Genomic DNA, 60,948 nt, shown 5'->3' with positions numbered 1-60,948 from the left:
AAGAGCTCTTTAACTCTTCAATCAATCTCAAAGGAGTATAATTGACTCTTGTGGTTCAATGTTAGCTCTCTCCTACTTCCAATCACATATTTTTTTTCTAAGATTGACCTTATAACCAATATTTTTCGAGTGTCGAAACTGATCAAGTCAAGAAATGAATTGGGACAATTGACAATCCACCATTTCAAGTACCGGAATACGTGACATCTCTCGATCCATAAATTGAGACAATCTCATCATACAGTACCTAAACCTTTGCTCATAACAATCTCTATCATTTATCAATCATCCAAACCAAATAAGATTTCTTCAATGCCTGAACTTAATAAAAATAGAATCTCATAATTAATTACTTCTCATCCTCTTAAACATAAACCCAAGAGCTCCATGCTTAGCTAAGAACTTGGCTAAAAAACTTTTTAGCACATCAAAATGAGGCTTGATTGAAATCTAGCAATTTATGACCCTACAATAATTTGAACCTACCTTTTCTTTTCTAAGTGTGAATACAATCTTTACACTCCCAAATTCATGTATCTACCCAATTTTAATTTCTCATTAATTATTTCTATTTCCTACGTGCATTTTAAGAAATGGCATGAAAACGCGGTGCTGTACACGAATAGACGAATACATTCGATGGCAGATCTGATGGGCGCATAAAAAAATTTAAAATGTTCGCATACTTTTTACGCCTAAGAAAACGGGGCAGCTCGTGCGAACTACTCGCACGACGCTCCGCAAGCCAGCCCATGGCTCTCGCCGCGCACCACCTTATCCGATATCCTCCTCCGCTCTCCTCTGTGAGCGCCTCCCCGCCTCCTCTTCCTCCTTTCCTCGTCTCCTTCTCGGCTCTCTCTCCGGACTAACCCTAGTCTTCTCTTGTTGTTTAATTTCTCGCGCAGAAGGCAGAGCGAAGCCTTAATCTTTCTTCGACATCCCGCATCTTCGCCAAGGCCCAGGTTCGGCGATTATTCTCCGTCTTTTTCCCCTCTAGTGGATCCGATTAGTCCCCTGTTCTGAGTTTTAATTTCAGGACGGAGAACGCAAGAGCGGAAGGAGGATTTGGCGGCGCCGGAAGTTGGTAGGCAAATCAGAACCTGCCGATTGTTTCTTCCCTTTTCCCCCCTCTTTTTTTCTGAATTTTTTCTCAATTTTGTGCAATTTATATAGCCAGTTTTCACCGTGATTGGGTTGATTCCATTGCCGCCTTTAAGATACCTAAAATCTTTGGGAAAACCCTATCATATAAGTGAAATTAGGCTTTCCTTTTTGGCAACTGAATCGACTTTTAGGCAAAAGTTGTTTTTTTTTTTTCCTTTTGAAAAAAATGGTGAAGTGGGCTTGGTTTGAATCCAAGAAAAGTGATGGAATTTGATGGGCTTGGATTGAAACCAATATACACTAGAGTGAATTAAAGAATCGGTGGAATCGCCAAAGAGTTACTGGTTTGTGGAGTGGATGGGAGGGGTCTAGGAAACCAGGTTCTCGGAGGTGAGTAAACCAGCCGTTAGGAATGACTATGATAATCGGGGAAAAAACCCTTGTATTGATCTTGATATGATCTTTAAGATATTAGTATGTGAAATCTGGACCACTATGGTACGGGTTATCTTCTCCTAAAGAACTGGAAGCAGCTTGTACCTTATTTCATGGCCCAGGTTTTCTTCTTTATCAGATACAAAAATGAAAAATATACTCATATTAAAGTGAACAAGAGAAAATTGTAATGATTCACTATAGGATCTTTAACTTATAATTTGATCCTGGTGATTGTCCAAACCAACTAAAGATGAGCTTATCTTATTCTCAAAGGATTAGAAATGTCTTGGAATCCCTTATCATACTGTCATGCTTCAGGATTTTTCCCTTTTTTTCTCTTTTTCTTTGATACAAGATGAAGAATGCATCAGGGTACAAAACGATTTCAAAACATGTTGTAGTGTATGGCGTGATACAAGTTTAGAAGGTGGCGTTTCATGTTTCTTATCTTCTAATCAATTTATTATAGTATGGAACATGTAGTCAATTAATGTAGGTATGCAGAGATACATACCTAGCAGTAAGAAAAGGCAACTTAAAGGCTGTAACAATTTGCTGTCATGCAATGATAAGAAAGTATGCAAACTCCCTTGTGCTGATAGTACTAAATCTTATTTCTTCAGGCATGTTACCATGACAGCCTTGATGGATATTAACATCATATTAATTAAGCAGGATTTTTGGAATCTTAGGGTTGAAAAATCCTAGATGTCATCTAGGATAAGAAGGAAATTTTAGACGTTCCTAATGTCGTGGCTGAGTGGCAGAAAACCATGTTGTTTGAAGTATTGTCCTAATCGTTAGAGTCCTGAAAATGTTACTCTTATTTCAGGTTGTGCATGCAAGAGGTGTCAAAATCTCAACCATAGAACATGAGACTTAGTTTTGCCTTCCTTTCTCTTTGTCTATACCTTTCAAGTATAGGGTACGCTTGGAAAGTGCGCTTAAATTTTGTGGTTTGTAGACCAGGTATTTTTGCCCACCAAGAAAGATACTTGGGGAGCCCCTTCTCTGGCTGAAATAATTCTTTCTCAGAATCACCAATTCATAAAAGCTTGATCTAGGGAGCTAGTTGAAGGTTCTCAAAATTTGATTACTCATATATTAATCCATAAATTTGGTCCTATATTGATAGTAAGATTTTTCTTTTTAGGTTGAGTTTAAGGAGTCTTACAAAATGTACCAAATCTTGCTTTTTTGGTCAGGTTGCACGGCTCATAGGGGAAGTTGCATTGGATTGTCTAGATAATGGACATAAGATTGAATATTCAATTTTTATTTTGTTTGACTGACATTTTACTAGAAATGTATTTATGATTAACGTACGGTCATTCATTTATTTCAGACTAAGAAAGATGACCAATTGCGGTATAAGATGGAGAGGGTCCCTTTCCTTGAAGAACAAGTGAGGAAGGTAAGGGAGAATGGAAAGATCATATCTCTGGACATCGAGAGGCTGATGCTATCAGAAGAGAACAGGTTTGCTTTTGTGAATGACGTAGCTGCAGAGGCCACATCTTACGTTGAGAACAACAGGGATGAGTATGGATTCAAGAAAGCCATATTACATGTGCTCAGCAACCGCATGAATGATGCTGGATTCTATCGTCCAGAAGCTTATATGGAAACTGACCCCTTCAAGCCCGGGCCATTGTATTTAAGAGAAGAATTTTAAGCATTTCATTTTCTTTTTCGCTCGTATGTAGGAAGAAATCTTTGCCAGCCACGTTGCAGTTTCAACAGCATTAACAATTCTGAAACTGGACCGTATGTAATCATTTTAGAAGTTTGAGATCTGTGTCGTTGTGTACTATTTACACTGCTTATCTTTCCAGTGTTAAATTATTATTATTATTTTTTAACAAAAAAAGGTTCCTGGAGCACGCTGAATGGGTGTTGTGTTCTTTGCAGCTGGTGCAGGCTAGCTGCATGTCTTTGTGGTTGTGATATTAATCCTCTGCAGAGTCTTTTTATTTGCTTGAGCTTTATTTGCTTTTGACTCAAGTTTAGCTGAAGAAAAATGGAACCAGAACCTGGAATTAGAAAACTGTAAGTTAAAAGAGACTCAGATTCCCCTACGCCCTACTCATGGTTTTAATTCAGTGAAGCATTGAGATAATATTTTTCTGAAATTTTTACAAGGATGACAAACCCAATGTCTCTAATTCATGATGTTTATTAAGATATCGATATCGATAAATCGAAAAATTCTGAACTCATGGAGTTCGAATTTTCTCAAAAGGTTGTCTTCTTCTGATTCCATGTTTTTTTCTCTCCTTTTCAGAAAAAAAAAGTAAAAGAATTGAACGTCACATCTGGGGCGGCTACCAAAGGAAGCGGATGGGCCTTCCATGAACCCATCCATGTAATGGGATAGTCTCGTGATGCGAATTCGAGATGGAGGACAACGTCGTCCTCCGATCCGAGGGCCTCAACGGCTTCTCCTTCGCCGTGTTCTTCAACGGCCATGCTGGATTCTCCTCCGTCGAATTCCTCAGGTGGAAACAATCCCTCGCTCTTCCTAATCTTTCTTGTGTTGAACTCTAAGACTCGATTGCTTGCTGAATCTTTGCTCACCTAATGTTCTACGTGTTGTTGGAAATTGGACCCGGGGGCGACCGCGGACTGAGGAGAAGGAGCTTCGGTGAGAGTAGCGGGTGGCGGTATGTCGGCGGGCTGCGTTCTTCGGGGGACCTGCAAAAAGCCGGTGGCCGGGGTTTCCGGCGCCGGCCCTCCGATGCTTAAGTCAGAGAGGGGTTTAATTTTGGAGAAGGAGAAGGACTGTATATAGAAGTCCGAAGCTCCCTTTAGAGAAAAAAGCTCCCCTTTTTATAGGAGGGGTGCCAGGTTACCTGAGATGTGACTGGGCGAATTAATGAATTATCGTCATGATTGGGCGTGGTCGTGCGCACTAATGAGCTGGCGTGGGCAGCTGAACAAGACGGAGTGGCGCATTAATGAGTTGCCGTGGATGGCCTGAGACTTTGGGCTGGCTGGAGGTCCGTGGAGATCGTGCTCAATTTAATTGTTGACAGTTGTAGCAGGATATGGTCCCTGGTTGGTATGCCGTGGCGTGGCCGGCAAGCAAAGCATGGTGCAGTGAGACTGCTGCAGGACGTGGCCGCAGCATGTGGACATGAACTCGGCCTGCATGAGCTCGGTCTTCTGGGCTCGGCCTGCATGAGCTCGGTTTGCATGAGCTTGGCCTGCATGAGCTCGGTCTTCTGAGCTCGGCTCGGCTTGCATGAGCTCGGCCTTCTGAGCTCGGACGTCGGATTCGGGTGTTCTGATTATATTTGTGGGGTGGTTTATTTTTTTTCCAACACTACCCCCGACTTTCGAGTTCGAGTTGCTTTTTGGCTCGAGCGAATGAAGTAGTCTAGTCGTCGATCATTCTGTAATATAGCCAAATGTCTATGAAAATGTACATGCCAAGTAGGGTGTACCTCTCATGCAGTTGGAGCTAAGTGCTTCAGGTCGACTCAGCGGCCTTCTTTGGCTTGTGGTCGACTCAGCAGGGTGCCCCTATTTAGATCGGGGTGTGTTGTCGTAGGAGGTGTCGAATGGCGTTGAATGACGTCGAAATGTCGTCGAATGTCTTCCTGAGGTCGAGGGAGCTTGGGCTCGCTGTCGACTCAGCGGGGCATCCTGACCTTAGTCGGAGGATCGAGCATAAGGTCGAGGGAGCTTGGGATCGCTGTCGACCCCGCGATGTTTTCCGAGGTCGAGGGAGCTTGGGCTCACTGTCGACTCAGCGGGGCATCCCGACCTTAGTCGGGGGATCGAGCACGAGGTCGAGGGAGCTTGGGCTCGCTGTCGACTCAGCGGGGCATCCCGACCTTAGTCGGGGGATCGAGCACGAGGTCGAGGGAGCTTGGGCTCGCTGTCGACCTCGTGACGCTTTCCGAGGTCGAGGGAGCTTGAGCTCGCTGTCGACTCAACGGGACATCCCGATCTTGGTCAGGATCTTTGATGGAGATTGAGACCGAAGATGGCCTTGTCCGTTGGCGATCGTGCACCCCCACCTTTTGGAGACATTTTAATGGCTCTCGAGCTTCGAAGTCCCTCAGGACTTGGCTAAGCACCAGTCTTCTGAGCTCGATTTTCTGGGGGAGGCGTTCTGCGCTCGGGCTTCAGAGCTCGGCAGCCTTTTATGCTCGGCATCCTTCTGTGCTCGGCCTTCTGTGCTCGGCGGCCTTTTGAGCTCGGCATTCTGTGCTCGGCAGCCTTCTGAGCTCGGCGGCCTTCTGAGCTCGCAGCCTTCTGAGCTCGGCGGCCTTCTAAGCTCGGCAGCCTTCTGAGCTCGGCATTCTGTGCTCGGCGGCCTTCTGAGCTCGGCAGCCTTCTGAGGTCATGCCTGTCGAAGTCGTCCTTCCGAGTTCGGTGGGAGTTTCAGTGATGGCGACGCTCTGTAGGAGAGCGATATCACGAGCGCCGTCGTAAGGACTTACACCCGTGAGGAGGGAGTACATAACTCTCCTTCTCCAGACCTCAGCTTTTATTTCTCTTTCCCTCCAACTCGTTGACGTAAGACTTGGGCTACTACTTTTCACTGGTTGCCCCCACATCCTACGTCGTTGCAGCGGGAGCCATGCCTGATTCGAGATGGCTCGGGAGAAAGTTTCTTCCTCTGCTTAACGTGAACCCGTGGAGGCGGCACAGGAGGGGCCTCCACTTGTTGCAGGCTTTGGGCTGCAATGGCTAGCGCTTGGACTTGCTGCACTAGCGCTTGGATTCTGGACTGAGCGTCCGGAGCTTGGAGCATGATGCCGGGAGGTATCAGAGACTCCTCTGCTCTTAGTTTCATGGCCACAATTCGGTCCCTACCTCTAGCGCCAACTGTTGCTGGAAATTGGACCCGGAGGCGACCGCGGACCGAGGAGGAGCTCCGGCGGGAGTGGCGGGTGGCGGTACGTCGGCGGGCTGCGTCCTCCGGGGGACATGCAAAATGCCGGTGGTCGAGGTTCCGGCGCCGGCCCTCCAATGTTTAAGTCAGAGGGGGGCTTAATTTTGGAGGAGGAGAGGGACTGTATGTAGAAGTCCGAAGCCCCCTTTTTAGAGGGAGAAGCTTCCCTTTTTATAGGAGGGGTGCCAGGTTACCTGATATGTGACTGATGAATTACCGTCATGATTGGGCGTGGTTGTGCGCATTAATAAGCTGGCGTGGGCAGCTGAACAAGACGGAGTGGCGCATTAATGAGTTGCCGTGGATGGCCTGAGACTTTGGGCTGGCTGGAGGTCCGTGGAGATCGTGCTCATTTAATTGTTGACAGTCGTAGCAGGATATGGTCCCTGGTTGGTATGCCGTGGCGTGGCCGGCAAGCAAAGCATGGTGCGGTGAGACTGCTGCAGGGCGTGGCCGCAGCATGTGGACATGAGCTCGGCCTGCATGAGCTCGGTCTTCTAGGCTCGGCCTGCATGAGCTTGGTCTGCATGAGCTCGGTCTGCTGGGCTCGGCCTGCATGAGCTCGGCCTTCTGAGCTCGGACGTCGGATTCAGGTGTTCTGATTATATTTGTGGGGTGGTTCATTTTTCCCCCAACACTACGAATTCTATTATATTGGATTCAAACAAAGATGTCGTCAATTGATGACCTTCTCAATGCAGTGATCAAGAAAAAGCCCCACCTTTTTTCCCCCTGTAGTACGTACTCATTGGTTCTTCCGTGTAGTTGGTAAATCCAGTAATTATAAGGTCTCGATCTCCTGCATATTGCTATAGTAATTCTATGAGAAACTGATCACATTTCTCAGATTCACTGATCATTCTAGTTATGAACATGCTTGCTGACATGCACTGCATGTGTACTAATTCACGCTGAATTCAGATTTTGAGAGGGTGACGGTTCTGTTATTCTGCAAGTTAAAATCGAGTTTAGGTAACTGTTGCTGGAATCCACCTAATAAAAAATTGGCCTGGTATTTGCCGGCCCAAACCAAAACCAATGAGGTTTCGATTTAGCTAATTCAAACATTGGTTTAGCTCAAGTTGGTTGAGGTTACCCAGGCTCTAATCGCACCCCACCGTGCAGTAGCATGATCCCAAGGGTTGGCCTCAGACTTGCTTCATCACATCCTTCAAGATATTCATGAGGAGACGCCGTATTGTACACCATGATGGATTCGAGATGGTATGAGTGCTAGGTTAGTATCAGAGGGAAGAGTTTGGAGGATAAGCATTTAAGCATTAGAGTTTAGAACTAGAATCAACAAGAGAATCAAGACAAACTAAAGCATAAACAGCCTTTTCATTCTAGCTATCTTGGCATTGATGGCGAGAAACAAGCCACATCAAAAGAATTAAAAGCAAGGTAGATTTAGTGGAAAGTTGCTTTTATGGCAGTCATTATGTTCTTTGAATGTTTTGGAAAAAAGGTGTTACTTTACAACTTGGTTGATGATGCATGCATTTAAACATAGGCTATAAAGAAGGTTGAAGCATCTGAGATCAGCTCCGAGATGAAAACATTGAAGTAAATCAATGATAAAGCTAGGATGATGAGCATAGTTGACCAATTAAACTTGTGGAGGAGCATCTTTTATAGTATGAGCATGTGAAACAATGATCCAGGAAGGTCCATACGAGAGAGAGGTCATAAACTCATAACTAGCATTGAAGGGTTAGGGAGATGAGGAGATGGTATTATGAGAAAAAGAACCTAGTTGTAAGTCATGAGAAAGGATTTAAGAAAATTTGTGCATAAATAATGAAGAAATTAACTGGAAGAAGAATTCAGAGAGCACATGTGGTTGAGCCAAGATTTTTTGACTATAGTTACAAGTTGATATGTTGAGGAGGCAGGATGAATTGTACAAAGAATGTACTACAGCTCTGCACGGTGGGTTGCTGTTGACTAACAAGAATTTTAATGCTATAAGAGATGCAGTTCAGAAAGCTTTTCAGAATGTTGACTTCAAACTCTTGATTTGGTGAGCACTCAGTTTTCTTTGCAGAGTCATGAGAAATCTAAATCATAAAGGATATCGATCTATTCTAGCAAACAATCTTTTTCAGAAATGTAATAAATGTTCATCTAAACTATCATAAATTTTAGGATTTGTTTGGTGTTTCTTCTGTGAACAGATGGGGAATGAAGTTGATTCTGGCGCAACAGCTACCGTAGTGTTTCTGGGGAATGATATCCTGATTATTTCGCATCTTGGTGACTCATGCATGGTATTCTCCTTTTATTTTCTACCATTCTTGTTGAGCATCATTGCAAACTGATATCGTGGGATATGTCTTCCACCAATGCCTGTGCAATTTGCAAATTGATGAATCTCAAAAAGAAATCCTTATTGCTTTAGAATGAATTACAAATGCACGTAATATCCTGTATGTGAAAGGCTGAAGTTCTAACAAATCCCCATCAACCTTTTGGGAGCAACAGACTATTTCTTGAATAAGTCAAGCGAATTAGAGCTGCAGGTGGATGGGTGTGTTTTCCTTTTCTTTTTTTAATGCATACTTTATAGACACAATTTTGAGTTCTGAAGCAAATTTTAGCTAGTATCTTTGCACAAGTTGCTATCAATTCTATTTACGTAGTTCTCTGTTAGTCTCTTTTACTTGGGATTGTGTGAAATGCAATAATTTTAATAAAGTTAATGATTAAAATTAACATGGTGCGTAGGTCATATGTAATATTGCATAGATGTATGGATCACTCCAAGGTCAAGTTGGGCATATTTAGTACGCTCATTCGCTGAAGTAATTCTGCATATCAAGGAAATTTAAGTAAACACTCATGGAATTGTAGCAGGCCATGTTCTTTTGCTTTAAATCTAGGGGCATAAATGGGTCACATTAGCTGCATTTTTTCAAGTTTTTGTTTGACATCCAACTGACTTGGAAATGAAGTAACATGCTTGGGGTCACATTTTAGCTTATCCTCAAAATTCTTGACTTCAAGCCCCAGCTGTTGTCAGGATGGGCTGGAAATTTCTAGAGGGCTTCTTTCTCTGATTTTTCAAGCAGATCCTGAATTTTTCAACTTTTGCTGTGTCTGCTGGAACCAGATCAACCACGTTACTTCTGGATTGGGATACTGGTTGATCCAACCTGTTCAAAGGCCTAAGGCAGCTTTTTGATTGTTGTTCTCCCCTGACCACTCTAGATTAGTCATCATCCTGTTTCCAATAGATGATTCTTCTTGTTTAATTGTATAACACCCATGCTTTTACTTCTATGGTTAAACTTACTTTTGTAGTTGGTATTTTGGCTTTTTTGTTTTGGCCTTGCGCTTCTAGTTTCGATAATTGCATCGTAGGCTGAATTACATGTTTTGGTTGTTTATAGCGGTACTCTACTAGTGGTATGGAAGGATTAAGTTTTACTTTAACTAAATGTGTTAGATTATTTGTAATGTATCCATATTCTTTGTATTTAACCACATTCAGTGCCAATGTACAGTTTTCAACTTTTCAAATTCCAAATTTTATGCCTCTATCAAACATTTTTTAACTAATGGGTCTTTCCTTGTCCTTCTCTTTTTCCCCCCTTCTACTTATATGCATAAATCCCTGTTGATATTACATTAGATATAGTTTACTAATATTCTAAAACAGTTGTTTGTTTTTATGTCCGTCAAATGTTATATGCCAATAGTGGCATTCCATGTTTAGTATGATCGATATATTGCCTGTTAATTTGCTCTCACAATCAAGTGTAATTTTTTTTCAAAGGATCCCTATGATTTCTTATAAGCAATTATCAGGTTGCTGTCCATTTTCACAACTTGTATTTTGTGATGCTTATGCTGATTTATAATGACCGCAGACTGCTGATGGACTTATTTGTAGTGACATCCCTGCATCTCGCACTTTTGGAGACATGCGATTTAAGACAGAAGAATGAGTTCGTCCCTCATACTTTTCTCTCTTTATCTTGAGAGCATTGATGTTATGCGATTAGGTGAATTTGACAGTTTTCTAAACTTTCTACTTGCGCTTCTCCAACAGTTTTATTACATGTACATGGGATTGGTTTTAATCGACGAACTGAAGTTTAGAGTGCTTTAATAACAATTATGAACCTTCACAACCCTATGTCAATGCATATGCATATAGCTGGTGTGAAGGCATACTTTTGTTTGCAACTATATGTAAAATGCACATTATATTCATAGATCTCTATGTGCACATGAAGAATTGTATTGCATAGTCGAGGCTCCAAAATAGCATGAAACAACAATTTGCCACACTCTTTCCCTCGTTTCTGTAGTGTTGGATTTTGCAGGAAATCAAGGTCTTATATGGATATATTTTCCTAAATTTATGTGCCTGATAATTGGTGCAAAATTTTGTGATGGGTATTTATTAGTTCTGATAATAAAACTATACTCCCTAAGTCTTTTGTCACCATGGAGACTGAGACTCTAATTTTCTGTTCTTGTTTTGATTCTCCTCCTCACTGATTATCAGTATATTTTCTGCTGTTCAGCATACAGTTCAAAGGGGAGTTCGCGACCTCTTCACGGGACATATATCAAGCAGATCTTGGATCTGATGTGGAGTTTATATTGCCAGTCTCTGATGGTTTATGGGATTATATGAAAAGGTTTTCCCTGCTGCATATTCTTAAAATCAGTTATATCTGTGTCATCCTGTCACTAGGTCTTTCTGCATTTCAAGTTATTATGGAACAGTGATTGACATCCGCAATATATTTGTTTGTTTAGCTCTGATGCAGTAACTTTTGTAAGAAATCGACTCGGCCGACATGGTGATCTTCAGGCGCAGGGTTTGCTATCTTGATTTCTTGTCCCAGATCTCTGTAACTTGCATGACCAAGTCCAATTTTCTCTCGGTTTAATTTCAGCCGGCTTGCAATGCACTTGCTCATATGGCTTTGGTACTTTCATTTTGATGACTCTTTTGTTGCCCTATCATGAAATTTCAGGGTATCCTGTCCTTACAACAGCTATTTTAGCTGCAGGACCGACCATCGCAAGATAATACAAGCATAGTGATTGCCAACCTGAGATAACCACCTATAGATCCTTAAAAATGTTTTGTGGAGCCGTTCATTGTTGATTTGCTGCCTATTCTTTTTGTCCATGAGGACTTGTAGGAGGACAGATCGGCAGAAGTTGCCAGATTAGGGGCCAAACTTTGTATATGAAGTCAAGCTTTCGCAACCATCGGTATCATCTCATCAGGAATCTGGATATCATCTTTCCTTCTATCATGAATCAGAAGCCTCGGAATGTACATAATTTTTTAGATAGATATCAACTCCTTGATGTATACGTGTGAATTTGTAAATCTACGTATCATATATTTTTTGATGTTGAATGCTGTTTATGAGTAATTATCTGCCTTTATTTTGGTGTGGGTGTGTGTGTTTGGTGGGTTACCACATCAGCTACATATTGCAAACTTGAATGCCGATTATATGCTCGCTAGCAGTGGAAAACGAACTTGTTCGCTATGAGATTCCTGGGCCAATTCATCATTTCTCCAACAACAGGTCTCTGGGAGACAAATGACACAGAAAGAGAAGATCGACTAATTTACTACGGACCTCTCGGTTTATTTATGGGAACTGATTCATCAAAGGGAGAGGAATATGAGAGAGCAAGTACATGACCTCAATAACAACCATAAAAAATAACAGCATGGGATCATAATCTCTACTGCTTTGTTTAGTGGCATGCATACATACATACATGCATGCGTACATACTTTATGTGGGGATGGGCAAATGGGAGTTACGGATTCTTGCCGCCATTCCCTGGCTTCCCCTTCCTGGGATCATGTTTGGGGTTAGCTCCTCCGTCGTCATAATCCAGTGTGATCTCCCCTAGAGCCCTTATTGCACGTATCTGGACATCAAGACATTTTTAAAAAAGGGTAAGAGAGAGCAAATATAGATACTTACAATAATAATTTATCATGCAGACAGAAAGTCATCTAGAAATTTATACGTGATACAAGCTAAAATTCATGGGGCAGATGATTCTTTCTTTACATGTCAAAATACATTTTTGTGCTTGTGTGAGTGTGACCGGACAAGGTAAGAAACCTCTTTCCATAAGATTGCATGGAGCAGAGTTATGGACCCAAAGTACTGCAATGATGCTCCACAATCAACAGTGTTCACAGATCAAATTCTTGATTATTTTTGTCTAGCAGTTTCTTTTTTTTTTTTGAATGATCCATGCTTTTTGGTTTTCCTTAATGTGTTCCATGGTATAAAAAACAGGTTATCTGAATATTACATATGATCATAGGAAGATGATGGCATCACTACAAAACCTTGATTATATGCTGAATGTAGCATAAATGCAAACTATATGTCAAACAACGGTCCATGTTGGATTACTTTGTAGTTTCTCTGGCTATTCTTCACGAACCATCACCAGTTTTTTCAGACTATAAACACAGGATTTAACTAACATGAAGGTGCTTCGGCGCCACTTTAAAATCAGAGCACCATTCTTCATACCACAGCCAACTTGTGATAGCACATGAAGCAGCATTTCTAGCTGCACGCGTGCGGCCTCTAAGATTTAGGAGAACCAGAAAACCTTGTCCCGGCAACAAAGTTCATGCCTGAATGGGTGTTCAGCATTATGCAAGGAGCATTTATTTGTATGCAGAAATTTGAATATGGGGGCATAGCCATCCACATTACCTTGCTCACCAAGTGTCCAGGTTTAATTCCATCCTCAATGCTCTGGACTGGGCCTGTGGAATAAAAATTGCTTAACAAATCAAGAAACAAATGGAGTACAGAGACAGGAAAAAAAATTACGTACTTGAAGACGTCTCAAAAAGAAGAATTAGGAAAATGAGAATGAGGACAGGCACGAGTCTTGGCATGGTTAATGCTACTGCTGCTGTTCTCAGGAGCTGGTGGGTGTTAAAGGGAGGGGTGTGGCTCCTCTTATGCTCGACTGGTGGCAGCTGAAAAAGCCTTGTAGGTTTTTGACATGGTCCACAACTCATGATTGTCTTCTAGAATGATGATGATATCCATTAGCCCACCAACAAGAAGTCAACTGCACTAACTTCAGATACTTCAGAATTCTTGATTCCCTGTTCACCACCAAAAAGCTTTTTTATGTGGTGGTAGAAGCAAAACATACATGCCTCTTGCATGCTTCAACTCCCTCAGTTATTAGCCTAGCCAACTCAATATTATGTTATACCAGCTTCATTACGATTTAATTAAATTTTACAAACCCCACAGGTACCACTTCCAAACCTAAGGAAAAAAAAATCCTGTCTGAAGAGTAGTTTCGTTTCAACCTTTTGCAACTGCATGTCAAGTGGCAACAGACAATCAAAGAGTTTGCTTAAAGGAAGACGCATGGTCTGCCGTACCAGTCGGTACGGATCGGTACCGGCCAGTACATACCGGTACCGAATCCTACCGGTATGGTACAGCTATATATTTCGGTACCGAACCGTACCGATGCGTACCGGCCCGTACCGATGCGTATCGGCCCGAGCCGATGCGTACCGGCCCGTACCGATGCGTATCGGCCCATGCCGATCCGGTACCGACGCATACCGATCGATACCGACCCGTACGATCCGGTACCGGCCTGAACCGACCAGTCCGTACCGGCTCTAAATTTTTTTTGGCTTTTAGCCCCATCGGTACCGTACCGGTTCGGCTCGGTTTGGTTCGGTACCGTACCGGTACCGATGCCCACCGGTACGTCGGTACAGTCAGTACTGCGTACCTTGGGCGGAGACGTGAAAGCATTTCAAGAGGAGGGCGATAAGATACTACAAGTTAGAGCACAGAAGAAAAGCCCTGCTACTTAACTTTCACCATTTTTTTACAGAATGCCTAAGAGAAGAATTAATACAATGCTAGCTTTTGGGAAGGGCTACCACAAACTATGTGACAAGATAACTAATTTCAAGTCATAACAGCAATATCTTGTCAGGAAATATATAAATATATAAAAACAAATTCAATCCATTTTTCACATTCATAAAAGGAGCTTAAGGAATGGCAGTTTGACAATGACATCTGATTATATGCATCTTAATTCTTAAATACCCAGCAAAATGCAGGAGTTTCCCAAGGGAAGATAAAAATAAAAAACAAGTGAAAGAATCTAAGCTGAGCCATATGGAGTGGATTAAGCATGTCTCTAATAAACATGCGTGAGAGAGTGACAGCAAAAGGAGGTGCAAGAAAAGAACAAGGTAAGAACGCACCAAGTAATAGTCAAAACAAAACCACTGGATGATCCTCTGGTGCTGCACACTGTTACAGATCTTCTTGCTCCCGCTTTCTATTTTACTTTCTATATTTGTGTATTTCTCTGTTCTCTTACCCATCTGATATTCATAGTCTGGTTGCGTGAGGTGTTTCTGTCTATGGGAAAAATTCGGACCTCTCCCACCCACCACCACTGTATTGTTAGTAGAATCGGGACCAAGATACGGGTGGTGGCCATCCTATCATTAAGGTCACCACTTTCATGAAGTTGACCACCTATCCATATCCCTAGCTTTATTTCCCTGCCATACAACAGTGCGTATATACTCCCACTACCTTCGGTTTTATCACAGCATTAGGTCTCCACCACCATCAAGAAACAAAAAAGTCAGTAATATGACTCCTATTACCCTAAACCTGTTGTACTTCTAAGAAAAAAGAGGGGAACTATAATTCCTTGATGTGCTACTGAAACGAATAATACTTTATGCACAATGTTTAACATTTTACACAGTCCACATGACTAATGCAATGTTTAGCATTTTACACAATGCACATGACTCATGCACGACTGCACATATCAATGGGCCACATCTGTGCGGCATCTCCATGCTCCCCATGTCTCTATCTCCTTTATTTTGAGACATGGGCAAAAGTTGAGCATAATGCGATGTCCATACCAATGTTGAAGTTTAGTCTGAGTAGATTCTCAATCCTTTAACTAGATAAGCATATCAATTTTATCGTTGCCACTTTCTTTTTCTTTTTGCACAAAATTTTGATGCCAGTATGTTGAATCAATTAAACTGGAAACATGAACAATTTGCATTCATAGAGAACTATGTATTTGTTTAACCACAAAGACATCAATATCATCGTTGCTATTTTTCCTTTTTGAACAAAATTTTGATGCAGGTATGTTGGATTAAATAAACCAAAAGAGAAATAATGTGCATTTATGCACAAGTATTTATTTATTAGCTGATGTGGGAAAATGATCAAAGAAATTTCAAACTTCAAAGGCCTATAATCCAAAAGTTTGCACAATTTCTAAAAGAAATTTATTGTTTACTTCAGATATATTTTCCCTATTCATTAACACTTTACATTATAGAACTACAGCAATATAAGCTTAGGTCCAATGTCTCAAATAATGTACCTCTAATATTTGGTATTATGCTCTTAATTCTTAGCCATGACTGTGCTGCCATGAAGAAATGTCTTCTACTCCCTGAACATCACCAAACCTAAAAAGGACCAGAATGCCAATGGCTAGCATTCCCGATTGTCTTCATAGCGACTCTCAGCAGCTATACAACAAGAGAGTTCAGTACAATATGTACTTCAGCATCTGCATCAGGATCTGGAAGTCCCAGAAAATAGAATGTTATGAAATATTCAATCAAATGATTTGGTTATTATGCACAAATAGTGGATGAACAGTTAGCAAATCTGTATATCATGATAGTGGAAGAATTTGAAAGCATGTGAACTACAGGTATTCATATTAATTTCAAACACTTCGATATGTTTTAGCTTTTAAATTGGATTCGTAGGGCAGGATCTGAAATATACAGAAGTAATCCCACTATATAGCTACACCAGTTTTCTCACTCCTTTTCTTGTGGACATTGAACTCCTGAATTTTGAAATCTTCTTGATGTTTTTTTTCAACCAACCCCTAGATATCTGTCCAGAATCCATGTTGCACTTTGCACTTAGCCGAAGGCAAACTACATTGGCCAATGACACATCCTAGTTTCTCATAAGATTTTGAAAACAAGTTTAACATAATAGCGAAATGTTGTTATAGTTATGCTATCCATGAATGCATTAGATTACTTCCTGCATCCTCCGAAGCTGTCAGGTGGGACAAAAAGAGTAACATCTGAGCCAGCTATCATCGCACAAGTGGTAGAAAGTCACTCCTCTCACCTCTCTCTAATGATGTTTAAACAAAAAAACTCAATACAAGACTAGATATTTCAAAATTCAGCAACCAAAAATATCATCCTAGACCATGCATGTAAATACATCCCCTAACTGAAGTTTATATATACCTAGTTCATTAAAAAGACAGATTTTGACAAATGCACAAATCTATGCATTTGCGAATGTGGGATGGGAATATTTATGTTAGTCTCTGCAATCTGTATACTTGTATTGTTTATCTAAAGATAATAAGGTACACAATTAAATAGTTTTTTGGATTGAATATTTTAAATCTGTGCACATGCAGGCATTCTTATAAGAAGGCATAGAATTGAGCATGAAGACAAATAGACATGTAATATCTGTTCCATCTTATTTTACCTGATATCTCTAGCAGGTTCAGCATACATTCAAGTAAATTTGACTCTCCCTGTAATTACATGTCTTTAGCCACTAGTCATGGCCCCAAGAATTAAGCCACTGAGATGTAAATATAAGAAGAGTACCTGCAGAGGGTGTTTTTTATAAAAAGACAAAATAGTATGTCAAATTAAATGTTTCAAACTTCCAATGATAATTAGCAATCATGCTTCTATTCCACGCATATATGTGTGTGAAACTATCATGTGATCACAGGAGCACAGAGTATCTTTTAATCAACTGCAATAGCACATTTTTTCCACAAATAGATTGATTGAAAATTTGATAAGCAGGCAAGAATATAAAATAAAAACATATAAGCATGGAAATAAAGAATTATTGCATGTTACATCATGCTTGTTAGGTAATCACCTCTATAGAAGAAACGTGCTCCTCTATAATCATACAATGGGAAAGCCTTTAAGTCCAACTTTGCTTGGCATATGACATCTTCTTGTTTTTAATATAAATATGAGAACAGAGGGCACATTTACACCATTTTCCCCACCCATGCAGCTACTGCTATCTTCAATAAACACATCTACTTAGTTCAGTTCTCACCCTTAAGGAACTAACCTTCTGGAACTTAGAGTGCATTTATCAAGCCAGACGGAAACCAAAGTAGGAAACAAGTTCAAATCGTTTCCACATAGCAAGATAAGATAAGATAGGGCGGTCTTATAGGAAAACTGAACTCTCCCAGCAAGAAGCCCTCGAAACAAACAAATAAGAGAGATAGAGAGAGGTAGGTTATCTTAAGAAGGAATAGAGAAAGGGAAAGATAAAGGGAGGGAGGGAAATAGGGATTTTGTTGCCAATTACTAATGCCCCTAGATCTTGTAGCACACTGTGACTTGCTCTTTGCTGTTCATTGCTGCTTGACATCTTACCTTGTCATCTCCAAAGCCCTAAAATAAAAGAGAGAAAAGAAAAACAATAAGAAACACCAAATGAAGACAATAGGTAGGGTGAGGCAGATTAAGAATAGTTGCTAGATTTTTTGTTCGGACATCCTTTTATCGTAAGGATTTTACTCTAGCTTGATAAGTAACAAAAATGTAAATGCTATAATATATTAGGGAGTGAATTTATCAATCTCCTTAAAGAATACATTTGTGAAACTACCCTCCTGCTCAGGAAAATCAGTTAAAAACCGCATGGCATTAGTTCTTGAGTGTTTTTCCCACTTATGTATTGTTCTCGCATACATTTCCTCTCAAAGTCATTAAGGTATATATAACCAAAAAACATAAAGCAGGCCTCCAAGGATATTTCTCATGCTTGCGCTCATGACCAGTCACCATACAACAGAAAAAACATGCATGCTATCTCTAGCCAAAACCATATCCATGAAGCCTGGTCCCAGCTACTTCAGATGGGGTTTATGAAACCTTATTCGCCAAGAATTCCTGTTTAGGGTTGCCCTCTGATGTATGTTAAGGAGTTTATCTTTTCACAACCTCCATCCACATAACTTCTTTCTCCTCTTCCCACGCCTGTCAATAAAGGTTAAAGTATATCTCCCTACCAAAACACTCTTAGATCTCTGTTATAAACAAGCATAACATCTCACCCAATTTTCCATCATTTTCTTTTAATATTCTAAATTCTTAGTCTATCCTTCCCCTATTTACCACAGATCCATCTACACATTCTTATCTTTACTACATTCTCCATTTCGGAGTTTGACATGTTTTCTTACAATTGACTGCCAACCTAACTTCAGTCCTTCACCTTCTTCCATCTGGACTTAGGTTCGGCATTGACAAAATTAAATGTGCTTCCATTTGTATACAAAATATAATAGGAAAAAACCAAGATGCAGGGGTGGAAATTAGTTGAATCACTCCTGCATTTTTTATTTAAATCCATGATCCATCAGGAGACACTTGTCCCAAGAATTTGTGCTTCAAAGTAAATAATAATAATATTAATAATTGCCTCAACTTAAATACATTTGTAATAGAAAATCACAAAATCATGATTTAAGAGAATAAACACAATTGATGATACTTTCTTTCTACTGCTCATTCTTTAAACAGAGAGCTACAAACATAGATTCAGCAACAAGAAACAGAGAGCTACAATGCATGTATCACATTTTTATGGTAAATGTGATACATGCATTGTAAACAAATCAACGATAATTTAGTCTTATGATGGACTTAAGATGTAAGTCTACTGTATGTTGAGAAATTGATAAACATCGCATGACTGGATTTACCAAGAAAATTTGATTGGTACCATATAACGGTACAATAGATCCAATGGGAAAAATAGTCCATGTCTGGAATGAGTGACAAAGGCTGCATATATAATATGCTTATAAAATTCACTTATCTCACATCTAAATTCAGTAAAACAATATGGAAAAGAAATTAAAGCAACCATTCAATAAAAGATAAATTTTGTTTATAGACTGGAGACACACAGAATAGCCTAGTGAAGATTGCCAGTATAAAATAGCTTTTCTTTTAACAAAAGAAAAACTGATCATAGGAAGTCTGATATTTGTGCATCACTTGAAATTTCAGATGACCATGCATTATCAACTGAGAAAATGCTGTTGATGCACAAATACGACAAGCTTCAAAAGAAAAGGCAAATGATTATCCAACTTCTTCAGCAGCTGGGTAAATGAGAAACCTAATCCACCCCATCTAAGATCTACTTTTCCTTTGAGCATAACATGATCCTGTATCTGTATTAAACTAAGTAAGCTCAATTATGTGAGTCAGATTAGTTTTTGTGTTGTATAACACAGCTAAAACATAACAGAAAAAGAAATGGAAGCTTTTGTTTCAAACAATGTTTCTAATTTTTTATTACCCAACATCATGATATATGAAAATTTTCAGCAGAAAGTAGTTGATTACACATCTTCCAAACAGATGCATGTGCTCCAACAAATCCTTCTGGACCGTTCTAATTTTTTTTTCTGCTGAACTAACCATTCGGAGCATCTATGCAAACAGAAAAAAGTCAACCTTTTGTCAAATTATCAGCCCCATTTTTGCACGAATTTAGTGTTTACTCGATTAGATACTTGAGCACGCATTGGTAATGATAATTAAATTCTAAGCGACCAACCAAATAGACAAATATGTCGATCAAGATGGCTAAATTTGCTGTAGCGTTAGATGCCCATGAAATCGACATTTTCAATCACAGCTTGTCACCTACAAAGAGTGGAGGTTTCTCGTCCTTTCATTCCTCAGATACAACAACGCTTTCTTATATTCAGCATCCACGTTTTAATCCGTACATTAGATATAAAAAAATCCACCGAAGAAGAGGAAAGCAAATATGAAATGAAGAATACCAATCAAGATGCTAGCTAAGGGTAACATACCGGCAAGGGCATTCGAAGTTTCGAACACATGAACACTGAAAGAATTCTAAAATCATGGCTACCTAAGAAACGAAAGTCAGCTCTAATTTCGGAGATCCTTTACGTTTTAATCATCCATATATAAGAAAATTAATAAAGATTTTGGCCAAAAAAAAAGAAGAAAGAAAGATTGGAAAGGGAAAGAGACCGGCAAAAGAATGGCAGGACCAGGAGCGACATCGATGGCGAGGGCCCACATCGGTGGTGGAATGCCATGAGCGACCGCACCTTGAGGCCTGGACCTCGGTGCGGTGCTAAAGGGAACCAGAGGCCATGCAGCCGCACCAACACCCTTATTCGTCTTCGTCCGCTCTCTCGCCGCGAGAGAGAGAACCTGAAACTTTCGACGGGCGCCCGCGATGGGGCCGAGGTAAACACCTCGGAGGTAATTATTATATTAATATAAGGACCTTTCCTCATATATATTCCTTATCGGCCCCGGCCCGTTCCGGCCCATACATTCCCAAGGATTAGTTCCGAGATCTAGTGAGTTCATATCGACTGCAGCTACTTATCGGGCGGTCCGGGATGGGTTCGGGCTGGGTTCAGGCCAGATGACTGCACCAATTTCTATGGCCCCCGGCCTTCGGACCTCTTTGCCTGGCCCAAGTCCGCTACATATGGGGTTTCGAGCTTCGAGGCCGGGCCTTGGGCACCAAAGCCCTTATTTTTTTTGATTGCTTTGTGGGATTCGGGATCTAAAGGATAATAGGGAAGTAACAATTAGAAACGTTAAGGTTAATATAGTACATTAAAGAATATATAATATATTTATTAATTTACAATTTATAAAATCGGGTTCGGGCTGGGTCCGATCGATGTAAACCCAAGTATGGACCATATAAAAAAATGGGCTTGATTTTTAGGCCCATCCCCATCCATTGGGCTGAAAAATCAGGGCCGAGTCCGTCCCGGGATAAGCAGGTTCAACCTAAACCAAGGGATGCTTTCGCGTACATATAGCTGACAGAGAAGGATGCGAATTGTGAACCAAGAAAATTCTGAACATAACCATTAATCTCACTACTACTTGTCAGTTTCTGCCTCCACCGTGGATGCATGCTTCTATCACTCAGTTGATCTGAACGTTGTCTGAAATCACTGGTCCTCAATTTGTGGAAGCCACATGGATGGCGGATGATTGAACTGAGGGGACCAGCCAGACACAGAAACCACAAAGGATCTGAGCTAAGGAAGGGTGAAATACACCAATTTATCTCCGCATATACGAGGGAAAACCCACCAATAACAGAGCCTGGCTGTAAAAGGTGCACTAGATTTCATAAGAAGATCCACAGACGGTCGGCAGTAAATGATAAAGTAATGAGAGGGGTGTAAGACCAAATAAGGTACGCTCGTATCCTGTGAAGTTGTATGATTATTTTTTTCTTTTTAATGCTGATCTTTTTGCGTAAAGGTGTTAGGGGTTGATAAAAACACACAGACCTTTCACCGATCTGTGGACCGCAGGATATCCGAACCAAGGAATTGCTTCCTGCGAAATACTCCTTCCAGCCTATGCAGCTCTTGATACAAGCTACCACAGGAACAAGACTAAAAAATAGAAGTTGGATCGCCTGCAATGCTAATGCAAAGGCAAATAAATATTTAGAATGCTGCCACGTATGATATGACATGGCCCAAAACCAAATAAAAAAAATTCATATTACCAGCAGACTGAAACACTAGGGCTGGGGAAAAATTGCACAAGCCCCATTCCGTGCAACAACAACAAGCTACACAGATACATACGGGCAAACTATCTTTCATAATGGCTTACACGGTTTTAAGTATGATCTCAGAAGAAGAGCCCACTGGAAAGGGAACAGAAATAGGGTGGCGAGCAAAGGTTTATCTAGATATATGCAATGCAATTGCATATGGATGCTTAAGACACTTGTAGAAATGATGAAATGACTGACGCAACAACATATAGAAACCTGATTACATATGGGTAATGCTTACAACAAAAACCACATGTAACTCCAAAGTATCCAGAGGCGGGGGATGATGAAATGCAGACAGACCAACTGCTGAAACAATGCAAGACCAAGACAAAATGCCAAAAAAGGAAGATTATAAAAAAAAAGGCTAAACAATGCAGAGTCCGGGGCAAGAAATATATATTTCCAACTTGACCAAAGTGGAGGAGAGCATGGTGAAACAAGAAATTGCTCTTGCGAGGAAAGTAAAATCCTGTTTAGCACTGGGTGCTATTCGCTTGCGACGGCCAACCTAATATTGCTTGCCCGCAGGAAAAGGATAGCATCGGAAGGTCACAAATAAAATGCAATGAGCATAACTGACGCTGACAGTGACACAAAGGTCTTATGCAAGCCATGAAAATGAGACCTCAGGCTGTGCAGCCAACAGAAACAGAGCTCCCTCCAGCTTTTTCGAGAAGGGACATAATTATCCTACTTCTTGGTGCAAATGAAAAGGGGAACCCGACTCCATGTTGCCGATGCATGAGCTAGCAACAACTGGTAAGACTCCACCCCTGGTAAGACTCCACCCCTTTTGTGCGAAACTGGTGATGACCGACACACACGTATGCAATCCCAGACCAGACTTGACACGACCCAAATGCATATGCAGACTTCTAAGGCACCGGAATTATCATCAACCAGCAATTGCCCGACTGATAGCTAACTTAGCCCAATCGGCAGCTTCTTTAATCAAATGGTCATCAGATGACAAGCATTCTTCCAAAAAGTCTTTGCTCGAAACAGACTGATTTATCAAAGGACCGGCATGACTGCCTAGTGTATCAGCCAAATCGCCCAGAACACCTATTGCAGTCTTCATCACTGTATCATCCCTGATAAACACAAGAAACCAGACATGGGTAATCATCGACAAAATGATTAATGAAACATATAAAGAATAGCTGAAAAAAGAGCCATGGTCTGGAAACTCACATGTCCTTCTCGTTGTACAGAGCATCCAGGAACTGAAGGACGTGAGGAGCATACGGCAACAGCAACTGGGTCTTCGGAGAGTTCTTAAAACCTTGCAATATGCCAGAGTAAGCTTCCAAAATTCCATTCCTGAGCTGATTTGTGTACTCAAGCATTTCATCATCAGCAGTCGCGGCATGTGCAGATAGCTCTGCTGCGCTCTGGAGCATAGGCATGGCATAAATCAAATACTTCTCAAAGCTCTCCCCTATTGCCAAAGCAAGATCGCCAAAGCACGAAAATATTGGGGGCTTCACAGATCTGTGCAGCTGATTGCTGGACAGATCCTTGAGGAGTTGTGTCATGATTCCATCACAAAAAGGCAAAATCTTATCCTCCAATGCCCTGCATAAATCTCCAACAACACCAACAGTGATGGCACAGACCTGATACTCCTCAAAGTTTTGGAGACCCATTTCCAGATAAGGATAAAATCCTTGCATATACTTGACAAAATTTGCACCTGTGGCGTATGCCAAAGCACCAATAGCAAGCATAGCCTCTTCATGAACTGTTGCATTTCGGCAAGCAAAAACCCTCAAAAAGAGATCCATTATCTGATCTGCGTACTGCAAGAAGGCATACTTTGTTGTCTCTGATGCCCCCAACTTCTGGATAATCACCTGCAAGCACCCACAAAGAAGGCCCTGCAACTCATTTTGCTTCTCTCTCTCATCAGATGACAGCTTCTGTCCCTCAAGAGTTTGGTGGAGCTCCATCATGATAACCGGCACCAACTGCATCACTATTGGAGCTGTCTCATCTGTCGAACACCTCACAACTTCATTCAGAGTCTCATAAGCTGCAGTTCGCAGACGAGATTCTCCAGCATCTTCTCTGTGGGTAACATTGAGGAGAGCCTGGATAATCTCCTGGAAGTAAGGAGACAATGGTGATGCTGGACCAACATCCTCATAACCTTGAGCAAGGAAATAGAGAGCGCCACAGGCCTTTTCAGCAACATTAGGGACATCTTTCATGCTCTGAAGCAGGACTGTGAGGATCTGCTGACAATTTTCTGGTGTTATTATAGGTGTTTCCACAGTTGAGCCATGAAGAAACTCAAATATTCTTCCGAGAGTCCATGCAGTAGTATCTTTGACATGATTATTTGGATCTTTCATCAATGCAGTCAGCATAAAGTTCAGGGCAACATTGACAATGCGAGTGAGCTTGTCTGGTGATGGGCCCTCCAAAATAGAACCAAATGCATATGTTGCTGCTTCCCTTTGCCTCCAATCTGGTTTTGTTATGTTTTCTTCAATAAAGGGCATCACAAGAGGGACTATGTCATCTCCAACAGTCCTTGCAACCAAACCCAAGCATGTTCCCCCAGCCATTGCAAGATTCCAAGCCCCTTCATCCTGATCTTGATCTTCCTCCTGCTTAAGGAGTGTCTCCAATAGCATAGGAACTAAAGCAGGAAGAGCCTGCTTAATAAAATAAAAGCAAGGGATGTCAGAATCAGCAGTAAAATCACCTCCATACTCATCCAAGATGTCAATTTCCTCATCACAGATTGAGCTCCAAAACTCTATAGCCTGAAGAGCAACAGGCTCTTCATCTTCCCTCACAGCTTTGGCTGTAATATTAAATATATCCTGCATGTATGATGCAAGCTTATCATAATAGGTAGATGAAATAGCGACCAAACACTCAAATGCCGCCTGTCGTATCTTCACCACGGGTGACAGAGTCGCTTCACAAACAACTCTCATAATATAGTCCCTCTCCATGTCATTTGAGAAATTAGCCTGCGCAAATCCCAATGCATTGTACAATGCTCGTGTAGCAGCCAACCTGACATCAGGGCTCCCCTCAGAAGCATTCATGCCCTGAACAACTGCGGTAAGTATTTTATTCACTTGGTCTTGGTCAACAACCTGGGGAGAAACTTCCTCGCACAAATAACCGAGGGTTTCAAGTGTTGCTTGCTTGACATGAGGCTGGAGCTGGTGTATGTTGGACAGTAAAGAGCCTATGAGTTCAGGCCATTGCTTCTGGGGCAATTCAATACCTGCAATTTTAGCAATAACTTGGGATGCAGTGGACCTAGCATCAGGTACAGGAGAAGAAAGGGTCTGCAACAAGTATGCTTTGATCTGGGCCTTCACACCCATATCCAAAGATAACCATCTTTGCACAAGTTCATTTTTCCTATGCTGCTCCTTTGCATCCAAGGCATTTTTAAGAATCAAGCCAGCTAATTTACGGCTATCCACTGGCTTCTCATTGTTTGCCAACTCACTGGAAAGAGACAGCAAAAAAGCAGGAAGATTTTGTTCCTGAAATTGTTTCAGGCTTTCTTCTGCATGTTTCCGAATTGAACCATCCACTGACTGTGCATTTAAGAGGATCTGGGTTACTTCCATTGCCATCTTGTGCTTCTGAGAGGGAAGGAAAAAAAAAAAGAGAGAAGCAATCAGATACAGCTAAAATGTGGCCTTCTTTTTTTCCTTCTTTTCAAAAAAAAGATTTCTTATATCATCTTCTATCCCCATGGCCCACAGCGCAGGTGCTTCGACCCTGAATAAGAACCTTCTATAACAGCCTGGAGCTAAGTGCCATATATTCAGAACCACAGAAAAAGGAGCACCCAAAGTTTGCAAATGCGAACAGGCTGCTCAACTTTAAGTTCATGCCACAGTTACATGAAGGGCCCAAGAGAACTTAGATAAGCCCACAAGAAATCAGGCATTATTTCAGTTGTTCATTAGCGAACATAATACAATCAACAGAACATATGCTTGAATTCATTTAACATTCTCCCTACAAAGAAACAAATGATCTCAAAGGAAATCCAATAAAAAATGACAGCACCAAGAGTGAAAAACCAATAGTTAGAAGGGCAAGCCTAATATGGATGATACGTAATATAATCTTGTTCATCATATTATAGATACAAATGAAGCAAAAGAAGAAGCACCAAGGGTACGTCAAAAACTATATGATATTTTCACTACATCTGTTCAGTATAAGGAGCACTATCCCCAATCAAAAGGTGAAGAGATCTGTACTAATCTATATCACCCAACTAAACGATTAAAACATGAACAAGAAAAAATTGAAACTTGAGAAGCAAATTCAAGCAAAAAGACACATAATAAGATCAATCTCGTCGGACTGATTATTAATATTTATGAACCAAGCTGAAATGCATCAACCATAACTGACTAAACAGGCCGCAAATATCAGCAGCAACAATAAGGCCAGATCTTCAGTATGTTTTCTTAATTTCTCAATATAAACAGCAGATCTGAACAAATCCATAAGGCAGTTTTAGTTAACAGTACGCTAATTTTTACAGATCAACAAAAATGAAATCCAGGGTTCATACTATATTTATCAAAATTTCAACTTTATGTCATCCATGACTCTTTTCAGTCCCAAACCCACAAGAAAAAAAGAACAGATTACTTGAAAATAAGCCATGATTTATAACCCATCGAACCTTGGTAAGGAAAAGAATTAGTGCGCAAATCCGAATACCAACAACACCAAATAAATCCCTAATTCCAAACCATCTGAATCACAGTAAACAAGAGACCGGAACAAGGAAAAAAACACTGAAATCGAATTAGCGAAAGGCCACCTTTACGAATTAAAACCGTGGATCAAGAACCCTGATCCACCAATAAAACCCTAGTGGCTTGCGCGGGGACAAACCGGCTAAATTCCTCAAATCTGGCCCAAATCGAATGGAAAAAAAAAAAGGCTGTCTTTGAGATAACTTACAGATATTCTTCGACGCCCCGATCGCCGGAGAGATTTCTGAGAGCCGATCGACGATAAGACGCGCGGATTTGGCGGCCGCGGCGCGAAGAGAGTAGAGAAACCCTAGGGAGAGAAAAGAGAAGAAGGGAGAACTGGAAGCGGAAGCCAATTGTGAAGCTGGGAAATAGAAATTCTTCGATATCTATATCTTTTAGTATTTCTATTGAAATATTGATATTCTTACCCTCTTTTAGAGCATCCGGACCTACGATTGTAGGTACCTGTGTAGGAAGAGAAAAACAAAAAGTCGTTCGTGACAGGCTATAGCAGGGCAAATAGGGTGAGTTATTACAAAAAGAGGAGTCACATTATATGTAGTGGGTCTTTAGGGTTCGGGTTGCATCTTTCGCGCGAAAGAATGAGTGATCTTATTTCGACGCCTCCTGTCATCCGGCTGCACAGATCTCGAAGCGACCATTGTACAATCGAACGATGGATTCGCTAAAAGGAAGGTGAATCCTTCTTTTTTCGTGAGAAAGATACAACCCCCTGTCCGGCTCTCCATGGCTGCTGCAAGTTACTTATTTTTAAAAGAAAAAAAAATGATTGCTATATTTTATTCATGTTATTGTAGTATCTGTACCTCCCTTATCACGCCTGATCAGATTTTTGTTTTTTTTTCTTTGTTAATGTACTTTTTCACCCACTTTCTGGGCACCCATGTGTGCACCCTCCGACACTGCGTTTAGGATGTCGACGTGGTTCCATACCAGGGAAGAGCGCACCGGTGTTGGTATGAACACCATAGTGCTGTCGCTTTTGAGATCCTTGGAGTCATGGAACTTCATCTAGGGCAGATAGAATGGCAAAGAAGGCATTTACTTGGTGGCATGAAAGGTGATGGTCTACTAATTGGCGACGAGATGGGCACTGTTGGCGGCGAGACACGCGGCTAGATATATATCCTAGAATCTGATAACCTGTGGAGCGCCCTAATAAAGGCCAAATACGTAGCTCACATAACGATGGTTGACTTTCAGGCAGGGAGTCACTACTCCTTCATTTGAAGGGAGATTTGTTTCAATGCTCCATCGGTGATGGTCGGTCCATTGATATTCTAGAGGACAGTTGGATTCCGAGTAGCCGCTATGTCGGGTGTCGACAATGATTGATTCGGCGAGGCTAGCAGGATGCAGAGTTAGTGACCTGATCCTTCTGAATAGGGCAGGCGAAATGAGGTGTTGATTAGGGAGGCATACGGGGAGTAGCTGCCTGAGAGGATTCTAGCAATTCTGCTACCTAATGGGGAGACGACAGACAAACTAGTTTGGGCGGCCATAGGAAGGGCTAAGGTATGTGCCACGGGCCTGCAAGCAGTGGTGGAAGGGAAGTTCACCGGGCAGATAGATGGAGGATGGATTTGGAGGATGCACGTCCACCCCCGAGTGGCCTTATTTATCTAAAAAGTGGCATGGGGTTGTCTACCGACCATGAGTGTGTTGGCTAGGAGGGGTGTAAGATGTGCAGAAGGTGTCTTGACATGGAGGAGTCTATTAGCCATACTCTTCTCGGATGCCCGTGGGCAGCACAGATTTGGAGGAGGGCCGCTTTTTTCTTGTCGCAGTCCACCGAGTCAGCAGAGGATCCGCTTCTCCATCTGAGGAAATCCATGCGGAGTCCGAGGACTGCCGAGTGGAGTATCACCTGTGCCTATTTAGCGTATCACATATGGTTGAACAGGAACACCCAGGTCTTTGAAGACAAGCGGGCGCCCTCAAGGACTGTAGTGGATAAAGCTCTCCTCCAAGTTGTTGAGATTACCAAGACTACCACGGCAACCTCATCTGGGATGGCTAGGGACATCTAAGACTCCCACTCTACTGTTACAATGCCCAGGATCATCCTTATCTCTTGGGAGCCCCCACCCTCCAGTCATCTCAAAGTGAACTTCAACGGGAGCGTGCCCAGTGATGGAGACAGAGCAGGTATGGGTTGTGTGATCAGAGGTCATGACTCCAAGCTGATTGCTACTAGGGGGCGACTCACTTTTCAAATAACAACCATAAGAACAAAACTCAGGGCAGCATAAGAGGATATCACCTATACAAGACAGGTGTTTGGGCATCCTTCTTAAAGGGGACTCGGCCACGATGATTGAATGGATACTGGATGAGGGGCAAAAGGGGAATTGTAACCCATTGCTCGGCGACATTCATTGGTTGGCGAGAGATTGTAACGCCTTTCAGGTCGTGCATGTATACCGGAGGCGAACAGGGCTGCAGATTGGGTTGCCTCGTTTGCTGCCCAACATTTGGGAGAGGTTCTATGGACATATCATATTGCTGCTCCTCCACCTCTTCACCATCTTCTTCTCTTAATTCTGCTGGTTGTACTCACGCCGAATAACCGTTGTACCATAAAAAAAGAAGAAGTTGTATCGGTTATTATTTTTTCTATTTTTTTTCCAAAGGGGGAAATCCTTAGGAGTTCAAATCCTAGTTAGATATATACTATTCTAATAGTAGTGGAAGATTTGAACTCTAATTATACTGAGGTGAGGTTATTGTTATGTTCAAGAAATTATACTATCATTTAGTACAGGAGCGGCCCAATGTATTTGGGGGCCTAAAGCCGTCTTGTCTTTGAGACTTTCCATGCAGTGGGCTAATCTAAGGCGAACTCACAAGAGGGCCTTTTTTCTTTCCATTTTGTTTTTGAGGCCTTTCCTGTAATGGGCCTTATTTGGGCCGGGGCCTTAGACAACTGCCTCAGTCGCCTAAGGGTTGGGCCGACTCTGATTTGATATTGCTTTAGAAATTGATGTCGTACGAGGAATATGAGATTTTGCCATATCTACAGTGACAAATATGACAAGCGACAAGATTATAAGTTGCAAATTGCAAACTCGGCAGTCGAATACGCTGATGATTCTTCATGGACTACTGTGAGGAAAGGTCACGAGCAACTACTTTCCTAAAAAATAAAGAAAACGGTCCAATCTTCTTCAATTGGAAAGACAAGGAAGAAAACGAGCACCACAAAGATTGTGTATAGATTGGGACTGCATTCTTGATATTTGGACATTATGATTATAAGTATGAAATGATTACATATTTCAACATTCCACTAGATGATCAAAACTAGTTTGCACATTGCATTGTTTCATATTTGTCTAGTGGATAAAGTAAATATCTTTTAACAATAAAAATGCCTTGATCTATTCTGCTGCGGGCTCTTTTTTTTTTTTGGCTAAAAACGGGTTTTCATACAATACGTGTACGAATACACCCAATAAAGTCAAAAAATACTAACTCACGGAGAGCCAGAGGCAGCTCCCCCTCCCCCACCCAAAGGGTGTATCCTGAATGATGAGCCGCGAAGGCAGCCACCCAATCGGCTGCCCCATTGGCTTCTCGAAATACATGCTTGGCCTGAATGGCCACCCCAACCCCACACATCATCCCTATGTCCCGAACTAAGGGGTGGTCTGAGCCCTCACCCCTCAGCCCCTTCTGAATCCAACTGATAACTGTGGCTGAGTCGCCCTCCAAAACAATCGAGCCAGCCTGCAAAGCCTGCCTTGCATATCGAAGACCGGCCCAGGCAGCTCGTAACTCTGTCCCGGGGACCGACGTGCCGAACAGCTGACAACCACCTGCTGCCACCACTCTGGAGTGCGGGTTCCGTATCACATAGCCCGCACCACCTCGCGCGCCTCCATCCAGAACCGATCCATCGAAATTGACCTTGAGGAAACTCGGGGGTGGGGGTTCCCAGGTGAAGAACACCATCTGAGAAGCTGCCGAAGCAGAAAGAGAACCCCAGGTGTCCCGAGCTATCAGAGGTCCATCTGAAGAAGATCTGATCTCCAATGCCTGTACGCGCGCTAGCTCCACCACGAACCTCGGTAACACCCTACGCTCACCGAGGGTACGAGCATTCCTTGCCAGCCAGATCTGATGTGCTGTGCAAGTCACTCGAATAGCCTCCTGACATGTCTGAGGGCGGACCAACCACTGCTGCATCGTCTGTAAAAACTGAGGCCTCCTATGTCAGACCTCCTGCGGGAACCCTGCCCACTGCCATGCCGACCTCGCCCACGTACACTGGAAAAGCACGTGGTCGACCGACTCCTCCACATTGCATGTCCCACACTCCGCAGGGATCTCACATCCTCACCTACTCAGCGCTGCTCTCGTCGGAAGATGGTCCCACGCCACCTTCCATAGGAAGAGTGCAGCCCTCGGGTGAAGCTCTGACCTCCAGATCCAAGTGTAGTCCTGCCCTGGCTCATGCTCCTGCTGGATAACACCGGCGAGATCTCCCAGTCGGACCCTGGATCGGCATGAGGTGCCCCAAACCCTGACATCAGGCCCCCCACAACCTGGCACCGGAAGAGACCGGATCCTCTCAGCTAGGTGTCCCCCGAACAGCTGACGTAACCTGGCATCATCCCATGCTGACTCTCCTGGGGCCAGAAGATCAAAAACCCGCAGTCCCTCCGCAGCCGCAGCATCGATCATGGTCGGCCAGCACCTCAGTGGGATAGTGTCCACCCATGGGTCCGCAGTCACATCAATACTCCATCCATCGCCGACTATCCACCTGGTATTTGCCGAGACCGTCGGCACATACCTCCCAATCTCACGCCACATGAAGGAGACTCGCCGCCCACTCCATGCCACCTCTGAGCCGTCGCGTCCATATCTGGCAGCCATCACCTGACTCCATAGCCCGTGTGGCTCTAGCAGGAACCGAGCTGCATGCCGAGCAATGAAAGCCTCGCGACGCTCCAGCAGGGACTGCACCCCGAGACCGCCCTCACTGGTAGGCCGGCAAACGTGCTCCCAGGCTACCAGATGCACCCCGCGGCCTCCGCCATGTGACCCCCACAGGAAGCACCGCAACAGTCGCTCGATCCTCAGTAAGGTCGTCTTCGGAACCACAGTGTTGGCCATGAGATAAACTGGCATGGACCCCAACACTGATCTGATCAAAGTCAGTCTCCCCATCATAGATAGGAAAACTGCTCTCCATCCCTCCAACCTGCTCTCTACCCGCTGCACCAGGCTGGAACACTCTGCCACTCGTAATCTGCGGCCTGTGATGGGAACTCCCAGGTAGGTCAATGTCTCCTCCTGCTCAGGAATCTGCAGAATCCCACGAATCTCCTGTCTGACCCTGCTCTCCGTACTCGGACTGAAGCGGACAGCTGACTTTTGGAAGTTAACTCTCTGGCCCGACGCCATACAGTAATCTGCTACCACCCTACGAAGGACCCGTGCATCAGAAACCCGTGCCCTGGCCAAAAGAAGACAATCGTCAGCGAAGAGTAAGTGGGAAAGAGGACTAGCCCCCAGAGCGGGAACATAGGCCTCCAGCTCCCTACGGGCACACACCCTCTGCAAATCACGAGACAAAATATCAGCACAAAGAATAAACAAATAAGGAGATAAAGGGCATCCCTGACGCAGCCCCATGGTAGACTCAAAGAAAGGAGAAGGTGTGCCATTGACCAAAATCGAAAACTTTGGCCCCCTGACACACCCCAGCACCCAACCGATCCACTGCCTATGGAATCCGTACGCCTCCAGTGTCTGCTGAAGAAATCTTCATCTGATCCTGTCATAAGCTCTCTCCATATCCAGTTTAATAGCCATCAGGCTATGTCGCTTCGATGCTCGCTGAAGGTCCCACATCATCTCCTGAGCCAGCAAAACATTATGGGAAATGTTTCTGCCAGCTATAAACGCCCCCTGCTCCTGACTGATGATGCCAGGCAGAAGGGGCTTCATCCTTCGAACCATAATTCTGGCCACTACCTTATACAAGGTTGTGCACAAACTAGTGGGTCTGAAGTGGCAGGGCTCGGCCGCCTCCTGACGCTTCGGAATGAGCGTGATGAAGGTAGCCTTCCAATCCCCTGGCATCACCGCCTGGGAGAAGAAGCATTGAATGGCCTCTACCACCGCTGTCTGAATAATACCCCAATATCGTTGAAAGAAGAACGAGGGGAACCCATCTGGTCCCGGAGCCTTGTCTTGAGCCAAAGCCCAGACTGCCTCCTGTACCTCCTGTGCCGACACCGGTCGGACCAGGGCTGCGTTCTCATCATCCTCGATCCTCACATCCACCTTCGGAGGAGGGAGGGGGTTACTGTCGTCGGACTCCTCCTCCTCCGTCCATCTGGTGCGGAAGAAATCCAACAAGATCTGACGAATGGAGGGCTCGCCTTCCACCCGGTGTCCAGACCTATCTCGCAGCGAGTGGATCGTGCTCCGCTACCTCCGAATAATCGTAGTCCGGTGGAAGAAACTAGTATTGCGGTCACCCTCACGCACCCACTAGACTCGAGATTTCTGACGCCAGAAGATCTTGTGCTGTCGTAGAAGGGAGTGGTGAGTCGCTAGGAGCCCCCGAAGGTCACCCATATCGTTCGTCGAAAGCGTACCGTCCAAATCTTCTTTCGACTGCAACTCGGTGATCGCGGTCTCAACCCCCTCCACTCTCCGGCAGATATCGCCCACAACCTCGCGGTTCCATCGCCGGAGACGCCTCTTGGCCAACTCTAGTTTGCGCGACACCCGGTGCATAGCATCTCCACGCACCAGGAGGCGCCATGCGTCACGTACAATATCCCAGGACTGGGGGTACGATAGCCAAACCTTCTCAAAGCGGAAGGGGCTGTAATGCCTGGGTCCCAATGATGTAGAAATCAGCAGGGGGCAGTGGTCCGAGGCGATCCGAGGTAAGTGAGTAACCCTGCAGGTAGGAAAAAGAAGAAACCAGTCTGGGGACGCAAAGGCCCTGTCCAGACGCTCCCTAACCCTAACACTGCCAAGCTGATTATTGCACCAAGTAAACTGAGGTCCTGAGTAACCTAAGTCCACCAGGCCCGTACGTGACACAAAATCGTGGAACTCCCTCCTGTCCACTCTATCCGTGAAGGCTGCCCCTCCCCTCTTGTCACCCGAACTCAGGATGCAATTGAAATCACCAACTACAACTGTCGGGACACCCTGGGCAGTGAGACTGGTAATCTCCTGCCAGAGGACTCTCCTGACCCTGTAATTCGTGCTCGCATACACCCCACACAAAACCCACGGAGGAGCATCAGGTGCCGATACAACCATAACTACCTGTTGGGAGCAGTTATGGAAGACATCAAAGGTCGCCACCCCATGCCTCCACAGGAGCAGGATACCTCTCGACAACCCCCGGGGCTCGACTGCATATGTCTCCCAGTCCCTCCCCAGACGTCGTCTCAGACGTGCAAGCCCCTCACCAGATAGCCGGGTCTCACTAAGGACGCAGATTTCTGGGCAGTGAACTTGTACTAACCGTTTGAAGGAGGACATGAAGGACGGCTTGGCTGCCCCCCTACAATTCCAAGCTAGGACCCTCATGGATCACAGTCCACGTAGTCGGCCTCAGACCCATCCTCCCCCTGGTACGCGGGCCCAGCCTCAAGTACGATACCTGGGCCCACCCCCTGCTCGTCAGATGTGGTCTGCATGACTGCCGCCCTGATACGCTGCACAGTAGTCGTGTGGTCCGTGCCCTCTCCTGGTCTCGGTGGCGCGGCCTGACATCCCTCCGGAAAAGGTCTGAGGTGATCCCTGGCCCCACTCCCACCAGAGGAGGCTTCCCCCTGCTCACCCGCGACCAGGGGCAGAGGGCCAAATCGGAAGACTCCATCGGGGCCAGTACCACCCTGCACATCCCATGGATTGTACCTCACTCAGGGGGGCATGGCCACCGTGCTCTCCTCGAGAGGGAGGGCTATACCGAAATGGCCTAGCAGATTCGTCGCCCAGGCCCTGCACCGCGAGTACGGCACAACTCCCCGGGCCCGAAGCTGGCTGGGCCTTTGGGCCAGCTACAGCTTGGCCCAAGGTGACAACCACGGGCTGGGCCGGAAGGCCCACCACCCGCGGCTCCACAGCAGACCGCGCGGCCTGCTGGCCGCGCGCAACTTCGCGCGGGCCCAGCGGAACCTGGGCCCCCGCGACCACAGCACCGGGCGCGGTCTCAGCGCCCGGTGCGTCCCTGGGTCTGGGCGCGCCAGCGGCGCGCGGCGCGGCAACGGCGTCAGCCGCGCCGAGCTCACGAGCCCCATCCTGGGCCGCCCCCACCGGCCCACGGCCCCGGCCCCGGCGCCCGGCCCTATAGGCCCGGGTGCGCTGGGCTGGCCCATGCTGTTGGCCCCGGCCCACGACGGTGAGGGCTAGATGGGCCCCCTGCCGAGATTCCCCAGCTGGGCCAAGGCCCGCCAGCGGCCTCGGCCGCTTCTGGGTTTGGACTCGGGCCGCAACCGCCCGGGTGGGCGCCGGATCGGCCCGACTCGGGCCTTCGCCGAGACACAAACTAAGCCCCGGGTCCCCCGACTCGGCCAGGAGATCATCGGCCGAGTCAGCTTGGAGGGGGCCGAAGGGGAGCTCCGGGTGCCCAACCCCCCCAACGGCGAGCGGAGACCGGCGGCGTGCCACCTTCGCTAGCTTTTGCCAGCCGTCGGTGTCCGCCGGGGACACTGGCGTGGTTGGCCGAGCCACCGGGGGCGGCGGCCGAGTCGAAGATGACCCGGGCCCCGAGTGCGGCTCGCTCATCTTCCCCGGCCGCGGCGGCAGAGTCTCCCGATGGAGTCTCTGCCGTGACGCCACCATCCAGGGACCATAGATCGGTCCCTGTGCCTCCTCCCCAACGCCCGAAGACGATTGAGCAGGCCCACCCCCCGGGTTCGCCTCCGCCGGGGACGAACCCGAAGCCCCAGTAGCACAAGGGTCGCCGGAAAGCGGCAAGTCGCTACCTGGTGACCCATTCGCCCGCACCGGGAGCACAGGGCCGGGACACTTTCGAAGACGAAAGGCTGCCATCGCACTTTCGTCTTCCCCTGGATCAGCACTCCAGGTAACAGTGGTTTGGTGGTGTCGACCACCACCTTCACCCGGGCGAATCCCATCGCCTGACGTTGCTCCGTGACGCTGTCCACAGCGACCGGCCGGCCCACCCGAGCGGCTATATGGAAAATGGTCGACGTCGACCAGTATTCCGGCGGCAGACGGGGCAGGCGGAGCCACAAGGTAGCCGTCTGCACAGCCTCCTCCCCGGGTTCGAAGTCCGGAACCCATGGGGTCATGGCGAGCAGTTGCCCGGCCACCACCCACGGGCCGTCGCTCAACGCCCGGTCCCGGTCCTCCGTCGACCGGAACCTCAGGGCCAGGTAGCCGTCCGCAAGCGGGACGGCCACCACCTCCTTCAACTTTGAGCGGGCGGCGACATCCTTCGCCACCCACTTGGCTGGGACGCGGCGGCCGAAACTACGGGCCACTGCCGCCCGCCCTTCCCACTCGAGCCGGGCCGCCGCAATCGGTTCCTCCGGAGGAGTCAACACCTCCGGAAAACAGCGGCTCAGCCGCTCCACCTCCGCGGCCGTGGGCCACTGAGTCACCCATGGCCCCGGCCTCGTCCAAGCGTCAGAGCCCTTACCTTTTCCTCTCGCCGCTCCCTCCGTTGCCGTCCCCGCCGGTTGCTTCCCCTTCGGATCCATCGGGAGCCCTGCAAGGAAGAGGAAAGTGAGTAGGAGTGGCCCAGGGAGCGCCGAGGTGTTCGTGTCGCTCGCCCCGCCGCCCGAAGACCTTGGGCGGCCGGCCTCCCGCAACACCAGAGAACCCCCATCGCCTAGCACACCGCCGAGGGGTTCTCCGGTTTCTCAGTGCCCCTGGTCCACTGCGCCGGCCTCGTCTCAGGGCCGCTTTCTCAGAGCCGAGCAGTTCGTGTCGCTCGCCCCGCCGCCCGAAGACCTTAGGTGGCTGGCCTCCCGCAATACCGGGGAGACCCCGTCGCCTAGCACACCGCCGAGAGGTGCTCCGGCGGGATACTAGCCGTTGTGAACGTCGGTAACCAGTCAACGGCGGGATACTAGCCGTTGGCACTTTCTCTGGCACGGAACCTAAATGTCCGCTAGTTTGTTTCTTATTTGCGGGCTCTTCTTTCCGTTTGGAGGGAAACAGGCATACCAAAAAACTTGCTAGCTAATAGAGAAGGATGATAAGTCTCGTGACTAGGTTGGATAGATGCATATATCTGCCACCTGCATTGGATTAGTCGGATATATGGTGATAAAAGGATGATGATGAAAATAGCATAGATCTAGGTGCTTTAATTTTTAAAGGCTTCGCAACTGTCATGCTATCCATTTAAAAGATTGATAGGAAAGGGTAGAGTATAGCCAAGACTACGATCAATATACTCCATTGCCACTCCTAATGATGAATTAGAGTTTTACTAGTAAGCTAAAAGTAAATAATTTAAAGATAGGCTGGTTTCATTGATTGGCAAAAGAGTCTTTTTCTCAATATTACAATTTAATATTTATAAGTGGCTCTCATTTACTATTAGAACAAATGTCACTATTTAATTATTGATATTTGTCCTTGCCGGTTTACACCATGTGAGTTGCTATTGTCATGCATTATACTTATCTTTCCTCCACCACTCTTACATTCTGAGTAATTGTATCGCTCCTTCTATGTTCTTGGTAGTAGTAAGACGAGTAATAACTACTCCACTCCTCTCATATATGGTTAGTGCTGACGGTTAGCCAACCATTGTCCTGAAACTTTGCCCTACCAATGCCTCGTCCTAGGCCGGTACCTCTCACTCCCTTGGGTCTAAATTCAAGTTACTCGGTTTGCATATTTGGTATATTAGTTTGAACCTTCCTTGGCGTATCGGTCTTAGTCTTCATATCATAATTGTCAATTTAGATGCAACGTAAACAACTTCAAAAATATAAAATATATTTATTTCATATATTTCATATACCTATTGTATATATATAAAGAATCGTGTGTCTATGTATATGTATGTCTATATATATCGGTCTTAGTCTTCATATCATAATTGTCAATTTAGATGCAACGTAAACAACTTCAACAATATAAAATATATTTATTTCATATATTTCATATACTTATTGTATATGTATAAAAAATCGTGTGTCTATGTATATGTGTGTATATACGCACATATGCATGCTACATAAATATACAAATCATATCAACAATATTGAACTTCTATTTACATGGCCATCTTATTATCTCACATCTTCATTCTACTATTATCAATTTAATACATAACAACCATGATCTTTTGTTAATTTTAGTCTCATAAGATATCAATTGGATTATGTTAGTAAAATCTAGCAATTTTGCATTTAAATGAGGAATAAAGTTTCAGTTGGTCACAAGTCGGAGGCACCAACAACTCAACCCAATTGGAACTTAACCAAAGTTAACATCAAATAAAAAATATAAAAATTTCACGCTATCCCTATACATGACAATCAATATTGTCTCCAGCAAACTTTCAAAGAAAAGGAAACCATACATATGTCTATAATTAATGGGAGAAAATTAAAATGTTTAAGATTGTAGTCGGCAAAATGAGCATATAATCAGCGATTTGCTTCATAACATGATCAATTAATCAAACTCAGCATTGCCCGTGTTGGTGTCATGAGTCCTGACAGCAATGTGACAGCAAAATAATCAAAAAAACTAACACATTTCCTATGATGAAGAATCTAGCTATCACGATTCAAATTTTATTCACCAGCTCACCGTGATAAGAAAGCGACACGCAAGGGATTTTCTTTGGGAAACTCTTCGGCAGAGAGGACAAATATCACTACATTTTTTTGCCTGCTTCATACCTCTTGGTGCACCGCACCGAACAAACATAAGAATACACGGGAGGAAGGATATAATTTGAATACATCCCACATGATGGCATTTCAGCAATCCTTCCTGTTGAGAGAGTTCTTTACAGTCTAATCGTCCCATTTGCTCCAAAGCCGTATTGGATCCAGCAAATCCACGCCATGCACGCATCATGACAGACCCGGGACCTTTCCATCTCTTCCTTGCGCCACGCTTGGGTGGGCAAGGGTGTCGCCGGTCACCAGCCGCCTAAGAGGAGAGGCGGGAGAAGATAGAGTACCCGTTTTTGGATGATATGCGACGGATGTTATGAAAGTGTCGAGCTATCCAGTTCAGGCATGTCCTTCGAGAAGTGAATCAAGCTGCTGATTGAATCGTCCCGTTTGCTGCTTATCATCCGGAAGAGTTTTTTTTGAACTCAGCAGTCCTCATTTTTTTTTGTTTTGTGTAGTCTTTTTGCTTCTCATGTAGCTGGTTGTGCTCATGTTAAACAGTATGACCAGCCGATGTACCAAAAAAAAAAAAAAAAGAGTTCGAACCTAGTAGCTAGGGCGCGACTTTTCTAGAGGCTAACAGGGGGGACCAAAAGAGGGCTCTCTTCCATAGCTACCGTGATCATGGAAGTGGGCCTATCTGGTGGGCTCTGACTAGCCTCTGGGGGCCCACTGTGTAGTGGAAACTTGATTCACTGCCAGGATGCTTGTTTGAATCTAATCTCAAGTTCTAAGGGAGTGCTGCTACGTGGACCCCAACGCATACCTGGGATGAGTGCAAACCGGGTTTGATGCACTGGGATTCACTGAGCATTAGCTATTGTAAGATGTATCATGGTGGGTAGTGCAGCTACAATTGCTGGTGCCGAGCGGACATTACTCATGGCCGAGTGGATCACCTTTTTTTGTTTGTTTTTTTTGGTAAATGCGGCATTTTATATAGTTCTAACTTGAGTACATCCTGCCAAATCACGAAAAAGTAAAGCATACAAAGGAGAGGAAATGTCTCTTGCCGAGTGGATCACTTTGCAAGTTCACAATTGCAACCCTCCATGCCAGTGAGGGCCTGATCTAGTTGAGTCGGGCTGACTTTAAGGATGGTCTTGCTTTGCATTATAAATGGATTTTGGAGTGTAAAAGGACAGATTTTTTTTTTATCAATATTTCTTTCTGTCGAGGTTCGCCGTCTCAATACCAAATCTAATACTGGCGCCATCGATCCTATTACAATATTGTTTTACGGAACAATAAGGTAAGGTTCCACATATCAAGTATTGGTACTGTATGATAGTATATAGTAAATTTTGGATGTTGTACACGGTAGCAATGCTGAGTATAGCATGTGAATCTGAGTTGAGATCCAATGTCAGTCACAAGGCTTTGATGTCACATATTCCTCAGCCCATGCAGCATTTGTTATGGGCTGCTACATTTGCGGGTATTGCCAATAAGACTATTTGTGGACCAACAGCGAACACATAAATAGAGACTAACGGAGGATTGAGAACACTCCCTGAGGGATGGGATCCTATGATTGTATTTATAAATTTGATTAAGGATGCAAATCCCTGGGAGGATATCAAGGGGGTAAGATATTATATAGATTTAATGATTCATTCAAAACCTTCATGCCCCTTATGCTGAATATCATGTGCCGGCCATGCATCGATGGCAAGTGTAAACTTTTCACCCAGAGAAGGAGACAAATCATAAACATTTTCCTTTTCTGTATTTTTATTTCCATCAAAAATTAATTGGTGCGAGTAGTTCTTTGTCAGCTTAGTGTTGCTTACTTTGCAACTCCTTGAAAAATATTCTTGGTAGTTGACTTACTCTTCCACATCAAGCATATTTATGGATTAACTAGGATCAACAGGATTTGTCAGCATGGCATGTATTTTGAGTTTTCTTGATCAAAGTTTATCCTGATTTAGCAACCATCTTATTGAGGCTAGCGAACCATGCTGCTTTAACAAGCTCTTGTCCGATGACTGCATCCTTGAGCTTGCTTTGAAATTCCCAACATTAGCAGACTTATATTGAGTTGAATTAACATCATCTTTCGAGCAATACCCAAGTGCTTAAGCCATGTAATCTCAATTTATCATTCAGATAGTGTATCGTATTGTCTGCTGACCAATTCTCTCTAGAGAGATGTTTCACAAATTTCAATTTAATATATATATATATATATATATATATATATATATATATATATTGATATATATATATATATATATATATATTGATATATATATATATATATATTGTTGTGGTTCAAATTTGGCCCGAGGATGACCACGCCAGAGGAGTCGGGGTAGCTGCCGGTCAAGTCAGTAAAGGGACTCCACCTGCTGAATGCCGGTGTACCTACATAAAGCTTCACCGGTGATTTCGGTGAGGGCTCTCCGATGCTTAAGTTAGCGTAGAGTTTTTGTTTGCCAAAAGGTCCCGGGGTGTTACCTGATGAGGGCTATTTATAGTCCCTGTAGAGGTGCCCAGATGGCGAAAGTATGGCCCGTCCTCATCATGAGAGGAGATGGCGCTTGGCCAGGTGGCATGCAGCCAGGGCTTGCTTGAGGCACATGGTGTAGGCCGTTCTTGTGAACGGCATGGCGTTGACAAAGGTGGCACGGTATGGCCCTTGGCAGTAAGGTATAGCTGGGGTGGCAAGGCGTAATCCTTTGTAGATGGGTTTTGGCATGGCCATCAAGCGAAGCATGATGCGATGAGGTCGCCGCAGGGCATGGTCGCGGCGCGTACTGGGTGAGATTGGCTCGGCCTTTGGCGGGGATCGAGGTCATCTCGGCCTTCGACGGGGGCCAAGGTCGGCCTTGCCCGCTTGGCAGGGCGCTGAGGTTGGGCCGACAAGGAGGCCGCGACATATGTTCGGTGAGGTCGGCTCGGCGGACTCTAAGGTCGGCCTAGCCTCGTCAGTTCGGAGGTTAGCTCGGTAGGGGGCTCCTGCTCAGATCGGGGGGTCATTGCCTACGGTCGATGGTGTCGTCGTAGATACCTAGCGCCCCAAGCTCAGGCCGGGGCGCGTCGTCGAAGTATTTGGCGCCCCGAGCTCGGTCGGGATGCGTCGTCGTAGAGGGCGCCCCGAACTTGGCCGGGGTACGTCATCGTAGACTCTAGAGGAGGTTGTTGCAGGTCGTAGCAGCGGAGAGAACGGGCCGAGGTTGGCTTGGCCTTCGGCAAGGTCCGAGATAGGACTGGCTCTCAGCAGGACCGACGTCTAGCTTGCTTAGTGCCGAGGTCTGCTTAGCCGAAACGGGGTGGTCTGCTATCTTGAGCAGGACGATACAATTTGTCCCCTATCATTTGCCCCCCGGCTTCCGAGGCCGAGTCACTCTTTGGCTCAGGCGAAAAAAGTAGCTGGACTATTGGTTATCCTGCGTCGTAGCCAAGTGCCCATGAAGATGTGCGCACCAAACTGGGTACACTATTATTGGGGGTTGGTGGCTTCAGGCCGAGTTCCCCAAGTGGAGCTTGAGTGGATTAGGCTGCCACATCATTTCAAGTGGGAATGGCTGCAGAAGCTCTTTAAAGTGTTGCACGCGCGCTCCTTTTTGAGGCATCGCTGGATGGAACACAAGAGGCCAATCATTAATGCCCCATTCTCCAAAGCATATTGCCTTGCAGAACGCGAAGGGCAAATCATTAATGCCCCACCCTCCAAAACAGTCTACATGATTATTTTGACCTTCAATGATGCGATTCGAGAGGATATGCTGAGGGAGCCGTTAGGGGAGTGTGTGGGTCTGCCACCTGGCAGGATCTAGCCGCTTCGGCCGTTCGAAAAGGCAGATCAAAGCCGTTGGGGCAGGCTATATAAGGCCTTGAGCAGGCCCCAGGGTCCCCATTTGAGCCCCATCGTCCTCGCTTGTCAGCTGGCCGCCATATTTGTTGTCCTCGAGCTTCTTCTCAAGTATTTTCGAAGTTTCCTAGCAGTCCTCCTCCTTTTATCAGTTATCTTCTCCGGCGAAATCTCGGGTAGATGCTCTTTTCCTACTCGGTCGCTCGGAGAGTTGTTCTCCTTTTCTTTTTTTCTTTGATATTCTGTAAGCAAGACAATGGGGTCGCCCACAAGAGCCCTTGTGCTTGGCACAGGTTCATCCCGAGCCGGGCTTCTTCAAATGTGGAGGAGGTCGAGCTCCAGATGAATCAAGGTCCGTACGGGACCGACTCAAGCATGAGTGAAGAGAAGCTAGGCCTAGTTCGGGCTCGATTTTTCTTCCCTTGTGAGTTCATCCTTGAGTTTCCAGAGCCTGGGGATCGAGTCACCGACCCTCCTAGAGGTTGGATCGGGGTGTATATAGAGACACTCCAAGCGAGGCTGAGATTTCTTCTTTATGGGTTCGTGAACAAGCTCCTGGCGAGTTATCGCTTAGTCCCTGCGCAGCTCACTCCGAACTCGTGGAGGATAATCATTTGCTTCCTCGCCCTCTGTCTTGCCCATGGTCTTTCCACTTCGGTGAATGTCTTTCGGGGTTGCTTTATCTTAAAAGCTAATCCCGCAAATAAAGGATAGTTGTACTTCCCTCCTCGGGGAGGCCGAGGTGCTTCTTCCTCTATTCATGGGTGAAAGGACAAATTCTTTTTTCTCTCCTCCGAGCGATCGTGGAGGTTTAACCCAGCTTGAGACTCGCTGCAGGCCACGATAAATAATAAACCACCCAAGCTATCATGGTCCGAGTGGGAGATTTTAGACAAGTTGCTCGGACTCGGAGGGGCCCTGAAGCTTTCCAATCTGCTCAACGAGGAAGCTTTACTAAATGTCAGCTTGAGCTCGGCTCATCTCGGAGGTAAGGGTGGTCCATTCATTTTCCTTTTCTTTTTCTTTCTTTTCCATGCTGGATCTTCACTAAGTCTTATGTTGTCAAAAATTGCAGGGATAATTTTCGATGCTGAGACCTTGATGGCCAAGCACCATAAGAGGGCGGCCGCCTCGAATGGAGCTCAGCCTGGGGGGGGGGGCGAAGAAGCCGAGGACTGCCTCATCCCCCGGCGCCATGCGGGACGAGCCCGCTAAAGTTGGCGTCGCTGAGCCTGCTCAGCTTGGGCCCGAGCAGGCCCTACCGATCGAAGCCGAACTGCCCCACCACCTGCAAAAGGGTCTTGATTGAACAGCCGACTGCAGTGCCTACCGGTGGAGCTCGAAAGGCCCGCAAGGTCGTCCTACAGCGCCAATCAAGTCTCGAGCCGGGGAGCGAGCTCGGGGTCCCGTCTTCATCTGAGGTCCCGATCTCTTCTGGGGTCGATCCTGCTCCCTTCGAGCCCGGGGGGAGGCCATTCCAACCCGGGTGCCGACTTTTTGAAGACAACAGAGCCCTCGAATCTAGCGAGGTTGCTCGTGAGCTCATCTGCTGCACCATGCTTTCGAGCGATCAAGCTCAATTGGAGCAGCTGGGATTCTGGGAGGTCACCGACAAAACCTACTCTACCGGCATCATGGTGAGTGATATCTCTTGGTTTGTGCATCTTTCAAAGTGCTCGACCTCAGTTGACTTTTTATTTCTTGTGCTAGTCCCTCCACTTAGTCGACCTGTTGGGAAACACTGCGTCCAACTTCCGGGAGCGAGTAAGAGAGCTTCGATCGAAGGTAGAGGCTGCAGAGCGGCGAAGGGAGGAAGCCGAGGTCCTAGCTGCGTGATCGGTTCTTTCAAGTTCAAAAATAAACCACGCAATAGCACGTGTCCTGTAGGATAGTGAGTACGGGTGTCGGTCCACAGGAATTGGAAACAAGTTATTTTTCTTTTAAAAATAAATCACGAAAAAGAATTTGCTAACTTGATTTAACTAAATTAATCTATGAGTACGAATTGAAATTTATCAAAGTAGATGGATCTAGGGTTTGGAATCCACCGCGTAGCATGGCATTAGGGATTGTGTTCTTAATTTTTATCTTTTGGAGAGGCATGCAAATTGGCTACAAGCCTTTTAAAATAAAAACATAAAGAGTTTTAGAAAAATCCATCTTCGGTATAGCATGAAGTGTCTACCTAAGTATGCTAATCTAGGGTGCAGCACACCTCATCTTCCTAGGCATGGATTATCTTAGACTACTTTAGCAAACACGAATAGTAAATAGCATGCTCAAGGTTTAAACATCATAAAAGAAATATTTCATTGAAGATAAGAATTTAAACAAGCTCCAAAATAATAAAAAAAAATAAGAACCACAATGCCCTGATACATTGCTAGGGCTTCATCCAGCCCTAGATTGGATGTTTAGCCAAGCATGGCTTTCGGACGACCTCCCATCTTCAAATGAAAGCCTTCACCTCCCATTATTCCCAATATATCACAAAATATTCTCTTTCCCCCCTTTCTCTCTTTTTTTATTTCTTTTTCTCTCTTTTCTCTCAGCTGGTGGCTTCTTTTCTTCCCGAAACAGGGGTCTCCCCTGTTTTTTTCTTCTCCACCGAGCTCCCCCTCCCACCGAACGCCTCAGCCCCTTTTATAGTGGATCAATGGCGTTAATCCGTGGAATGGCTGGATCTTGGGAGGGATCCGTGGAGCGCCGGATTGATTGTAGATGGCCGGAAATGAAGCTGGCCGCAAGATCGACGGGAGGTGGAGGGAAGAAGATGAGATGGCCGCGGGATCGATGGGAGGTTGATGCGGAGTGTCTGGATCTCGGAGAAGCCGGGGACTGCGCTGTAGATAAATGCTGAGCTGGGTTTCCGGCTGTTGGGAGCCGATCACGGCTTGGTGCTAGGGATGAATCCGGACGGAAAGACGTTGCAGGTATTCGGGTGCTGGGCGATTGCTGGATCGGAGGCGTTACGATCGGAAGAAGAGGCGAGGGATCTGGTCGCTAGCTGCACCGCGTGGGACTCGTGGCCGGAACGGGCTGATTGGAGGAATTGATTCTCGACGGTTGGACCGGCTCGTTGATTGCAGCGGAGGAGTGGTCGCCGGCGGAGCATCCGAGAATGAAGACAATGCCATAGTTGGATGCGGAAGACGCCCGGCTGATTTTCCTCTTGGATTTGGCACGCGGCTGATGGAAGATCGGGTTGTTTTGATGGAAGAAAATGAGTGAGGCGGGATCACGGGAAGGATTGGCAGCGGGAGGAAGAAGATAAACAGTGAGATTTATAATATATATATATTATTTTTTATTTATTTATTTATTTATTTATTTTACACTGTTCATATGAACAGTGTTTTCACGGGACACTGTTCATATGAACAGTGAATCCAGTAATTCTTCCCGAAATTATTTTTATTTATTTTATTATTTTTTTTGTTTTAAAATTATAAATTTTATATGAAGGCACGCAAGGAATTGGTTAGGAATTGACTTTGGATTTGAGGTGGGTCATGATCGTTGATTTGCTTGAACTTACTCTCGAGCCCAATGTCGTTTAAATTTAATTTTTGCTAAACTGCTTCAGACTGGACTCAACAGGGCTAAAAGCAGGATCGTGACTTAATAAGAGGGTTAATCAAATATTTTCCTATACAATTATAACTTTTAATCTAATCAAGACCAAAGCCCATTTAATTATAACCTTAGCCGGGTCAACACAATCTCCTTATATGTTTTTCTATAGTTTTCATTAAAGATTGCAATCAAGAGAGAGACAAGTTCAGAATCTGGTTTAAGAAAAGAATTATTTACCTCTTACCATAATTTAAATTTAATTCAATGTTTATTCAATTTCATGGTAAAATATGTATTTATCAGTTTAAAAACATTGATAAGTGCTATAGAAAGATAAATTATTAAGCACTTATCACACCCCCAAACCTATGTTTTGCTAGTCCTCGAGCAAAATAAAATTAGAAAAGAAAAATTCTAACTCACTTTTGCAGGCATCGCGATTGCATTTACCATATGCAACAAGGCTTTAAACCCCTAGGTTATCCTAGTGGACGAGTTATTGTCTCGTGAGGGTTTCCAGCGAAGATACCCACAAACTTCAATACATCATTCATTGTGATGATTAATTTGTTGCTGTTGTTTGTTTTATATTTTTTTATTATATATATATATATATTATTATTATTATTATTTTAATTTCTTTTTTTAAATTCGATTGATCTATGAAGTGAAAATCAAATTCTAAATGCATACTAGCTAAGAATTTCGAAAACTCTCTTCTTCTTTTTTTTAAATCTAATTTAAGATACATAAATGATAAGAATTTCAAAGCACACATGGTTTTATTTACTAAGTCAGCCCAAATCCTAGGTCAAGATGCAATTCAAGATGAAGTCATTAAGTTTCCGTTAGGGAGTTGTAAGACTTATTTATACTGGAGTGCTCGGTGAAATCTGGATCGTACACAAGCTAAGGGTTCGGATCAACAAAATATTGCAAAGACTAGTAGTTTCCAAGGATTGGTCGAAAGGACCTATTCACTGATTCAAAATCATCTTATCTGCAGGATTTGGAGAGTTGTGAATATTTACTTTAGTACCTCATGGGCTTTATCTGTAATATTTCAGTTTACTCGAATTTTTACAACGACAGCTTTCACACTATTGTCTTTTTCAAGGTCAATACAGAGGTTTTTTTTTTAATAAAAGATATATAAATTGTGCACTTTTACTCTTGTGGTGATTTCTCCGTGTAATGAGCAATCAGTCGACAACTCTCACACCAGTTGGCATAAGGTGTCGGGCATCAAGACTCCCTTACGGACTTATGCTCGGAGTTCTCATCACAAGCCCACTTGACCTTTGACAATAGGTAGCCCTTTTCGATGTTCCTAACTAAATTCATTATTATTGATGATATATATATATATATTTTTTTTGAATTAGATAAGTATGATTCATCAGGGTCCAAGGTTGCTACTATACTATCAACATAATGTCGAGCCTAGACCTTAGAAGTGTCGGCCAGTGTGTAGTGAAATTTCAAAGTATTAATTAGCTTACAACTCCCTAAGAGAGACTTAATGAAAAGAACTTAAATTTGTATTACTTCCGACTAGTCATTGGGCTTTTTAGATTTTATATACCTTGTGTGTTTATCATTCTTGTATAAATGTATAGAAATTAGGTTTTTTAAAAACAAAAACTTTTTTTTAATTTTTTTTTATTATTATTTTATAAAAATGAAAATGAACACATTTTTTTAAAAAAGATCTTTTTATTTTTTTTTATTTTTTTATTTTTTTTGATAAACCTAATATTATGAAGTGAAAACGAATGCAAGAGATGCAAACAAAACAAAAAAAATGATTAAAAATACTTAAAAATACCCCCAAACCTAAACCTAACATTGTCCTCAATGTTAAAAGAAAACTAAAAGAATTGGGTTGCCTCCCAACAAGCGCTAAGTTTATTGTCTTAACCAGACACAGTGCATCCTTAATTATTTTGATAAACAGGGTTCGTCAAATTAAGAAATTCGATCAATTGCCCATCGGTAACACAGTCCACATAAGGTTTTAACCTTTGACCATTGATTTTTAAAATATGTCCACTATTGAGGTATTGGATCTCTACTGCACCATAAGAAAAACCTTTTTCACTACGAATGGTCCATCCCACCTAGAGCGAAGTTTACCCGGGAAGAGTCGCAACTTGGAATTGAATAGCCAAACTTTTTGACCAGGTTCGAAGGACTTACGGTTAATGTTTTTATCATGAAAAGCCTTAGTCCTTGCTTTATAAATTTTAGCATTTTCATAAGCCTCATTGCGTAATTCTTCAAGTTCACTTAGTTGGAGTTTTCGGTGAGGACCAGCTACTGCCATGTCTAAGTTAAACTTTTTGATAGCCCAGAAAGCTCTATGTTCAAGTTCTACTGGTAAGTGACAAGCTTTTCCAAAAACTAATCGGTAGGAAGACATGCCAATAGGAGTTTTGTAGGCAGTACGGTAGGCCCAAAGTGCATCATTTATCCTTTGAGACCAATCTTTTCTATCGGGACGTACCGTTTTCTCTAAGATGTGTTTTAACTCCCTATTGGACACCTCGACTTGTCCACTTGTTTGGGGATGGTATGGGGTAGCAACTTTGTGGGTGATGTTATATTTGCGAACCAAAGCCTCGAAAGACCGGTTGCAAAAATGAGATCCCCCATCACTGATGATGGCTCGGGGTGTGCCAAAACGACAAAAGATGTTTTCATGTAAAAATTTAATCACAACCTTGTGGTCATTAGTTTTAGTGGCGACAGCTTCTACCCATTTTGAAACATAATCAACCCCTACAAGAATATATTCGAAACCAAAGGATGGTGGGAAAGGGCCCATAAAGTCAATACCCCAGACATCAAATATTTCTACAATTAAAATAGGATTGAGAGGCATCATATCTCTACGGGAGATGGTACCCATCCGTTGGCACCGTTCACAAGTTTGGCAAAAGTTATGGGCATCTTTGAAAAGAGTGGGCCAATAAAATCTACTCTGTAAAACTTTTGCTGCAGTTTTTCTACCCCCAAAATGTCCTCCACAAGCTTGTGAATGGCAGAATGAAAGAATACTTTGAAATTCGCATTCAGGGACACATCGACGGATTACTTGATCGGGACAATACTTGAATAGATCGGGATCATCCCAATAATAGAACTTGTGAAAAGAATCGGTTCTTGTCTTAAGTTGACCAATCATCAGGAATTCGTCCTATGGCAAGGTAATTTACTATGCTTGCAAACCATGGCATTTTCATTCCTTGTACCCCAAATAATTGTTCATCTGGGAAAGCATCATGTAAGGGTGAGGTATTCTTAGAGGGCTCAAGAAGAATCCTAGATAAGTGGTCTGCTACGACATTTGCAGTTCCTTTCTTGTCACGAATTTCTAGGTCAAATTCTTGTAGTAAAAGAATCCATCGAATCAGACGGGTTTTGGTGTCCTTCTTTGCAAGAAGGTGTCGAAGGGCAGCATGATCAGTGAATACGGTAACCTTGGATCCTAATAGGTAAGATCGAAACTTGTCTAGGGCAAATACTACAGCTAGTAACTCTTTCTCAGTTGTGGTATAGTTCAATTGTGCATCTGAGAGTGCTTTACTAGCGTAGTAGATGACATGAGGTACTTTATCTAGCCGTTGCCCTAAAACTGCCCCAATTGCATAGTCGGATGCGTCACACATTAATTCAAATGGAAGGGTCCAATTAGGGGGCCGTATGATAGGTGCAGTGGTCAATTTCGAGCGAAGATTTTCAAATGCCTCCTCGCATGCTTTATCAAAGACAAAGAGAATGTCCTTGGCCAGAAGATTGCACAAGGGTTTGGAAATCTTACTGAAATCCTGAATGAAGCGACGGTAGAAACCAGCATGGCCAAGGAATGATCGGATTTGTTTCACAGTTTTGGGTGGGGGGAGATTGGAAATAAGATCGACTTTGGCTTTATATACTTCAATGCCCCTCTTAGACACGACGTGTCCTAAAACTATGCCTTCTTGAACCATGAAATGGCTCTTTTCCCAACTTAATACTAGGTTGGTCTCCTTACATCTTTTCAAAACTAAGGTCAAATTATCGAGACAATCGTCAAAAGATAGGCCAAAAACTGAGAAATCATCAATGAACACTTCTAGAAAGTTTTCCACCATATCTGAAAAAATGGCCATCATGCATCGTTGAAAAGTTGCGGGTGCATTGCATAGTCCAAGAGGCATCCTCCTATATGCAAATGTCCCAAATGGGCAAGTAAAAGTGGTTTTCTCTTGATCGTCCGGATAAACAGGTACTTGATTATATCCAGAATAACCATCTAAGAAGCAGTAGAAACCTTGACCAGCCAACCGTTCCAAAATTTGATCTATGAAAGAAAAAGGAAAATGGTCTTTCCTAGTCATCGAATTAAGTTTTCTGTAGTCAATACACACGCGCCAACCCGTGGTTGTGCGTGTTTGTATCAATTCTCCTTCCGTATTTTCAACCACAGTGATACCTGATTTCTTGGGTACCACTTGTGTCGGACTCACCCACTTACTATCAGAAATTGGATAAATGATTCCGGCATCTAATAACTTCACCACTTCTTTCTTGACTACCTCCTTCATGTTAGGATTGAGTCTTCTTTGCATTTCTCGGGTGGGCTTTGCATCATCTTCGAGATGAATTCGATGCATACAAACAGAGGGGTCAACCCCTTTCAAATCGGCTACAGACCATCCTATGGCATGTTTATTCTCTTCTAGCACCCTTAAAAGTTTACCCTCCTGTTCAGTAGATAAGTTGGCCACGATGATTACATGGAGGGTATCTTCTGGTCCTAGAAAGGCATACTTAAGAGTTGTCGGAAGTGGCTTTAACTCAAGTTTAGGTGGAGAATCAATGGAAGGACAAAGTGGTGCGCTAGCAATAGGGGGAAGAGGTTCAGGTCGGATCTTCCAACGAAGGAAACTTATGGGAGATTGATTGTCGAGTAAGATGTTAACTTCTTCTACGGCCTTGTCTATATCAAAGTTGTCAATGTCAAAATGGGCCAAACATGCCTCTAAGGGATCATTTGCTAAGATATAGGGAAGGGCGTTCTCTACAAGATCATCCATTTCGTCAATTAGGCAACACTCGTCTTCCCTCACATGTTGGTCAGCGGCATGAAACACATTCAACTTAATTTTCATGTTCCCAAATGATATATCCATTGCCCCAGTTCTACAGTTAATACATGCATTGGCTGTCGCTAAAAAGGGACGACCAAGAATCACAGGGATTTGTTTTTTAAGGTTGGGCACATGTTCCATGTCAAGGACGATAAAATCTACTGGAAAATAGAATTTGTCTACCTTGACAAGAACATCTTCAATCATCCCCCTTGGCATCTTCACCGATCGATCAGCCAATTGTAAAGATACCGAGGTAGGTTTCAATTCACCTAACCCAAATTTTTCATAGACTGAATAGGGTAGAAGATTCACACTTGCCCCTAGATCTAAAAGTGCTCGGTCGATGGAGTTATTTCCTATGACACAAGAAATAGTGGGAGCACCAGGGTCTTTGAATTTTTGAGGGTGTTGTGTTGGAGAATGGAACTTACCTGCTCAGTTAGGAGGACCTTTTTAGGCACATGTGTCCTAGATTTCCGCTTTTGGGTGCAAAGGTCTTTGAGAAATTTGGCATAGGAGGGAACTTGTTTGATGGCATCAAGGAGTGGGAGGTTGATTTTAACTTGTTTGAAGACCTCCATCATCTCTTCTAATGAAGTTCCCTTCTTGCCAAAGGGAGAGGGTGCATTAAGTGCTTCAGGAAATGGGGCCTTTGGAATGTGGGTTGTAGCAGATGGTGAACTAGTTGAAGAAGGTTTTGGATTTTCATGTGATATGGTCTGTTCCTCTTCTTCACCTTTCTTATTGTTACCCTTTCCAACCTTATTATCTATTATACGGCCACTCCTCAGGGTAGTCAAAGCATTGGCTTGCTCATGATTTAGTTGAGTTCCTTGAGCCACGTATTGTCCCCTTGGATTACTCATTGGTTGACTTGGAAGCTTACCTTCCTCTCGCTTGTTTAATGCATTAGCTAGTTGACCCATTTGGGATTCTAGCTTAGCAATTGATTGCGTGTGAGAGTGCAATAGTTGTGTGTTTGCCTCCAAATCTTGAAGGGCAGTCAACACCTTCTCCTCAAAGGCTGTATTTCTTTGGGTTGGAGGAGGAGGATGCTGAAATTGAGTTGAGGGACGGTAGAGATGAAAATTCTGAGGGTTTTGAAAATTTTGGGAGAAGGGTTGGGAGGTATTAGAAGCTTGCTGCCTCCAAAAAAAATTTGGATGATTCCGCCAACCCGGGTTATATGTATTGGAAAATGGGTCATTACCCGGTCTGGGCTGTGTTTGGGCAGCATTGATGTGTTCTTGCACGAGTTCAGGGAATTGGGGTGCTGAGGGGCACTCATGAATAGGATGCGATGGGCTAGAACTGATAGCACATACTTGTGCTTGGGAAGAGCTAACGACATGTCCTCCTATCATTAGTTGGTCAATCTTATGGGACAATGCATCTACCTTGCTAGACAGGTCCATAGAATGACTTATTTCACAAATGGCCCCTTTTCTTTGAAAATTCGGAGGTGCTTGACGAGAACATGAAGCATGGTGGAGGGAGTTTTCATTATGATTTTCAAATAGTTGCCATGCTTCATGCTCATTTCGAAGCATGAAAGTCCCCCCGCATGCAGCATCGATCATCTGACGGTTTCGTTCCGTCAAACCGTCATAGAAACATTGCACTAGCTGCCACTTAGGTATTTGATGATGAGGGCATTTACGAATTAGGTCCCGAAATCTCTTCCAAGTCTCATGAAATTCTTCTCCCTCGGTTTGGGAGAAGCTTGTAATGGCACGTCTAAACTGGTTCGTTCTTCCTATAGGGAAGTATTTTTTAAGGAATTCTTGTTGCATTTGATCCCAAGAACGAATCGAGTTAGCTTCTAAAATTCAGCCATTGTTTGGCTCTATCTTTAAAGGAGAAGGGGAATAACCTAAGTTTCAAGGCATCATCAGTGAAGTTCTGAATCTTGACAGTGGTGCAAATCTCAAGAAATTCATCTAAATGTTTGTATGGGTCTTCGTTGGTGAGCCCAAAAAAAGATGGGAGCATTTGGATCACACTAGACTTTATTTCATATTGTACAGCTGCTACCTCAGGTAATCGAATGCAAGATGGGGAAGTGTAAATAGTGGGAGTAAAGTACTTCCTCAGGAGTTTGGGTTGTTCTTCAGCCATCTTAAGAGGTGGGGATGATCCTAATGTTTTGATCTTAGCTCGAATGTTCCTAAGGGTTCGTTCTATTTCAGGGTCAAAAGGTAATAGGTTTCGTACTCTAGAACGACTACCTTGCATACACTAGTACTCGATCAATCAAACATGCAATAAAAGAGAAAAGCATATCCATCCTAGTCTTTGTCCTAAAATCACTAGACAGCTCCTAACTGGTTTGAAGAGGGCACCTAAGCCTCCAATCCGGTCTAATGAACCGAGTTGACCAGGTAAGCTCCCAGGTAAGTGGAGGGGTCACGATGCGTTCGCAAAGGTCCCACTTAAAACCCACTTGCTTCGAACAGATGAACTGTCTCTCTTATAGGGACAAAGCTTGCCTAGACATCAACTAAGCCACAGAGCGAAATCGGTGCAACTTTCGGTGATCTTCGTCCTATTGAGCTCGAATGTCCCTAGGGGCCAATGTCTAATTGATTTTAATTAAAGTGACACTATGTGAGATTGAGTTCACCTAAATTGGGCAAGAGTCCGGTGATGAAATCCGGTTCTTATCTTGTTGGGGTGATTGCCCTTACTAAGTGCAAATTAATTGGTGTATGTGTATCAGGCATGCATTCACACTTTTGCTGAAATTAAAATCAAACAATCACCACAAAATTTCAAGCTAATACTTAATTTAAATAAGAAAGGTTTAGAGGTTACCAAAGAAAATTTCCCCAGCAATTTATTTTTTTTTTTTTGGCAAACTTCTACAGCATTCCTTTTCCAGCAGTTCTCTTTTTGATCATCCCGGATTTTTCCTTCAATTCCTGATCAAATAAGATCAAAAGAAAATTTAAAAAAAAATTAGTAGAAGAGAAAAAAGAGATAAGAAAAGTAACAATAATAGAAAATAATTTTTTTATTTATATATATTTTTTTTGAAATTTTTTTTAATTAATTAATTTTTTTTAATGATAGAAAAAATAACTATGCTAGCAATCCCCGGCAACGGCGCCAAAAATTGATCGGTTCTTTCAAGTTCAAAAATAAACCACGCAATAGCACGTGTCCTGTAGGATAGTGATTACGGGTGTCGGTCCACAGGGATTGGAAACAAGTTATTTTTCTTTTAAAAATAAATCACGAAGAAGAATTTGCTAACTTGATTTAACTAAATTAATCTATGAGTACGAATTGAAATTTATCAAAGTAGATGGATCTAGGGTTTGGAATCCACCGCGTAGCATGGCATTAGGGATTGTGTTCTTAATTTTTATCTTTTGGAGAGGCATGCAAATTGGCTACAAGCCTTTTAAAATAAAAACATAAAGAGTTTTAGGAAAATCCATCTTCGGTATAGCATGAAGTGTCTACCTAAGTATGCTAATCTAGGGTGCAGCACACCTCATCTTCCTAGGCATGGATTATCTTAGACTACTTTAGCAAACACGAATAGTAAATGGCATGCTCAAGGTTTAAACATCATAAAAGAAATATTTCATTGAAGATAAGAATTTAAACAAGCTCCAAAATAATAAAAAAAAATAAGAACCACAATGCCCTGATACATTGCTAGGGCTTCATCCAGCCCTAGATTGGATGTTTAGCCAAGCATGGCTTCCGGACGACCTCCCATCTTCAAATGAAAGCCTTCACCTCCCATTATTCCCAATGTATCACAAAATATTCTCTTTCCCCCCTTTTTCTATCTTTTTTTATTTCTTTTTCTCTCTTTTCTCTCGGCTGGTGGCTTCTTTTCTTCCCGAAACAGGGGTCTCCCCTGTTTTTTTCTTCTCCACCGAGCTCCCGCTCCCACCGAACGCCTCAGCCCCTTTTATAGTGGATCAATGGCGTCAATCCGTGGAATGGCTGGATCTTGGGAGGGATCCGTGGAGCGCCGGATTGATTGTAGATGGCCGAAAAATGAAGCTGGCCGCTAGATCGACGGGAGGTGGAGGGAAGAAGATGAGATGGCCGCGGGATCGATGGGAGGTTGATGCGGAGTGTCTGGATCTCGGAGAAGCCGGGGACTCAGCTGTAGATAAATGCCGAGCTGGGTTTTCGGCTGTTGGGAGCCGATCACGGCTTGGTGCTGGGGATGAATCCGGACGGAAAGACGTTGCAGGTGTTCGGGTGCTGGGCGATTGCTGGATCGGAGGCGTTACGATCGGAAGAAGAGGCGGGGGATCCGGTCGCTGGCTGCACCGCGTGGGACTCGTGGCCAGAATGGGCTGATTGGAGGAATTGATTCTCGACGGTTGGACCGGCTCGTTGATTGCAGCGGAGGAGTGGTCGCTGGCGGAGCATCCGAGAATGAAGACGATGCCATAGTTGGATGTGGAAGACGCCCGACTGATTTCCCTCTTGGATTTGGCACGCGGCTGATGGAAGATCGGGTTGTTTTGATGGAAGGAAATGAGTGAGGCGGGATCATGGGAAGGATTGGCAGCGGAAGGAAGAAGATAAACAGTGGGATTTATAATATATATTATTATTTATTTATTTATTTATTTATTTATTTTACACTGTTCATATGAACAGTGTTTTCACGGGACACTGTTCATATGAATAGTGAATCCAGTAATTCTTCCCGAAATTATTTTTATTTATTTTTTTTTAAAATTATAAATTTTATATGAAGGCACACAAGGAATTGGTTGCGAATTGATTTTGGGTTTGAGGTGGGTCATGATCGTTGATTTGCTTGAACTTACTCTCGAGTCCAATGTCGTTTAAATTTAATTTTTGCTAAACTGCTTCAGACTGGACTCAACAGGGCTAAAAGCAGGATCGTGACTTAATAAGAGGGTTAATCAAATATTTTCCTATACAATTATAACTTTTAATCTAATCAAGACCAAAGCCCATTTAATTATAACCTTAGCCGGGTCAATACAATCTCCTTATATGTTTTTCTATAGTTTTCATTAAAGATTGCAATCAAGAGAGAGACAAGTTCAGAATCTGGTTTAAGAAAAGAATTATTTACCTCTTACCATAATTTAAATTTAATTCAATGTTTATTCAATTTCATGGTAAAATATGTATTTATCAGTTTAAAAACATTGATAAGTGCTATAGAAAGATAAATTATTAAGCACTTATCACTGCGGCTGCCGAGCAGCAGCAACAAAAGGCCGAGCAGAAAGCGGCGGCTGTCGAGCAGCAACAGCAACAGGCTGAGAAGAAGAGAAGGGCAGCCAAAGCTCTGGTCGAAGCCGGACTCGCCCAAATCCGGGAGATGGAGGCCGAGCATGCCCGAACTCGTTCAGCCGCCAAAAGCTGCATCTCCGAGCTTAAAGATGCACTAGGTGGCTAGAGGCACGAAGTTGAAATTTTGAAGCTGAAGGCCGAGCGGCTTGGGAGGTGGTTAGAGGAGTAGGCTCGGGAGGCGGTCCAGAATTTTTGCCAGTCCGAGAAATACATGGACGAGCTGGCGGAGGGGGTGACTGACGCCATGATCCGGGGCTTTGAAAACTGTCGTGATCATGCTCAGAGGCTTTGCCCCGTAGTCGACTTCAGCAACCTTCGCCCTTGTTTGTCTGGAGCTATAGAGGCGGCGGTTGCAACTAAAGTAAGCGAGCCTGTCGAGGCACGCGAGCTCGTCGCCGATGTAATGGATGAGGATGCCGCGGGGCTGCTACTGAGGTCGGGACTAAAGCCGCTCCCGAAGTTGCTGTCAGGGCTGAAGCCCCTCCAGAGGTCAAGCCCAAAACTGAAGCCGCTCCTGAGGTTGGGCCCGAGGCTGCCCAAGCCATCTGAGCTTTGCCCCTTGTACTCATTTTTCTTCTTTTTCATTCTTGTAAGATCGGCTACTTAGGCCTTTTTGTAGTTGACCATTTTTGTACTTGGGCAAGTCGTCGATGACATTTGGCGTTGTTATGTCGCAGTTGTGGGCTCGTGCCGTAGAAACAACCGGATCTTGTCAAATCCATTAAAGCATTTCAGAGATATTTCAAAAAAGTCCTAGAAGATAATTTTCATTGATAATACATTCTGAGATCAGAGTTCCAACCTGAAAGGGCTAAAGTCTCGTCTGGATGGTGTTGGTGATGCCCGTTATAGGTCAGTCATCGTTTCGCTCCTTGCAGTGAGTATCTAAACTTGTTGAACAAGCAGATTAAGCTGCTCCGGCTGGACCTGAGGAGTTTGGTCTGCCGGTGCAGGTGCCATAGGAGGTGGACTTTGAAACGAGTTGCTGGGAGTTGGTACCCAGCGCCTCGATGCATTTGAAGCTCCGTGACTCTTTAGCCTCATGATCACGACTCAGGCCTTTTTTCTAGCGCCATATGCTCAAATCGTAGGCTCACTAGGATTCCTAGCAAACTATACCAGGACAGACATAGCATATGCTGTAAATAAACTTAGTAGATATACTACTAATCCAAATAGAGATCACTTGACAGTATTAGAGAGGATTCTTAGGTATCTTAAGGGTACCAAGTTCTATAGTTTCCACTATTGTGGGTTTCCTGCTGTTGTAGAAGGCTATAGTGATGCCAACTGTATCAGCGATACCTTACATATTAAATCCACCACAGGATATGTCTTTCTTCTTAGAGGTGTTGCTGTGTCTTGAAAATCCACCAAACAAACTTTGATATCTAGGAGTACCATGGAGTCTGAACTGATAGCTTTAGACACCACTAGCACTGAGATTGAGTGGCTCAGAGATCTACTTGTAGACCTTCCTGTAGATGAGTCACCTTTACCACCTGTTTTCTTGCATTGTGACTATAAATCTGTAATAGATAAGTGCAACTAAAAGAATGCCAATGTAAAAAATGAACAGGCACTTAAAAGTGTATCATAAATTATTAAGATATAAATTGAAAAATAACGTTATTACTTTAAATTTTGTAAAATTAGAAAATAATTTGGCTGATCAGCTTACAAAAGGTTTGTCTAGAACATTAGTTCTAAAGTCGTCGAGGGGGATGGGGCTTAGCCCATAAAGATAAATCACCACGGTGGGAACCCAACCATAAAAGGTTCAATGGGTGAAAGAAACCGCAGTGTGACTAAGAGGAGCATTGTTTTTTGTTTTCCTCATCCCTATGGCGCTAGTGCTCATAAAAGCAAGCGGTAGGATGAGTTTGTTTGTATAACTCTTAATGAGTGCGAGACCCAAGAGGCAAGAGCTTTCTTGCTAGCTTTCTTATTAGGACTCACCTATATGTGCAATCATGAGGCCGCGATTATGAAAAATGGACGATTTCCTAAAAAGCACATGAAAGATACTGATAAGTGCTTAATAATTTATAATTTAGTTATCTTTCCATAGCACTTATCAATATTTTTAAACTGATAAATACATATTTTACCATGAAATTGAATAAACATTGAATTAAATTTAAATTATGGTAAGAGGTAAATAATTCTTTTCTTAAACCAGATTCTGAACTTGTCTCTCTCTTGATTGCAATCTTTAATGAAAACTACAGAAAAACATATAAGGAGATTGTGTTGACCCGGCTAAGGTTATAATTAAATGGGCTTTGGTCTTGATTAGATTAAAAGTTATAATTGTATAGGAAAATATTTGATTAACCCTTGTTATTAAGTCACGGTCCTGCTTGTAGCCTTGTTGAGTCCGGTCTGAAGCTGTTTAGCAAGAATTAAATTTAAACGACATTGGGCTCGAGAGTAAGTTCACGCAAATCAACGATCATGACCCACCTCAAACCTTTGTTGTTGCCCAGTAGATACAACCCAAGAGGGGGGGTGAATTGGGTCTTTTAAAACTTTTATTCTACTTCTAAAACTTTTTGATTTACTATGCTAAGTTGTATAGATGCACAGTGAAAGTTAAACTTAGCAAGGGTTTGATGTATAGACTTCGACTTGATTAAATATGCTTGCAACTAAAGGATGTGCGGATAAGAATTAAGCAAGCAATTTATCTAAGTAAGTAAGTGTGTTAGTTAGACAATAACTAGAGGCATTACAAACACAAAGGACATATAGTGGTTCGGTGCACCCCAGCACCTACATCCACTCCCCAAGACCTCTTGGGAATTTCACTATAATCCTACCGATTACAGCCGGTTGTTTTACAAGCTCACAACCCAACTTGTTGTTTTACGAGCGCACAACGAACTCGGTCGGTTTTCACAGGCTCACCGACTAGAACCAACCCGATTGTTTTCCCGGGATCACAATCAAACCCTTACACGTTGGTTTTATCCTCGGCTCACCAACAAACCTTAACACCGTTGGTTTTTCTTTGGCTCACCAACAAACCTTAACACCGTTGGTTTTTCTTTGGCTCACCAACAAACCTTAATCCCTTGATTCAATCCCTTGATTGAATCAAGTTACAAGATATTAAAACAAAGTATAAAACAAAACAAAGCTTCTTAAACAAGCAAATATGACAATATAAACAAATAGAGTAAAGAGAAGCCCTCAAACGAGTTTTGAAGATGGAGGAGCTCGGCTTCTTCTTTACTTGATCCTCCTCTGATTTGGCATGAAGTAGAGGATCCCCGAGGCAGCACACGGATGGAGAGGAAGCTTTCGGATTCACTTGGATGCTCTTCTTCTCTCTATTTCGTTTTGGATGGCCCTTTTGTGCTTATGGGAGATTTCCTTTGTAATCTCTTTGAGATCTCTTTCCTAGATGATCTCTCCCACTTCCATGAGTTCTCCCCTAGCTCTCTTCTTGTTTTTTTATAGCTTTAGATGGCGTGGAAACAAGAATATAGCCGTTAGAGACAAGAAAAAGAGCCGTTGGACACAGTCTGCATTTCCTGACAATGTTACCGTTGGGATCGGAGTCGACTCGCGCGATCAGGAGTCGGCTCGCCTGTTGCAGGAGTCGGCTCATGTTTTACCGGAGACGACTCGGCCACTGTTCCAAATTTGAATTAATGTGCTTGCCTCGACTGGGAGTCGACTCGTCTTAACCTGGAGTCGACTCGCCAACTTCTGGAGCTGACTTGGCAATTTCGGAGTCGGCTCATCCACTGAAGTCCGTGGATCCAATTTTGAATTTTGTCCTCTCGAGTCGACTCGACTATCCTGGGAGTCGACTCGAATCTCAGAGCCCGAACTCCCGATCCTTTGTCTTTTGGCTCGTCCAGTCTTGGAGTCGACTCGAACTTCCTTGGAGTCGACTCGGCTCTCAGTTTGCGAAACACAGCCTTCTGCCATCTTGGTGTAGCGCTGCCTTGGAGTCGACTCGAGCTGTCTGGGAGTCGACTCGAATCTCAGAGGCAGTAACTTGGTTTTCTGTCTGTTGATGGTCGCGGAGTCTCGGAGTCGACTCGTGCAATTCGGGAGTCGACTCGAATCTCAGACCCGAAAACTGCTCTCTGACTTTTCTGCCTGTGACTCCTAGGAGTCGACTCATACTTCTCCGGAGTCGACTCATACTTCTCCGGAGTCGACTCGAATTCCACTGGAGTCGACTCGAAGACTGTTCTTTTGAATTTTTCTTTTGATTTTACTCCTCCAATTTG

The 60,948-nt window shown here is 43.9% G+C and overlaps 3 protein-coding genes and 1 long non-coding RNA gene across 9 annotated transcripts; 2 read left to right on the top strand and 2 right to left on the bottom strand.

The window, feature by feature from the left end:
- Positions 1-644: 644 nt before the first annotated feature.
- On the top strand, positions 645-3,591 carry PTAC7 (plastid transcriptionally active7). Of its 2 annotated transcripts, XR_015972509.2 has the most exons (5): positions 645-803; positions 906-962; positions 1,037-1,084; positions 2,888-3,309; positions 3,454-3,591. XR_015972509.2 is itself a non-coding variant. In XM_026801104.4 (4 exons), exons 1-4 carry the CDS (start codon positions 675-677, stop codon positions 3,215-3,217), a joined length of 564 nt encoding a protein of 187 aa, XP_026656905.4. In that variant the 5' UTR covers positions 645-674; the 3' UTR covers positions 3,218-3,359. The 2 variants fall into 2 exon arrangements, 1 of the variants encoding a protein (XP_026656905.4); XM_026801104.4 differs by lacking the exon at positions 3,454-3,591 and having other exon boundaries at positions 2,888-3,359.
- A 316-nt stretch (positions 3,592-3,907) lies between these two features.
- LOC103697023 (uncharacterized) lies at positions 3,908-11,870 on the top strand. Of its 4 annotated transcripts, none has more exons than XR_003383452.4 (5): positions 3,908-4,040; positions 10,321-10,398; positions 10,984-11,100; positions 11,222-11,394; positions 11,479-11,870. XR_003383452.4 is itself a non-coding variant. In XM_088709544.2 (4 exons), the coding sequence occupies exons 1-4, from the start codon at positions 3,940-3,942 to the stop codon at positions 11,295-11,297; spliced, it is 372 nt and encodes a 123-aa protein (XP_088565670.2). In that variant the 5' UTR covers positions 3,908-3,939; the 3' UTR covers positions 11,298-11,870. The 4 variants fall into 4 exon arrangements, 1 of the variants encoding a protein (XP_088565670.2); XR_015972512.2 differs by having other exon boundaries at positions 11,473-11,870; XM_088709544.2 differs by having other exon boundaries at positions 11,222-11,870.
- A 410-nt stretch (positions 11,871-12,280) lies between these two features.
- Positions 12,281-20,425, bottom strand: LOC103697026 (uncharacterized). The gene is made up of 6 exons (XR_016398026.1): positions 17,452-20,425; positions 17,041-17,165; positions 15,887-16,090; positions 13,304-13,583; positions 13,180-13,232; positions 12,281-12,367 (listed from the first exon to the last, which is right to left on the bottom strand). It is a non-coding gene; the product is annotated as an uncharacterized LOC103697026 (long non-coding RNA).
- Positions 20,426-22,038: 1,613 nt separating this feature from the next.
- LOC103697027 (importin subunit beta-1-like) lies at positions 22,039-27,457 on the bottom strand. Of its 2 annotated transcripts, none has more exons than XM_008778788.5 (3): positions 27,166-27,457; positions 23,392-25,817; positions 22,039-23,291 (listed from the first exon to the last, which is right to left on the bottom strand). In XM_008778788.5, exons 2-3 carry the CDS (start codon positions 25,806-25,808, stop codon positions 23,093-23,095), a joined length of 2,616 nt encoding a protein of 871 aa, XP_008777010.1. In that variant the 5' UTR covers positions 25,809-25,817; positions 27,166-27,457; the 3' UTR covers positions 22,039-23,092. The 2 variants fall into 2 exon arrangements, with proteins under 2 accessions (XP_008777010.1, XP_088565656.1); XM_088709530.2 differs by having other exon boundaries at positions 23,392-26,199; positions 27,166-27,363.
- Positions 27,458-60,948: the final 33,491 nt, after the last annotated feature.

Source organism: Phoenix dactylifera, chromosome 1 (assembly GCF_051530095.1).
Source record: "Phoenix dactylifera cultivar Ajwa chromosome 1, Ajwa_hap1_PhDact_Kaust_v1.1, whole genome shotgun sequence".
NCBI lineage: Eukaryota > Viridiplantae > Streptophyta > Magnoliopsida > Arecales > Arecaceae > Phoenix > Phoenix dactylifera.
This window is presented reverse-complemented; position numbering and strand designations above follow the sequence as displayed.

Coding starts and splice junctions, on each gene's coding strand:
- PTAC7 (XM_026801104.4), top strand. CDS start 675: ATGTTCGCATACTTTTTACGCCTAAGAAAACGGGGCAGCTCGTGCGAA. Junction 963..1,036: donor GCATCTTCGCCAAGGCCCAG/GTTCGGCGATTA, acceptor TTTTAATTTCAG/GACGGAGAACGCAAGAGCGG. Junction 1,085..2,887: donor TTTGGCGGCGCCGGAAGTTG/GTAGGCAAATCA, acceptor CATTTATTTCAG/ACTAAGAAAGATGACCAATT.
- LOC103697023 (XM_088709544.2), top strand. CDS start 3,940: ATGGAGGACAACGTCGTCCTCCGATCCGAGGGCCTCAACGGCTTCTCC. Junction 4,041..10,320: donor TCCTCCGTCGAATTCCTCAG/GTGGAAACAATC, acceptor TAATGACCGCAG/ACTGCTGATGGACTTATTTG. Junction 11,101..11,221: donor TTATGGGATTATATGAAAAG/GTTTTCCCTGCT, acceptor TTGTTTGTTTAG/CTCTGATGCAGTAACTTTTG.
- LOC103697027 (XM_008778788.5), bottom strand. CDS start 25,808: ATGGCAATGGAAGTAACCCAGATCCTCTTAAATGCACAGTCAGTGGAT. Junction 23,292..23,391: donor CTGTACAACGAGAAGGACAT/GTGAGTTTCCAG, acceptor TGTGTTTATCAG/GGATGATACAGTGATGAAGA.